We start from the raw sequence: 57866 nt of genomic DNA, 5'->3' as shown, positions 1-57866 counted from the left end.
CAAGTGTTTAAGGTCTTTGGCTCCATCCCCTTGGCCCGTACCTAGTGATAAGCTTGTATATTAGCTCTGCTTTGAAAATATCATAGACTTTTCTTTTAATGGAGCTCTGTCAAATTCAAACATCACTTTCGAAAAAACAAGAAAAAAAGTACAACAGTGATAGAATGATTAATTTTCTTACCCAAGAAAAAAGAAAGAAAAACCCTTACTGTGGAGAGATCCCATAGCCCATGGATCTAAAAATCCATATTAGAAGCCCATACGGAATTGTCAAAAAACCCATCAAAGATGGGTAAATGACTGAAAAGACAAGACATAGATTTTGCTAATAAGTCTAATAAGTCAAGTAATAAGTCTTTTTTTTTTGGTAAAAACTAATAAGTCAAGTAACCATGGTTGGATACATTGACTCTGCAATCATGTTGACTCTGTGTACCGTAAACTGATGGAATTATCTCTTCTAGGATCTATGTCAGATGTTAACTACCCTAGAGAATATTTAATGGATTTGGAGAATCTCTTCTTCACTAGCAATATAACCTTCATGATGAAATCCTATGTCATCATAAACTTCCACCCTATTTATATTTTTTTAATGAATAAAAATATATATTAACCAATAAAGAGAAACAACGGGGGAGAGAGAGGGGCTGGCGGGGGGGCCAAGTAACAATAATGAGCATGTTTCTTGGGGTGTCTATAACGAGGAGATCAAGAATAGATTGTACCCAGAAGAAACATAAAAATATATGACTTTTCAAATCAAGTCAATGGAGAGAGATTTGAAAGTCCATCTCCTGAGGTTGCGCTCCCATTGCAAGTAGTGGATGGATGCACTGAAGACCATCTTGCCAACCCAATCACAAATGGACGACCCATAATAGAGTCTCAAAATCCAATGCCAATCCTGAGTGAAACGGATAGAACGTCTCGAATGGGGCCAAATGGAGGCTATGGCTTTTCTTCAAAGGAGGCGGGAAAATGGGCAAGTGAAGAATAGGTGTTTGAGGTCCTTTGAACCACTCCAACAAAGGATACAGTTAGGGTTAACTAGGATACAATGACTAAAAAGAAAGCTTTGGGTAGGGAGGCCAAGGTTAAGACCTCTCTAGAGAATAAGAGAATAGCAAGGGATATGACCCTTAAACCAAACCAGGGGGGTCCAAGGAGCAAGAGGTTCTAGGGGAAATGGAGAATGATTTAGATGGAGAGTGGACAAGCCCAATATTCCCAAGAACCAGGTATACCAAAATATACCCAAGATCCACCGGGGGTGGTTTAGAACCACCGGTATTTATGCGGGGGGGTGTTGAGAGCAAGGGGAGGGAAGTCCAAGCCTAAGCGAGACAAGGGTGGGAGATAAGGGACCAAGAACCACCGGTGATGAACATAGAAAGGGGGGTTGACCTAGGGATGCAGAACTCAAAACTGTGCGAGGACCCAGGAGATTGAATAGAATACCCATTGAACTTCCACCCTATTCTTATTCTAATTGAAGGCTTTGGATCAATCCAATGAGAGATCTTATGCCTACCCAAACCATGTGGATTTAATAAAAACTAAGCAGAAATTTCATTTCTTTGCTTATCTCCAACAGTTGATTAAAAGTCTATACAAGCGATATTAATCTATTTTAATATTCTTGGTGGAGCAGCTTGCATTAAAACGGCTGAGCATAGGGCAACAACCATTTTCATGCCTTAGCTTTGGAGATGACTCTCCGTAGTACTCTCACAAAATATCAGTAGATCTCTCATAAAAAGTCAAACAAACAAACAATAATCCAGAACAATTAATGAAGAACACAAGCCTGGTTACAATGATCTTACTGTCTACAAGGGATGCATTGAGTCATGCTGATTGCTTGCTGATTGCTTGCTGATGGAGGAGGGCGTGTGTGATCACATAATATACTCCCCAAAATAAAGCTAAAGATGCACACATTAGTACAATAGTTACCAGAAAGGATGTAAATCTGGATATTCTGGTCTTTAGAGAGAGAAACATAGTGGACTGTTCCATGAAGGAACCAACCCAGAATTTGTCTGTGGTAGGTGGTGATAAATGCTGAATTCTACACATTATATAAAGAGGTACGTCTTAACTCTCCTCTGTAAGAATCCAGTTTCTGGGTTCATTACATAGAGAGAGATGAGGAGAAAGGGTTGCAATGACGAAAGGAGCTCTGCTTCTTCTTCATCTTCATCTTCATCTTCAACAGAGATAAACAATGGAGGAGGAATGATGAAACGGTGTCTAACAATGGCAAAGCAGCAGAAGACAAGGCTCTACATTATTTGTCGCTGCATTACCATTCTTATCTGTTGGCACATCCATGCCATTCCTGAGTAACCCATTTTCATCCTCAACTGAATGCTCCAATATAATGAATCTTCATTCAAGCTCCCTCTCATTGCTAGTAAAGGGAAGAGGAGAAAACTGAATCCATTTCTAAGAAGAAAAGGGGGAATTTTGTAATCATGATTGCATTGGTCTGCCTAAAAATTCTTAACCATATTTGGCATCCATGCTTTATATATGTGAGCAATGGGTTGTTTTGGGGCTATTTGTACTATCATGTGTAAGTACGAATAAGAAAGTTTTCATTTTAGTATTTGATCTGATTTCAAATCCCCTCTCCCTTGTTTGCCAGAAACCAGCAGGAGCCATATATGTGGAATCTGATGGGAAAGAGTTAATAAACATAATCCACCAAGGTGGTCACACTCATGGCTGCTCCAGTCATCACTGATATTTGTCAGAGACAGAGAAAGAGAGAACCCTAAGAAATAAGAATGCAATTTACCCTAGATTATTTGGAGAAATGCGTACGAAACAGAGCCTATCAGACTTCAGCAATTTAAATTTTAAACCTGGAAAGTTTGTCCAACAAATTGAAAACTGCATAAAGCCTGCATATGTTGTTGAATCATAAACAATATGCCAACTAAAAATTTTGACAAAATGGAAAATTCAATTTATGCCTTTATTTGATTTTGTGGAACTCCAATACCCAGCTAAAACCATTTAAACAAGCAGAAAATAGTTGCAGTATACTTATGGAACTGAGGATCAAAATCTCAAGTGCTCCATTTTTATTCCCCGCATACTAACATCTATCATAAAAACGTAGGGAAACAGGCTTTGAACCCAAATGAAGAACATGATCGTAACTGCTAAAGTCTACTTTGAAAAGCAAGTTCAGCTTTCATTTGGTCCCTTAGAACTCTCCTCAGTAACTTGTTTGAAGCAGTCCTTGGAAACTCCATGATAATCCTAACATGGCTCACCTGTCCATCATGTAATTGATGTATGTCCAGTAAGACACCAATTGGTTTAATCGGCTATAAAACAATTGGAGGTAATAATGCTCAAGAGGAACCAGAGAAAGGTTTAATACCTTAAACAAGGGATTGAGGTTGCTTTGGATTGCTTTCGAGAATTTCATCTTCAACTGTTCTTCTGTGCTACTATACCCTTTCCTCAAGACCACAAATATGACCAACTGTTCTGGTCCACCATTAACTGGTGCGACACTGACAGCAGCAGTCTCCAACACACTATTGTCAGCTCGGACACACACACGCTCAATTTCAACTGAACTTGTCTGCATATGGAGAAACATAAACCAATGCTTTTGAGATAGAAAAATGCTAGAGCAATTTGGGAGGGTTGGGGAGAGGCAAAAAGTGATACCTTGATGCCACCAAGATTCATGGTGTCGTCAGCCCTGCCCTGTACAAAATAATAGCCACCAATTGTTCTCCTAATTATATCCCCATGTCTCCTGAGGTTCTGCCAAAAGTCACCAACTTAATTTGTTAAGAAACGTGAGACCTACAGTCTCATTGAGAAGCATCAAGTTGTAGTGGAATTAATTAGCGACAAAGTTTACCCAAAAAAAAGAATTAATGACAAAGAAATTGGAAGAAACTTTGGCAGTTATATGCAGCTATTACTATAGGAAAGTCACAGCTAACAAATCAGCAATGAAAAGCAAATATCCTACCATTCCCCTGTGCATTGGCATTCCTTTGAAGTAGACCTCTTCATTACTAGCATTAAGCAATCTATCAGTTGAACCCAAGTAGACTGGAAATAAACCCACTTCTCCAACACAAGGTTGATCATCTGGCTGCAGGCAGGAAGGGACTTCAGGCGTGTTTCAGACATGGCATTCCCACAACAATGGAAATGGAAGAGAGGAATAACAGACTCACATAAGGAACTCCATATTCATCAAGGATGACAAACCCAGTTGTCAAAGATGCTGCACTAAATGCTCCAAATGCTTGTGGTTGCAGCAGATTTCCTTGTATGTATGAAGATGCAAGTTCTGTACCTCCACAGCATTCAATGATAGGCCTGTAATAAGCCTTTGAAGAAAGCCATAGGTCATCGTCCACATTGGAGACTTCTCCAGTGGAAGCAAATTTCCTGCACAAAAACATGCTTAATCATGTTTGAAATATACATGGATTTATGAATGTGGTAACCATGGTGCCTAAGATTACTTTATCTTTGTCCAATCCAGTCCTTCCATACACTCTGTATTCTTCCATGCTTTTACTAGGCTTGGCACTGTACCCAAACAAGTCACACCTGCATCCTGGACATCATAGGAAAAGAAAAACACTGGTGAGGTGATAGATCTCCTCAAAGAGCATTTATGTGGGAAAATTCCTTCTAGTCCTTACTTGAACAAATTTACCAAAACCTTGACCAAGAGGAGATCCATGATAGATGGCTAAAGTAGCACCAGTGAGGAAGCACGAATATAATAAAATAGGTCCCATCACCCACCCTAGATTTGTTGGCCAGCAATAGACATCCCCAGCTTTGATGTCTATTTGTGCCCATGCCTCAGCTGCAGCTCTAATCGGAGAAAGGTGAGTCCATGGAATAGCCTTTGGGTCTCCTGAAAATACCCAGAAAAGAGAAGCATTTCGTAAAACAAAACGACACTGTACAAAAGGAAGCAAAAATAGATATAGATGAGTTGTACACCTGTGGTTCCAGATGAAAATAGAATATTTGTCATAGAATCCATGGATTGATACACTGGTGAGTAATGAGTCGGTCTGCAAAACAGAATTAATAAACCCCTTTCGGTCATCTCTACTCAGACTCAAACATCTATAAGATTCAGTGGAAAAGGAATAAAATTTCAACATAGTGGAAAACATCTTTAAAAAAATTAAATTTGTTGAATAAAAAAATAATTCAGAGAAAAAGAAGAGTAAATTGATATTCCTAAAAGCAAGACCAAAAGGGGACCCCTATCTAAGCACCCAAACATTTAATAAGAGACGATACATCAAAAGCCAGGTCAAGAATGTGGAAACTTCGAGGGAGGTCCCAACATGAGGAAAAGAAAAAGCTATTTCTTAATGCATCAGGGCTTGAAGGACAAATGGGATATGGTTGGAATATGATCTTGAAGGAAATGGCTTCTTAGATCTGTTCTATAGCATGCAACAAGGAGTTCACCTTCTCCTATGTCTTACCCACCAAATGGTGAATACTGCCAAGCAACCTTACCAATTACATAGGATGTTTGATCAACACCATAAATTATTAGAGTTTGCCTGTATTCTCTGAAAGGGAAGAACAATTCAACATTGAGGCCAACACAGACTAAGGATTCCTTTCCAAACAACCTAGAAAAAGTGATCTACATTTTTTTGGGAGTTCAAACATAGACAGACATTTGGTATAGAATTTCTCTTAACGAGGAACTCCTGAGTAGGCAGAGATTAAGTTAAGCACACGTAACTGTAAAACCATGTCTAGGAATATGCGGATAAAGTTAACAATTCTATGAATAGGCCCTCAGATTTTTATCTAATCAGATTCCAGGCAGAGGCCGAATTTTGTTTGAAGAATTTGCATGCCATATTACTAGATCCCCACTGTGTCTTGGCTGCAGTATTGTGGAAGAGAGTCTAACCTCAATTAAATTCTTTTGAAGTGTTATGCTCAAGTTCCACCATGGATAATGGAGAAGAGCTTGGCCTACCCATTAGATCCAGCATCCTATCTGGTTCAGTCCACATATCTGGAAATGGGAACACCATCAGGTTCCCTATATCAAGCCACAGATAAGTATCAAGGTATCTTTGACAAGATTGCTGTGTTGGGTTATGGTATGAGATCTTGAAAATTTTTGAGATTGCAGATGTTTCAAGTTCATCACAATGAAACATACCTGCAAAATGATATTGACTGGTTGACCGGAAATTCAACGATATTTCATTTAAATTTCGAAAACTCCAACTGAAAACTCAAGGATTATACATGAGGATTCAACAGTACACTGCCAATCAAGGGTGAATACAAAAACACTATTTTGGTAACTAATTTTACAATATGATCATTTAAATGTATTAGATATAGCCTAAAAAGTGTTTCCATGAATGTGAATTTATTCTTCACGAATGTTTAAATGTGTGAAAATACATTCATATTTGACTATATAGACACAAACAAGATTACAAATCCAAAAGACCATTGTTTTTAACCAAACTAGCCATGAATATGTGTTTATAGGCCCTAAAATAGGTTGTCCAAAGAGAAGCAAAACCATAAAATGCATTGAACCCACTGAAACATGTCACTGAAACCTGACAGAACTTGTACCAGGTTTCGATGAGATTTTAGTCGTCTCGAGGTGGCCAAAACCTTGAGATGAGATGAAATCTTGAACCTTGCACTAGATATTTTCACCCAAGAAGCATCAGATAGGAAAGCGGCAAAATAAGTAGTCTAGGTAAGCCACTGCTTGCTATTTGGATTACCTAGGAAGTTGGTCCACACGGGAAAGAAAATCTTTCCATGATAAGTCATGCTTCCTTAGTTGAACAGCTACATCCTTCCCAATAGCAGGGACAACAATTGCCTTGCATGCACTTGCTTCAATAACACGACTGCAAGAACATTTAAGATCAGAAATTATGACATTTCTATAACTGCACTCATCACTCAAAATATGAGGAATAAAAAATAAACAAAGACAATGACATGAAAATGGAAAGTATACCACCAGACAGTATATACTCAGGAGAACTAGCAAGGGCTGAAGATAGTGGTGATTTATGTATTAGATACATTAACATACACGTATTACAAGTCATTAAATGAATTTAAAAATCCAGCATTAGATAACAGTGAACTTTACCTGTACAAAGGAAAATTTTTACCTCCCCTACGTATGAAGTCCTGAAAGTAAAATCAGGGATATATCATTCCAAGACCCAGTTTAGAACAAAAGAAAGTAACCAGAATGAAAACCAATCAGCCATAGGAACATCAATCTATAACGTGAACAAGGAAAATATGCTAACAATTTCAGAAAAATAAAGGAGTAGTTTAATTAGTCAAATTTAGGGAAATATAAGTGTCACAGACAACAAAATCAGACATTTTCATGAAAAGGTTAAAAGACAAAATACTTTGATACACATGCACACACATACATGTATACACAAGGGAGACTCTCCATCACAAACTTTGAATATTTAGATTCCGGAAATTCACTTTTCCAAGTCACAAATTGCCTTCAGCATGGAAGAAGTAAACAGTAGTAGGCTGTCAACACCAGCAGGGTCCACCTACATGCATCAGAGAATTCTGAAATTGTAGTACAATGGCTGTATATAGCCACTCAAAAAAAACTCTTTGAAGGACCTTCAAGTATACAGTGGAAAGAAAAAGGATGCATAATTAAACAAGATCACTTGACCTTCGGAGGGAAAAATAGGTAAAAGTTCATTTAAAGCACCTACGCATGATTATGTAATAATGAATCAAACTTGAGAAATGTTGCCACAAATATCCAAAGAGCCATTTGACAGCATTTTGCTACTTCCATCAGGAACACTACTATCACAATTTATGACACAAAGTTCCAGAACAAGTCAAATAGTCTTCACATCTTACCCAATTTCAGGAACCTTATCAAAAATGCTGTAGAACTAAAGATAGAGAGAAGCCATTTTGCATGGTGAGTTATTTTCATGATTTAGGTTACCTCGGTTCTGATGTTTTAGGCATATCTAGCAAATGAAGAATACCTGAGTAAAGATGCCTTTTGCATTGGAGACACGCAAGCGGGTAGCAATTTCCTTTGATACAAAGCTATCTGCTATAGATACAACCACTAGTCCTGCAAGGATGATTGCCAAGTATATAACAACTGCAGTGACTGTCATTGGCATGTCAATCGCAATTGCATCACCCTTTGAGAACATCGTATCTAATGCATTTGCTACCACCCTGAGAACCATATTTTCAAACACATCAACATCATAAAAACAGAAATATTGCTCTCTCGCCATAGAAATTGGGAGCAGAGCATGTCTTTTCATTTTTCACGCAAAGTAGTACTTACTGAACATGGTTTCAGAAACAAGTCATGCTGATCAAACTGAGTTACCCAGGACCAGTTATTTGCTGGTTTTTTCCTGGCTCAACTAAAGATGCATTAACTGAAACTGGACCCTTTCCAGTTCATGGTCTAATCTGATCTAAACATAGCTATTTTGATTCTAAAGGGTTTTGACTATATAAAAATGCAAGAACATGTGAAAAGCATACATCACTTGTTCCCGAAACTCTCTTAGTGTCATACGGTTAACAGGAGCATCATCTGACCCTTCATCCCTCCATATGACAGCCACACCTTCATCCAGCTTTCTCAGAGAATTCACTGGTAACAGACAACATTCAGCAATGTTCATGACAGCACCTGGCAGCCATGTACCTCCATGCTTTGATTTGTCAGAGGTATCTAAGATACACCTTGGATCTTCATGAAATGTAACAGAAAGCACCTTTAGGATAAGCGACCAGTAGACCTGGTTCATTTGCTTTGAATTATTAATGACTTTAGAATGCCAGAATACCAGCGACACATTGCAGTGGAATGAGGTGGAACACTTACATCTGGACGTTCTACACTGAACTTATGAAAGAGGCTGAAGCTTGTTATAGGATCCAGATAAAATGACCCTAGAAGCTTTGGGCCATGAATTTCCATCAAACTCCCTAGATTTGTTTGTCTAGCCTGCAAGCTGTGAAACAAAAAATCATGAAACCACTGGAAATTAGCATTGTCAATTTATTAGAACAAGAGTTTCCGGTGTGGGAGTGTGCTGCCCATGCCCCCACAAACAGAAGAGGGGGGGGGGGGGGGGGGGAGCAAAGTGACCACCCCAACCCTGAGGTGGACATGACTGCCAGCTGATGCTTCCATGTACACTCCCCTTGGCTTTCCCCACATGAAAAACTTCCCATTTGATTATCATACATGCTAATTGCTAAATGCCCAATTCTTCTAGAACTAGGCACTAAAGTAGGAGAAGTTCAAGTGAGAACCACTCTATATGATGATCAGTAATAGATTGCAGCAGATACACCGAACACAAAAATTGATTGTAAAGTAAAAGCAGAAATAAATGTAAAAGATGATTGATAAAAAAAAAAGATAGGGTTGGATTTTATCAGTCCAGTAATTCTCACCCACAGTTATATCAGTTGTTGAAAAGAAAACATCCTCCCAAGGTCAAGTGCAAGGTTTGCCTTCAAAACTCTTTCACTATTTTCTGGTCTGGCTCTTACAAAGGCTGCCTATTTAATGATTCAGGCCAGCTTAATAAACTAAAAAGTAAAAGATAGCAACCAAATAGGAACTACCATAAAGGCTATATTACATAGCTCATGCAAGGGCAACCAAATTAGAAACTATTATGCAGCAAACTAAGGTTTATTTTAGAAAGATCTACAACAGAGGCTATTTACCTAATTAGGAGACTTATGGAAAGCTATAGAGACTGTAGGAAAGACCTTCATATGATATTTATTGACCTAAAAAAAGCTTATGATAGAGTTCTTAAGAGCTTTAATTTGGCAAGTACTAGAGAAAAGAAGTGTTGCAAGTAAATATGTGTACATAATCAATGATATGTATGATGGTTCAGTGACAAGTGTAAGAACAGTGAGGGGGCAAAATAATGAATTCCCAATTATAGTTGGGCTACATCAAAGATAAACTTTAAACCCATATTTATTTGCACTTATAATAGATGAATTAACCAAAAACATTCAAGACGAGGTCCCTTGGTGTATGTTTTTTGTTGATGATATTGTGTTGATAGATGAGACTCAAGTTGGGATTAATACCAAGTTAGAATCATGGAGAGCAGCTTTGAAATCAAAAGGCTTTAAACTAAGTAGAATGAACTATGAAAACAAAATATCTAATTTGTAACTTTAGTCGTCCTTGAGCAAACGATGAGGTGGTGAAACTTGACAATAAGGAGATTCCTTAGAGTGATTCTTTTTGGTATTTAATAAAAGAGGTGATATAGAGAATGGTGTTTCCCAAAGAATTAAAATAGGGTGGATGAAGTGGGGAGGTGTGTCTAAGGTCTTGTGTAATTGGCGTATTCCATTAAAGGTTAAAGGAAAATTCTATAAGACCGTCGTTTGATCAGCTATGATGTACGGTGCAAAGTGTTGGGCTGTTATAAAAAATCATATATATAAACTCAGTGAAGCATAAATGAGAATGCTAAGATAGATGAGTGGTAAAACTAGGAAGGATAAGATGATAAATGATTAAATTAGAGTTGGTTTGGGAGCTGCTCCCATAAATGATAAGCTTCGAGAAAGTCGTTTGAGGTGGCACGGTCACGTCAACGAAGACCTATAAATGCCCCTATACGGAGAAGTGATATAATCTAGATTGAAAAAACTAGAAGAACTAGGGGCAGATCTAAGATAACCTTAAGAGAAGTGGTGAGAAAAGATATGCATAGCTTAGGCCTTGTATCTAGCATGGCCTCAAACAAAATTGATTGGAAGGCAAGAATCCATGTAGTTGGGACAAGGCTTATTGTTGTTGTTGTATGCAGCAAACTAGGGAATTAGAAACAAACTACTGCAACACAATTGGAGTTTGACTGGTCAAAGACCAATGGCAAGAAATTTCTTGTGCAGCTCTCTTAGGTGACTGGGTCTGCTAGAAATCCTACAAGGCAGACTTGGCCTGGTCTTGCTAAGCAGGCTTGGGCTGGTCCAATCCTAATCCATTAGAACCTGGTTCAATTGACCTGTTTCTTTTGGACTAATTTGGTTTTTCCTTTTCTTTCATTGACAATGTAGGTCGGCTTGGAATCTAGATCAAACACCTTTTAAGGGATTTCCTCGTCAATGTTGCTAAGGCATCAAATGATTTGTACCACTACTTTTATGTCATTTTAGAAATAATACATTTTTCTTTCCATGCAAATGAATATTGTCATCTTCTATGTATACTCAAAAGAATGTGTAACACAATGACAACTTCTGATAACAACATACTAAAGAGCAGTTTTCAAATTATTTTTGATAACTCTTCAACTCCCCTAACCTAAAAACTTTTGAGAATAAGGCAATGTGCAATTCAATAACAGTGTCAAGACGTAAATACACCCATATAGCTATTATTGACACTCCATTATTTCAATTGCTTTTTGTCTTATCCTAAAAAGTTTTCAGAAGATGAATATATAAAAGGGTTTTCAAAAAACAAACTAAAAGTAACATATCAGTATGGCATTACCAAAAGTTGTCATTTTCCCACATTTTTCAAAGTACACATATGATATGATATTATTTCTGTCCTAGGAAGATAAACTATCATTATACCAAAAGCGTGGGGGAGGAAGATAACAAATCATTTGACACTGGGGATGCAAAACTATGAAACACCTCTTCATTCACAAGAGAAGAAGGGCCAGCTGGAAGATGAACCATGTGGTGAATATGAATTTCATGGTTCATCATGGATTAATCAAATGTTTCAGTGGCACAAACAGTAAAACCAAATTTTCAGTTAGTTCAAGTCCAACTCCAGAACAGGTTGCCTTGTAATGCTGGTTGCATGCTAAGTTCATATCATGACTGAATAAAATTGAAACAGAGTCAACAGTTTGATTTCAGTTTCACGATATGTAGCCTGTCTTTATTAAGGGAGAGGGACAGGTATGCTAGTGGTATATAATATGCTAGCACCATATGTGTCTCTCTCTCCCTCTTCCCCTTTCAAAATGCCTCACATACCCCCTCAAAGGGAGAAGAGAGAGAGAGACACATGGCTGCCAGGATACCCAGTCTTTACCCTTTTAATCAGCCACTATTGATCCCATACCTTTCTGGTACAGTCGATAAGATAGGGACATGTGAAATAAGGATGACAAATAATAAATAAAGTTATAAAAACTCAATATCTGGTTGGTACTAACATGCTATACAGATCAGTTGGTGCTAGTACTGATACCTTAACCACCAAATGCATATTAAAGTTACAATACAAGTATAGATTCGTGGTTTTTTAGGAAAATATACAATTGAGTTAGACCAGGATTTTAGAAAATTAAAGTCTTATCCATTGGATCAATTGGTTCCAACTTTGGTTGATCCAGACCAATGATCTAATTCCAAAATCTAGAGACAGAAAACTTTGGGTCAATTTTGATTGATTTCTACTTGTAAATTATTTTCAATATGTATGGGTCTGTTTGAATAATACATCCATTGGTGTATTTAGAACTTGAAACCTTCTTTTAATTGTCCTTTGTCTTATTCCTAAAAGTTATTTAAGATAAAAGTATAACAAGGTTATCAATAAAATTTGAGTATGAAATATCATCATATCATTATCAAAAGATGTCATTATCGTATACATTTTTCAAATAGACATGTGAAATGATATTATTACCATCATTAAGAAAAATTATACCCACAAACTAAAAGACAAAATGAAAAGTGACAATGTATTGAGTCTATTCACACCAAGAATCCCGATAGGTATTTGGGAGAAAGTTTACTAAGAAAGCAACATTTTCAAGTACATCACTATGATGTGGCAAAGTAGCATTCTACATTGGAGGGCAGCAAGGTCATTCACAAGAAGAAGAGAGAGCTAGATAAATTTTCCCCAGCTACTCTTACGTTTCAAATAATAATATAAAATCCTTGATATTTCCTAAATCTTTAAAGAGGATATCAACATATGGATATACATGAGGGATTTCCTATTGGCACCCAAAAGTGTCAAGGAATTTGTAATCTTACTCTTTTCCTCGTTTATATAAAAAGCAGTTTTTTTCTGCTCCTTAAAGCGATAATAGTATCATCTCACATGTGTACTCGAAAAATATACACGACAATGACACCTTTTGATAATGACATATTGAAATCAACTTCAAATTATTTCTAAGAAGAGCACCCTTATCTTAAAGAACTGTTGGAATAAGACAATAAACAATTAAAAGAAAATGTCAAATCCTAAATACACTTATAGGCATATCATTCAACATCCCTACTATACATAAGAAATGGAAACCATCAATGGTGGTTCAATTGGTAAAGATCAATACTTTGTAATTAAAAGATTATGAATAATTTATCTCTCCGGCAACAAATAAGAGGTAATGACTCATAAGTTTAGAGCAGCTTGATTATGATCTTTTCGAATTCACACAGTTTAATTTTGTAATATATCTAGTTGTAAGGAAATTAAGGTTCATTTGGTTGCTAGGAGAACTTAAGGGAAAGGAAGGAAAATTTTCATACTTAAAATAAAAACTTTGATATTCATCTATATTATTACTTTATGTGATTACATGATTAACTCCAAATGATTCCGTAATTGGTCATCAAATTTCACTTTACTTCACATCCACTTTCCTTTGATTTTAACTAGTAAATAAAGACCGCATGTAAACTATATCTTCTTTTTTTTATTTGGGTAAATATAAAAAATTATATACATCTCGAAGGAAACAAAGAAGAATATACAAAGGAGGTGACGAGAGAAGAGGGGAGGAAGAGGCTCCAAGAGCAGCTAGCCAAGGAAGGAAACTAAAACTCGCCTAGACTGAACAAGTAGTCCAATATCAAAACCCCAAGTAACAACAATATGCTTGTTCCTTGGGGAATCAACAAGAGGTTTCTTGGGGAGGGTAGCAAACTTGGAGTTGACACTACGGCCTTCTACATCTGGTCAGTAGATTTGGATTTGGAAGTCCATCCACAGAGATTGCACTTCATCTGGATGTGCAAGATACAGGCGCCAAGGCAAGCTTAACAATTGTATTAGCAATCAAAAGGCCACTCAAAGCATAGGTGAGCCAGCGACTCAAGGTCAAAAGAGAGGAGGCATCTAGATGTAAAATATATCATTACTAAATATGATATGAAATGTAGCTTATGCAATCATACGTGTCATGATTACAATAGACTTTCTTTTTTTGTTTAAAAAAATTTCATGTCCCCTCGCTCGACTTCCCCTTGCAACCAACAAAGCCTAAAGGAAGGGAAGGGGGATTTTTTAAACCTAAAAAAGAAACTTTTGCAATCATTACCCCATGTTATTATATAAGCTACTTAAATTTTATATTTATAATTAGTAATAATACAATTTACCTGAAATTTTTATATTCTTGTTAAAATGAATGAGATTCAAATGCAAAGTGAAGTAAAATTTGATGACCAAATATGAAGTTAGTCATACAGTCCCAGAGTAATGATTACAATTTTTATTTTCCAATAGTACGAAAAATTTCACTTCCCTTTCTTTCTAACTCCCCTTCAACCAAACGAAGCAAGTTAAATCAATGTAGAAGCTAAAGAATTTATACTAAGAGGATACTCATGAAAACTGTTCAAGTGAAGGAGACACAACCATTAACGAGGTTCCATCCTATAAAGCCTATGTCCTTGGATAAATCTCTCATTTCTTCTTATTCTTCTAAAGAGAGATCTCTTGCAGTTAAATAGAGAAAGATATAAAAAAAAAAATTACCAAATACAAATGGCTAATAAAATTAGGAACATAGTACTAAAATATTCTTCCATATCTCCTACCAGGAATAGAAGATATGATCACAATACTGATTTATCTCCTACTAGAAATAGAGGATAGAATCATGCAAAATATTCTCACAATGTCTCCTATTAGAAATAGAAAATTTAATGTCTCCTAAAAATAGAAGATACGATCATGTCAACACTCCCCCTCAAGTTGGAGCTAAGATATCATTAGAGGTCAACTTGCTCATCAAATTTGAAATGAACCCCTAGACAAGGCCTTTGTGACAATGTTAACCAATTGAACTTCACTGAGAATATAAAGAGTTTCAATTTTCTTGTCTTGAACCTTTTCTCAAACAAAATGACAGTCCACCTCTATGTATTTGGTTTTCTCATAAAACACAAGGTTGACAACAAAGTGAATAGTAGTTTGATTGTCACAAAACAGTATTGTAGGGTCGGAGGACGACAAAAATCCCATTTCATGTAATAATAATTGAAGCCCTACTGCCGTGTCTCACTATTTATAGAAGTCAATGCACAATACTCCACTTTGACAATTGAACATGCCACAACTTTTTGTTTTTAACTCTTCCAAGTAACAATATTTCTACCAACAAAAATACAAAATCCGGTAGTAGATCCATTCAAAGGACTTCCAACCAAATTAGCATCGATGTAGACAACAGTTTCAGTGTGATTATTTCTTCATCAAAATTTCTCTTCCTGGTAACGACTTTAAATATCATAAAATACAATCAATCAATTTAATATGCCACTTTGTAGGAGTCTGCCTAAATTGACTCACATAACTAACAGCATAAGCTATCTCAAGTCTAGTAATGGTCAAGTAAATTAGAGCTTTGGTTTGACCAATAATATGCCTAAGCTTGGATATGCCTCCAAGGGCACTAGTAATGGCACGCGACCAAGGTAGATAATTTCTCCCATCCACTAATATAGAGGTAAGAAGTAGGCTATTTACTTCATCGGACACAATCTAGCCAAATCAAAGGCAACAGTAGTTTCTAACTCAAAAGTTTGGTTGGTTCCAGCATAAAAACAAAACAAAAAATATTTTAATTAGAAAAATTAAGAACCTGTGTGAGATGAAACTAGTAGCTTACAGAGATCGAATTAATATCAATGAAGCTAAAGATTTTGATCCTAGGCAATTCACTTGAAAGGTGATCAAAAACGCCCATGAACATAGGATGATGTCCAGAATCAGTCTTGTGTTGATACCAAGTTCAAGTAATAAGCAAAGACACACACAAAGGAGACACATGCACTAATGAGGTTCACTTATCCTAGGAAGCCTACATACTTGGATAAATCTCCTAGTTCTTTGTGTTTGTGGCTGATAAAATTAAAAGCACACATATGATGTTGATTTATATCCCAATATCTCCTAGTAGAAATAGAGGATAAGATCACGCCAAAATATTCTCACAATATCTCCTACTAAAAATAGAAGATTCAATGTCTCCTAGAAATAAAAGATATAAGATTATGCTAACAAAACTAATTGTTTTTTTTAATCATGAAAATATGCTAACAAAACTAATTGTTTTTTTTTTTAATCATGAAAATCATGGTTTTACAAAATGGTTAGCAGGGGTAAGGAGTCCATCAGACAGTTTTGCATTCAATTTCAATTTAAAACGACATGATAATATTTTCTATTTCTAGCAGATATTGAACCTTCTATATTCAGTAGGAGTTATAATGAGAAAGTTCTAGGAGACATTGAATCTTCAATTTCTAGTAAGAGTTATTGTGAGAATCATTTATTTCTAGTAGAAGATTTTGGCCATTCTTCCTCGCCTGCGCCCTCATCCAAGGGGGTTTCTCTGGCACTCGCATCACCCAATCGATTCTCCCTCTTAAATGATGCTGCCTCTTTCTTTGGCTAGTACAGAGTCCTCTGCACTTACGTTGATGCTCGCTTTTCGATCGCACCTTGCCCCATCACCTACAGTAACCGCAAAACATGGTTTCTAGTCTCTTAGATGTGCATTGAGCCTTGTGATGAATCTTGGGATGTGGGTTCGAGCAAGCAAGCCTCTCTTGTGCCGTTTACTGCAAGTGTGGCGTGAGACCCCCTAACATGCCATCAATCTCTGTTGGTGTTTCCACTTGGTTCTTTTCTCATCGGTTTGGTATGGACTTCCCAATCTATTACTCCATTAGCATCATTAATTTCTCCTTGGTTGCTATCCAAAACCGAGTTCACATCTGCCGCTTGGCTCTTACTGAAATCAACCCTTCCAATCAAACACCGGCCATTGCTTCTGATAAATCCAATCAAGTGCATCTCCATCCAAATGCTCGAGAGCTATTCCGAGCCAATATTCATGCTCAATTTGGTGTTGCTGACAAAATTGCTCGACTTCTAATATCCATTCTTGCGCCTTCCCATCACCAGAAAACAGTGACAAAGCCATTTCTCCTCCCTGGGATCAATACAGCTCTGATACCAAATGATAAGATCCTTCTAATACCTCCCAAAATCAATACAAAAATGCAAGAAATAACACTGATAGTATTGGTTTTAATGGTGCCAGTCACCCCCACACCCAGAGGTGCCCTTTAGCCTACGGCTGCCCAAAATCACTCCCATAAAACATTTCATGCCCTCTCCACTCCATTGTCCCTCTATTTATTACCCCCAACTAACCATAATTCTCTCTCTCCTCCACATGGCCTCATCCAAGGGTCCTAACAACGTCCAAGGAAAGAAAAAGGCCAAGATGCTAAGGTCGTTATGCAAACTAGCCCCACTAATTTTTGGTGTACTTTTGAGACTCTTGCTCATCAATTCTAGGCATATTTGTTACAAAATCATGGAACCACTTCTACTGGCACCAATAATGTTGCACGCCAATCTGAAAGTCTTGCTAAGACATCTAGTAATGCTCATGCCTTCAACTTTCTCAAGAATGTTCATATCTGACAATTGTGTGTTCTTCACATTTGCTCTTAAGACTAGACCAAATACCTCCTATCCTCCCATTAGTGTTGCTAATGGAGTTCAAGTTCCGATTCAAGGTGTTGGCAAATTTCAAATATTTTCAAATGTGTATGATGCTTTGTTTTGTTGCATTTTTATCCTCTAATTTATTGTCCATCAGCAAATGTACTAAATAATGGAATTGCAATGTTATTTTTTTCCCTCAAAAGGTGCTTTTTCAGGATCGCATCACCAAGAAGATGATTGGGGAAAAGGGCACCTTGAAGATGGACCTTACATTTTAGATCTTCCCAATGATGCTCGTATGGCAAGAAAAATTTCTATTGACATCTCAACAATATAGCATATGAGGGTGGGCCACCCATCAGATATGGTTTTGCACACTTTTGATCCATTATTATCTTATGATTCTAGTAACTGTGAACCTTGTCATTTTGCTAAGCAACATAAACTATCCTTTTCTTCAGGTACTCATGCTTAAAAAAATTTATTTGATCTTGTTCATTCAAATATTTGGAATGCTCCAATTGACTTTAGAGATGGATATAAATTTTCTGAAACTTTCATTGATGATAAATCACGTTAAACATGATTGTATTTGCTAAAAACTACGAGTGAAGTGCTTGTTGCTTTTCATGATTGGTGTCATGTCGAGGGGCAAAACTAGGATTGAACATCGGTAGGGGCCAAGTATTGATATTTTACATAGAAGACAATGAATTTTCTAAGTTTCAAAAAAAATTGGGGGCGGGGGGGGGGGGTGCTAATATTTCACATATAAAAGGAGGATTATAAAAGAAATTTCAAAAAAATAAAAGGGCAAAATGAAATTTCAAAAAATTGGGGGGGCCCAGCCCTAATGTAGGTCCACCCCTGCATATGGTTCAAAATCAATTAATATTGCACCAAAAAGCTTCGTACAAATAATGGGATAGAGTATACTAATCATCAAATTCAGTTCTTTCTTCACAGCTTGGGAATTATTCATCGAACTACTTGTGTTGGCACTCCTCCATAAAATGGAGTGGCTGAAGCCGCTGAACACAAAAAGGTCATCTACTTGAGGTGACTCGAGGTTTGTTATTTTCCGGTCATATATCTTATTGGTCTGATGCAGTTCTCACAAGCTATTGTTTAATAAATCGACTTCTTAGTAGGGTCCTAGATAATAAATCTCCTATGGAGATTCTTCATGGTCGAAAATTGGTGGTAAACTTGATTCTTGTGCCTAGGGCTGGAAGTGCGAGTTTGTTGGATATTCAACTATCAAAAACATCTCTCGTGACATTACCTTTGATGAAGCTCACATGTTTTTGTCTAACAAGCATCAAATTCAAGGGGAGAATGTATTGTTATTGATTATAGTGATCTCGATGTTGAATATGCTACTCTCCCATCTTTGGTTGAAGGGTTTTATGACAACAACCAGAATGGTACTGACAATCAGGTCACTATTGAGAATCCGCCAACAGATCCAACACCTATTATAGGACATCCTATACATCATGTAGTTGATACTATACCTCTTGAACCAACTCCTATTCCTACTAAACCAGTTCCTACTCCGGTTCATAGGTCAACTCAGATTCCTAAGCCCTCAACCCGATTACGTGATTTCCCTACTTATCATACCACCCAACACCCTATTCAAGCATATATTTGCTAAAATAATATTTCTCCCAAGTTCTTGAATTTCTTCTCATAAAGAACCAAATAAATTTTTGGAAGCAAGGTAGATGTTTGGGTTAAGTTTATGGAAGATGAGATGCAAGCCCTTGACCACAACCAAATTTCAGAAGTGGTTCGATTACCAAATAGGAAACAAAAGATGGTTTGTCGATGGATTTATAAGATCAAGTACAATAGCGATGGGTCTTTTAAAAGATACAAGGCCAGACTTGTTGCCAAAGGATACACTCAAACCTATGGTGTTACTACAAAGAGACCTTTGCTCCTGTAGTAAAGATGAACAGGGTTCGAGTTCTTATATATGTGGCCGTTAATTGTAGGTGGTCTCTATTTCAAATTGATGTAAAAAAATGCATTCCTTCATGGAGATTTAAAAGAGGAAGTCTATATGGATATCCCGCCTGGTCATGCCTTGGAACATCAAGATGGAATGCTGTGTAAACTCAAAAAGGCCATATATGGTCTCAAACAATCTCCCCATGCATGAAATGGAAAACTTAGCAATGCTCTTATGAAACTTGGCTTCAAAAGAGGAGATCACGTTTCTTCAATGTTTGTTAAAACTAATGACAAAGGTGTTGTGGCTGTTTTGGTTTATGTTGATGACCTTGTCCTTACAGGCAATAACCACTCTAGACTCAATACTCTCAAACTTCATTTGAATAAAGAATTCGACATCAAGGATCTAGGTGAGCTAAGATACTTCCTTGGCACTAAAATTGCTAGCTCTCAAAAAGGGTTCTTCTTCTCTCAAGTCTCAACGCAAATATATCTTAGACTATTGAAGGCCACTGGTGAATTGGGGGCTAAGCCTGCTAGTGTTCCCATGGAACATAAAAGCAAATTCACTATTTGACAATACACCACTAGAATGTGTTGGGCAATACCAATGTCTAGTAAAACATATAATTTACTTAACCATTACTAGACTTTACATTGCTTATGCTATTATTTATGTGAGTCAACTTATGCAGACTCCCACAAAGGGGCATATGGAATTGATTGATTGTACTTACAATATTTAAAATTGTCACCATGAAGAGAAACTTTGATGAAGAAAAACAATCACAATGAAATTGTTGGGTACACTGACATTGATTAGGCTGAAGTCCCTTGGATAAAAGATCTACTAGCGGATTTTGTATGTTTGTTGGTGGAAATATTGTTAATTGGAAGAGTAAAAACAAAATGCCATGGAAGTGCTAAAGCAGAGTATCGTGCCATAGCTTCTGTAACCAATGAGATAGTATGGCTTCGACTATTATTACAAGAGTTGGGATGTCTGTGGCCTTCCAATAATATAGAGATGCTTTGAAACAACCAAGCTTCTACTCACATTACTGCCAACCCTAACTTTTAAGAGAGAACCAAACATATAGAGGTGGACTGTCATTTTGTTCAAGAAAATGTTCAAGATAGGACAATTGAAACTCCTTGTATTCACAATAAAGACCAATTGATAGACATTTTCATAAAGGTCCTGCCAAGGGTTCATTTCAAAACTTGATGAGAAAGTTGACCTTTAATGATATATTTGTTCCAATTTCAGGAGAATGTTGGCATAATAATATCTTCTATTTCTAAGAAATATTGAATTTTCTAATACCAGTAGGAGCTATTGTGAGAATATTTTAGAGACATTAAATCTTCTATTTCTAGTATGAACTATTGTGAGAATATTTTGACATGATCCTATCATCTATTTCTAATAGAAAATATTTGAGATATAAATCAGCATTGTGATCATATATTCTATTCCTAGTAGAAGATATTGAAAAAAATACTTTAATATTATCTTTCTTATTTTATCAGCCATCTAGGTATGATAATTTCATCATATGTTTCTCTACTTAAGAATAAGAATAAGAGATCTCTCCCTAGAAAGACAAGAAGAATTGGGAGATTTACACAAGAACGTAGGCTTCTTAGGAAGACCGAACTTGGTAAATGATTCTCTCTTTTGTGTGTGTGTTACTTGTTATTTGATCAAAACCATTCGTACTGATCAGAGGTATGACATGTATCGATTACATGATCGATCATCTGTTACCATATTTCAACACCATGACCCTGGTTCAAACATATTGTGGGCAATTCACCGGCTACTAACCATAACATCACATTAGATAACCAAGAAAGCAATTAAAAAAAAAACACATTAGATAACCAAGAAAGCAATTAAAAAAAAATAATAATAATAGAGGAGCAGGTGGGGTTTCTTGGGTTGGGGTTGTAGACGATATGTTCAGTCTTAGGGTAAAAATGTCCAAAGGAGAGGAAAAGTCATTGAATTGATTAGTTTGGTAAACCTAGCGTTGATTTAACTTAAAATATTTCCAAAAAAAATTATCTATACACTATGTCTAGCAATATAGAGTAGTTAATTGAGAAAGTCTAAACTTACGGAGAAGGGAACCAGTAGGGTGGAGGACCAGAAGTGGAGGCATCCCAGTTGGAATAGACGGAGAAGTAGATAAGCTGGTGAAGTGCGTGTGGATACCATGGCTTCAGCAATTTCTTCCCTTCCCCACTCAATTCCTTCCATACCTTCTGAGGCTCTGCTGCTGCCTTCGTCCCTTCCAGTCCAGACGATGATCGAGCGATTTCGATTGCCGCCTTTAAAGATTCATGGAACCTCCGAGCTTCCTCTACCGACAACCCTGCTCTCACCAAATCCTCTACTCCCACTTCCTCTATCCTCATTGCCTTGCTTCTTCTGTCTCTCTGTTCCAGAATGCTTTCGGTGTTTGCTCGGTGTTGAGGGAGTATTTAAAATGGCCATGGATTAGTTCCTCGAAACTGTAATTTAGAAATGAACCTGAAACCTGTTACACTGAAACGTGTGAAGAGGGAGTTGGATCTCACCTACTCACACATAAATTACAAACAGTCGGAAAATAAGAAGGTTAGATCCGGGTGTCTCACCTAACCCAACCTCACTCTTTCGATGACCAAAGCGCCTACCATCCTTTCTGCTGATGCATCAATGAACACTACCCGCTTTAGGGTGTGGATCCTTATGCTTTCCTCACACCTTATTCTTATGCGTCCGGATGGGGGAGGTGCGTCCAAGCGTTCACTGTTAGGTGCGCTACCTGTGACACCTGAAAAGTCTTTTGAGACTCTTGCAGGTGGGCCGTGGGTAAAATGTGCAGGACCATCTTGCGAAACAATTAGAGCCATCAGATCAAAATCTTGACCGAGATTTCAGATCCAATGGTACAAAATTTTGCTTGACGGTCATGCGCAATTTCACTTCCAAAGCATGCATGAATGTGCTTTCTGGCACGATAGTGATAGCTTCTAATGTAGAAAATAATAAGTCTAAAGAAGTCATGAGTTCCAACCTATGCCCCTACCACGCCTTCCCCTTCCCCTCGGGCCTGTGGTCCCCCAATGGCTCTAACTACTTTTCTTTTTTTTGATAAAACAAGAAAAGTGCATTAAGTTGAAGATTGGCAGCAGTTACAAATACTAGATATTGTTCTATTACAGTTATCCTCTAAAGTTGATGCCTTATAGGCATGTTCCTCCAAAAGATTTTGGAGCACCGGTTGCTGAAATGTTTTATAAACCATTGTTTTTGTTAACATTGCCAAGTCAAGCAGCATTGTTAGTCCTTGGGGATTCTATTTTTGCTTTGTAGGCCAACTAATGGCTCTAACTACTTGATGATGTCCAAAAAGAGAAAAATATCCATATCCCTAACGGTACAAGTGTCCAACATCTTACCAAACACAAATATATGAAAATTTGAGTTTCTAGGCTACAACCGGATCCACCAACTAATGTGCCAAAGCTAATTCTTTGACCAAATTCATCTACTATATGAATCAAATTGGTGCTTTCACAAAAGGAAAAAAAAAAAATCAATACATTTTTTTCTTCTTCTTAGGGTGTGTGTTAAGCTTATAGATCAATACCTTTGATGGTACTAAAATATTATTCTCAAGTAAAATAACTACATTGGCTCTCCGTTCAATCTTAAAAGAGTGCTTCTCATCCCAAAGATATGAATTCTCAAAATAGTGGAAGTATATGTGAAAATTACTTATCCACCCAAAATTTAAATATTTTTTTTGGCGTGCTTTGAATGCAGGAATATCCGTACTAGCAACACTATCTCAATGGGCAAATGTTCAAGCAGATTGTGTTTTGTACAGAAAAAAAAATGAGACAATGTGACATATCTTTATTTCTTGTGACTGGTGAAAAAAACTCATGCACCAGAACTGTTGGGGTTAAGGACAGAAAATTGGAGCAATACTGTCTTTTTTACATTTGTGTCATAACCATCTCTCAAGTTTACAATTGATGGTTTTTTTAAAAGTTTTTATAACCACTTGCTATTTTATATGGAAAGAGAGAAACTCCATCTTCTTCACACAAAAAACACCAAACCCATCGGCGGTGCTCTCTAAAACAAACCATTGGATTGTAGCTTTAAAGCTGCGGATGAATGAGGCTAGTAGTATTAACCCCAGGCAACCCCTATACAAAATCATCTTGAGCAACCCCAACAATTTGTAGACAATATTTGTTATATAACATACAAACGACTAATAATATTGTTTTATTGTGTGCAGAGGTATCTAATAAGCGGTTAGGAAATACGGGATGGAGCATTGGTGTATATGTGGGAGGACATTCCGGTTTATTAATTTTGGAAAATTAAATATAATAAATGATTTGGAAGCAACACTTTTTGGCCTACAAGTAGGCATTGACAAGGCAACACAAGAGGGGCTGAAAATACAAGAGACTTGAAGCAATCATCTCGCTCTACCATCTCTCTTACCTAAGCCGACTACAAGGACGTAACCTCTTCATGTAAACTATTATGATGAATGTTACAAGGGCAATACAAACTCTAACTATTGCATGTTCCCTTCCCATGCTCTGGTTTGTTAATCAAGAAAAAAGAGGTAAAATAACTACATAAATATAATATTCTTCTTCCCTCCTGAAATATAGACCATATCAGACAATATCTACATAATGAAGTTCTTAAATAAGTACAAGCCCACTATTGTGAGATAAAAGATAGCAATAAATGATAATGATACCAATAAAATGTGTATGAAAGTATGAAACCAGTGAAGAATGAAGATCCAAGTATGATTCAATCCTACATTGTTAATTGGAGAATGGGTTTTTTACGGGACGCCTTAATCCTGATCAAATGGCTCAGGACTTTGACATACGGACTTACAATCCCTCTCATCTTGACTCCATCACAGTCTCCCTTCTTTTTGGTTCGAAGCTGAAGCTGCTTCTCTTCTTCTCTGAAATGGTGGCCAAGAGAATTTTTACCATTCGTCTGATCTTCCTCAACGCTCAGCATCAGTTCCTTCAGCTTCAAGCTTTTATGATCACTGAAATGGTTCTCACTTTGGGGAGAACCCATCACTGCTATCCTCTGCCCATTAGCTCCATCAACATGTTTCATGGACTTCTTCAAGCTTCTGGGATTGGTGGTATCTTCCTTCAGATCAACTACTTTGGAAGAACTTCTTCGTGTGTCCTTTGGATCATCAACCTTCATGGGCTTTCTTGTTCTCTTTGACATGCTAGGGTCATAGCGCCTTCCAATCTGAATGCATTCGCTGCCCATTTTCAGATTAGCTCACAGAATTGGAGATTCCAGGTTGCTCGGAGTTGAAATGCCCGGGCAAATAACTGGGATTGCTAGGAGATCTAATAATACTGAAATCTTCAGAGTTTCCTTGCAGATCAATCAAGGTTGTGTTCCAGATGTTCAAGAAGGTGGGTTGTCCATATCGTTTAATCTAGTACAACTGAAAGATCAATCTCCTACGTCAGTAACTAGAGAAATGATACCAAACAACTGGATGTGATTGTATTCTACCCCACCAACATCCTGGTTTTCAAGAATTTGGATCAGATTCGTCAATACAACTCTCGCTAATTCCTTGATGATTCAGACCGATATTCGACCCAGGCTGATATAAATCCTGCCATAGCCACTAGTTATTAGGAACATGAAATCATATATGAAATTTGTCCCTGTCGATTTGGATCCAAGATTAGATCAGAAATGACTAGAATTGATCCCAAAAACCCTATAATCGGTCATGTTGAATTGAAATCAGCCACCGTTGATCCGGACTCAAATTGGCTAAACTCAACCGATCAGATTCATTTTTGAAATGGTAAAGAACACCATCTCCACCTTATGAGGGCACAGTGGATCTCAGGCACTGCATTATCATGGACGGTGACAGTTCATTTTCCTGTTCTGTATTCAAGGTACGTTCAAGTGTTCCCCCTTGCTTAATACTTACTCCTGACTTCTGTCTCAGGCACAGGGTTGGTAAGTTCCAATGAAACAACAAAGTTTCAACAATAAATCGTATAGAAATTTTGCATAAGTTCACCAAACCAATTTTACATAGTTTTTAGATCTATTAGAGATTAATAGTACTAGCTCACCAGAACAAGCACAATATCAGCTAGATGAACAAGTAGGGGATCAAAGAATCAAGATTCTGGTAAAGGTGAGGAAATCACTTTTGCAACCAAACCATAACTTTTTTAGGCATTTCTTTCAGAATTGATTATTCCATAGCATTATTCTCCAGTATATGTCAGCCATCAATATCAAACAGCAACCTCTTCACGCTTTTTACTTTCATATCTAAAGCTTAGATATTTCAATTATGGGGGAACCCAGGAATTAATACACAACACTGCAGGTCCATTCATACGCAAGAAGATCCCACTATCTTGCTCAGTTTGAGTACATGAGAAACATTGAAAACAAAGAGCTCCTTGTCATGGACATGAAAGTATGGCAGTTACAATGTAAAGTAACACATATTTGGCCACATACCCTAGAAATCACATGAAGATGTCCATGACATTGAAACAGAACAGGGAAAAAACCTGCAGCTACTGCAAATTCACATGTTTACAATTCTTGATACGCTTCTCCTGATTTAGAACCTTTTACCTAGCAAAGCGCATGGTCCACTCTGCCGCCACCTCATCATGCTTAGCTCTGTCTGTCAGGTACAAGTGGGCAATCCCCGGGACTGAAGGGTTATCTGCAATGACAAGTTTTAGTTAGAGGTATAGCAAGACAATTATCTCCTGGAACACGTCCAGAGGAAATTTGGCAGTTAGAACTTACATGGGTCTGGATTGATGAATATTGACCTCATGTCTTGTAGCACCTTTGAGATTGTAAGAGCAGGACTCCAACCATCCTTCAAGATGTCCACACCAGGATTGCCAGAAGAATCAATATTGCAGTGGTAGATTCGGGTCATGAAAACCACCTAAAGCCCAAGAAAAGAGAGAAACAAGAGATTAAATTCAAGTATTAGATGTAACCTAGACAGGGAACGTACTTCTGTATGAATACAGGAATGGATTCTCCAACAGAAACAAAGAACCAGAACTTATAATTATATAAAATAGATTACAGATGTCTTTCAGCAATAACAAACTATCTAACTGAACTACAGTCGTACACAGCTGTCTTCTTTTTTTTTTTTTGGGTGAATAATTGACATTAGAGTGTTCTTCAGATTACTTAACAATCTAACCAAGACATCACAGAGAAAGAACCATCAGAGAGAAAGAAAAAGAAAAAAAAAGGAGTACTGCACATGGCTAAAATGTTCTGTCCAGTATGACTAACAAATTCATAGATGCAGACATGCACTGGGTACAATCAACATTTATATAAAAAACAACAGCAAGAATAAGAAAACTAAATAAGCCACAGATGTACCAGGTCATATGGTGCTATGGAGGTAGCAAAATATAACATGCTCAATGGGCCCAGACGTTGGGTCTCACAATACCTGCCACTCAAGCTAGTTTTTGAGACAAAATCTTAATCAACTAACATGAGAATTTTGAAGCTGATACATTTCAGTGGCAGTCCTTGCTTATACAATAAAATGTTTCAATGCAGGACAGCATTCCTGTTTATCAATGATCCAGCACAGGAAAACCTTCCAGCAAACATTTGGAGTACATAGAACTAGTCCAATGCATAATGTACACCAATATTTCAAATGACAACAGAAGAAGGAAACTAGTGAAGTTTACTTCTTGCAAACAGAGTCACAGACACCCCAATATGCTACCTGCCTGAACCACGCTCTAGCCGGCCATAAGGTCAAAATAAGTGGGTTAATCAGAACAAAACCTTGCCCAAGTTACACCAACTCCAATAATCCTAGACGCGTATCACCTGTCAAAGCTAGACACGTAAATGCTTTATTAAGTAATTTCATCTTACAACCACAGCATATATAGGGATTATTGTTTAATCAGGTAATAAAACATTGCCAAGTTATGCCGAGTAGATATAAGAGAGATGGGTTGAAAGTTATGTCCTCCCAAATATATTTTCCATAACTACATTAGAGATTAGGCAGTATCTCCTGTGGAGACTAACCCTGTAATTCATTTATCAGCTGATGCCAGCTCACAATCAAAGGATATATAAGCATTACTGGTTATTTGGCTCAATGTCAAAATGAATTAAAAATTTAACATTAGCATTTCTCTCACCCCTCCCCCCAACAACACCCCCCCCCCAAAAAAAAAAAAAAAAAAAAAAAAAAAAAGGAACAATGACCTGGTCTTCAATGCTTTATCTTGGTTCCATTCAAAAGTCAGGAATGAGACAACCACACAGTGATTTCTCCTGACATGTACAATAATGTCCAAAATGGCCAGAGTTTAATATAAATATAACCTCTCAAACTTTGGAATCTATCAGGCATACCTTGGGAGGTTTGAATGGGTACTCGTGTGGGAACGTAATGTCAAGGAAAAAAATTCCACCTTCGTAGGGCCCTGGAAACAATAAGACACAGAAATTAAATAAAGATTTTTCCTTAACCAAAAAGAGGGGGAAAAAGAGAGCATTTCCAAGTCAGATAACTGATGTCCATAGGGGCGGGCCTCGGTGTAAAGGTCAGGGGACCATAGTTGCAGCCTAAGATCAAGACATCGAAACAGCCTCCCAGCAAAGATTGCTGGGTTAGGTTGTGTAGGAAAATTGCCCCTCGGAATCTGCTTCTGCAGAAGCTTTGGCACCTGGTTTGCCCTTTTATAATTAATGTCCACAGGTCATTGGAAGTTTTATATTGTGACTATGATACCCCAGGCCCTTTCCCATCTTATGGGAAATGAAAAAAGAAAACAAAACCCCACCTTATTGTCTCACAAGTCACAACCAAGAAAAGCTGACGAAGGATGCTTTCGCATGCCAAGATTCAAGTTTACATAATTTACCTAGCCTTGTTGGGATAAGATTTCACCGCCACTAGCAATTCGGAAGGTGAGTTCCTTATCTATTGGTGTTTCTTTTTCCGTCTTTTGTATCCATTTGGGTGATGTTAATTTTGTAATTTTTTCCTACTCTTATTAATATATTCTTTCTAATCTTTAAGCCAAAAAAACCTCCACTCGTAGAAAGAGTTATAGCTGAGCACGATATAGTAATAGGGTATAACATATTAATATTGTAAAAGAGAAATCCCTCGAATCCCAAACATGCTCCACAGGAACACCCTCTGCAGCTATCTTTGAAGCACTTGAAAAGAAAACAGCAGAACTCCAGCAGATGATGCAGCACATGCTTTCCATGCCTCATGCAACTGCGATGATTCAAGTCCAAGGCACTCAACCAATAATTATAGATTCCCAATCATGCTTACATGATTTTTAAAATCACATAAGGAACAAAATTTCACATCTTTAATCTGTTTCCAGATTCATCATTCATTAGCACAAGCATTAACAAGTCTGTAATTGACCACCACAAGAACATTGCTTAGTAAGTGGTTATCAAGTTTCATCTGCCACAAATTTTGAACTCTTTTAAACAAAGATAAGTTAAAAAAACAAGGGCAAGTTAGATGGAGGTGAAGCCATGAAAATGTATGCTTGTTAACTTGGAATAGATATTCAATTTACTAAAACAAAATATCAAACCCAAGTTATGATATCAAAAGATCTATGTTGTCCTAATAGCGAAAGATCCATAACCATTTTTAATGCTCTCCTATGTGTTGACATTACGATTTTCAATATAAGGCCTGTTAGGATTTCAGTGCCTGTAATCAGCCTAGGGACCTAAAGAAAATTGACAAAGAAGAAGAAGAATGAACAAGATTGAAGAAGAAGAAGAAGAAGAAAAAGGAGGAGAAGGCAAAAGGCAGAATGTCACATTTATATGAGTTTTACCTATTCAACTAAGCAATAAGGAAAATAGAAAGTACACTATACTAGGTAACTCCTGAACTGCACATGGCCAAGATTATCCATGATATCTTGACCATCCTGAGATCCAATCACTCCCCCTCAAGTTGGAGTATACAAATCAAGAACTCCAGCTTGGAGTCTGGATCGTCTACCCATATGGAGATGAAACTTTCCAACTCCCATCATTGGATTTTTGAAAAGTGTCCAATGTCAAAACAAGATCTTTTTTTTGGTAAATTAGTTAAAATAGATCTTCTCCATGCTTGGAATAACAAGAATATATTTAGAAAAACAAAAAAAAAATGAAATCTTCATCAATCATGAGCATTACCAACAATAGCAGACGTCAATGGACACTGAAATAACAACTTAAGTAAACCATCTTCATGTTGGACGAACCATCCAACAATAAGAACAATAGGCAATGAAATTCAATAAATAAATAAATAAAAGAAAAAAAAAAAGCAATTTCGTTACTGAATCAGTGTGCAATATATCAAGATTTTCTTGTTTTAGGGGGGGGGGGGAGAATTTATGTTTCATACATAACACAAAGGACTAAAAAGAATGAGCGCATCAAATTTAAAAAAGCGATAATTAATCCTGAAATTTGCTCCTGAAGTGGAACTTAGCGACGTGCTAGGATTCAACATAATAAACTCTTTGGAATATCCAGCAAATCTCTAACGGTACCTGTACATCTCACAAAAACAGAGAGAAATGAGAGAGGGGAACCCACCTGGAGGGCCAATGATGGTGGCGACCCACTGGTAGAGACTGTCGCCTTTGGGGCCGGCGGCGCAATCCTCAGGAGGGTTCAGGTTAAAATCCATCATCTCCTTCTGTATACGCTTCCCTGAAGCGGACACCGTTGTGGTGGATGGCCATGCCCGTCCTCCTCCTACAGCTGCTGGTGTTGTTCGTCCGCCTGACGAGCTCGGGTAGTTCATTGCTGATGTCTCATACGTAATTCAATACTGTTTGATTCGAGTGTCAGTGGGACAGTGAGAGTAGCAGACGACGAAATCTGAAATTCTGAAGGTGTGAATCCAAATTCTAGTTCTGCTGTGGACATCCAACGGAATCGGCACAAGCTCCAGTCGGACCCCGAGTTTAAAAACCGTGAATCCAAATTGTAGTTCTGCAGTGAACCAAGACGGGAATTGATAAAACAGAATCGGCTTCAAATAAACCCTAAGTGGAATTGGAATTGATCCGATTCAACTGATTTGAAGCCATTTATGGGCCAACGAGCAAATGTTCAGATAGGACATAGATGAGAATCCGTAACATCACCCCGTCAGGCCAAACGGTTTTACCACCACAAAATCAGTGGGCCCCACAGGTAAAAATATTTTTAAAAAATCCCATCATCCAACCCCTGTCCTCATGTAACTTGTGGTGGTAAAGCTGACGGGTTGAGGATCCGGACTCCATAGATGGCAGGTCATACACCCACCCATAGGCGGCTAGGAACACTTAGCCTGCCTGACACGGTGTTCAATCTAAAAATAAAATAAAAAAAAAAAATTATAAAAATTTTAAAATGTAGAAATTTTTTTTTCTCGTTCAAATGAATTTTTATTTTTAGATTGAAAACGCGACATTAATCTAATTTCATGAATTGAAAATTTTTTCTTTATGTCAGTAAAAGATCCAAACTTGTGAAAGCGTGTTATGAGCTTTAACCTACCTCCATCATAGTCAAGGAACGAAATTTCGGACGGTGCTCCCGCCGGACGCCCCTTGGGAGTCCGGGCCCCTACCTGCTTGGGTCGCACTTTTCTGGCCAGTTGCTCCGTCGGGTTGGCGGGGGTTGGCGGCCCCGTGGCGCGCCCGCCCTGCCGGGGTCGTGTCGTGGTTGTTGGTTCCCCATCTTTTGGGGCGTCGCGTCGTTGCCCTCGTGCCGGTCTCCGCGTTCTTGTGGCTCCCCCGTTTGTTTTGGTCGCCTCCTCCTTCCCGCTTCTTCCCTTCCCCCCTCCTCGTTCCGCGCCCCGCTTCCGGGTCGTCATTCCCTCCGGCCGTCCTTTGTCCCTTGTTCCGGTGGTTTTGGCGTTCCCTCGCGGTCCTGTTCCCCGTCGCGCTCCGGCCGGGCTTTGTCGTCTCGTCTGTTTCCGTCCTTTCCCCGTCTTCCCCTTCCCGGGCTCCTTCCTTCTGCATAAAAGACTCACATTCGTTGCTTCTTTTGTGCCACATTCCTTGATCTTGTACTTCCCAACGGTTGTACCACTTCAAAATATCAATTTAATATGACAGCCAGCCAGGGCCTTTGCACAAGCAAACTCCAAGAGGACAATATTTTTATATAGTCTTACTAATAAGCACATTTATGTGTGAAATCTTAGGACATAAAACATGCATTTTACACACTTAGAGTGGAGTTACCTTAGATTTTATGTTGTTTTTGCAGATTTTAGGATTTTTCAATATTTAAATAGTCATTTGGAGTTTTGGGTATGAAACATACAATTATACATGTCAAGAGGTCTGTTCAAATTCTCAAGTGCGAAAATGGGTCTGATCTGGAGCATGATGGGCTAGATATGTAATTATGGGCTAACTCCAAAATATTTTAAAAATAAAGAAGCAAATTATGATCTACAGCTGAGATTAAAAATTATCAATCAAATCTACAGAGGTATTATTGGAAATTCTGTAAAGAGAGTCCTAATGGAACCAAGTTGGATTTTATTATTCTTTTTTTTTTTTTGGTAAATACTTTCATTAAGGCTGGGCAAAGCCAAGGCTGAAGGAAGCAGCCAAGGAGTGGAAAGAAGCTGGATTTTATTCCACTCCATAAAGGAAGGTCATGTTTATCAAGTTATAGTGTACTCTAAAAGCTCCCTCAAGTCAAAAACATGGAGAGAATGAGTACTTGTATGTTTCAATATTTTATTTCCTATTTGGGACTTGATCAAATAAGGAAAAAGAGGAAAAATAATTCTGTTTTTGAGTGTTTTTGTCCAATTTTGATCTAGCCCTTCATTGAATGGTCATCCGATGTCCGATCAAGCTGATTTCTTGAGGAGAGCTTCACGACTTCTTGATCCTCAAATCCAACGGGTGGAATTGTGCATTTGATCACTCTAAGTCAGTCCGATTAGTATGCCAAAACCCTTCTTGGTTGAGTCAAGATAGGAACTCGAATTTGATTCAAACTATGTCCCATGTAATCTAGAAATTTATTCTATAAAATGAGAGCATATTCTAACAAGAGAGAATGTTTTTTGGAGCTTTGGAGAAGCATACTTTCTTTTTTCTTTAGTTTATTTAGGCTTTCTCTAGTTTTATTTGATTGCTTTGTGTGATTCTAATTTCTAGATTGAATGTTTAGGTTCAATTTCTATGTAATGCAACTTCAATTTTAACCAAACCTAACAACTAGATTTAGAATGATCTAGATCTACAATTGGTAGACCTAAAGAAAAATGAACCTCAACATTTAATGGACCATAATCACATTTCTAGCCCATCATGCTCCAAATCAGTCCCATTTTCGCAATTGAGAATTTGAACGGACCTCTTGACGTGTAAAATTGCATGTTTCATACCCAAAACTCCAAATATTTGCTTAAATCTTGAAAAATCCTAAAATCTGCAAAAACAATATAAATCCCAAGGTAGCTTCACTTTAAGTGTATAAAATGCATGTTTTATGCCCTAAGATTTTACACATAAATGTGTTCATCAGAATTCCCCCACACTTAGACTAAGCTTGTCCTCAAGCAATAATAAAAAAAATAACAAATGCAAAAAAGACAATTAATGCAACAAAATAAAATCCTAACTCACTTTGATATGAATCATGGTTACACTTAGTATGTGTAACAAGCTTTAAACCACTAGGTTAACCCTAGATGACGAGTTTTCTCTCGTGGATGTTTGTAGAGAATATACAACCAAAAATTCCAATTTTGCTCAAAATAAAACATTGCAAATTCCAACTTTAACAATTAGTTAGTACTCATACATGATCAATAGCTATGACAATTTTTCTCACCATTGATTTAAAATCCCCCACACTTGAACTTTATTATCCCATATTGATTCTTGAGACTAAGCATATATCTCAATCAAATATTCACCTTATATATTTTAAGTACACCTCTCTTTTAAGCAAAACCATTCACAGAGTAAAGGGACCAAAGACTAAGGTTTTGAAGTATTTTTGACCAAACATTTATACCAATGCATTGATGACACTTGCATTTATTTTTATTATTTTTATTTTTATTTTCTTTTTCTTTGAATAGTGAACTCTACTTTACACCACTACCGTTGGCTTGAATGACATGGTAGAGCAAACACTAGAAACTCAAGTTACTTTGTAGCTTTGTGCATATGCCTACATATACAGTGATGCGAGAGTTCTTTTCAATAATCTCATTCCTAAAAGTTTCGATCAAGTCACCTTGATTCCTGAGTTGGAGTGCCCTGTCCAGTTCCAAGAAATTCAATTTTTACTTATCTAAATCATTTTTGTTGGTATATTGTTACAATACCTTGATCTCAGACTATAACTTCTTTTTTTCTTTGGTAAGAGAATTTCATTGAAACGGGCAAGAAGGACTAATGATGTCCTGATTACAAAGATCAAGAAGCCACGTAGTGAAATTAGGCAAGATTATCATGATTGCCACAGATAATGCCTCCCCAGCTAGAGCATCAGCGACAGCCGACACAGTTTGCCGCCCTAGAAATGGGCTCTAAAACAAAAGAGTCAGGCCCGCTAAGAAAAACTTTAATATCCTCAACAATGTTAGATATATTGGCCGGAACACAAAAGGAGGGGTTAAGGAGGCAGTTTGTCAATTCCTCAAACTATAACTATGGCTCACCAAACATTGCACCGCCCACTCCTTGCTTAGGGTATCCTCTCTCTTCTTTTACTCCCCCATCATCATGATTACCATAGATGACGCCTTCCTAGCTAGAGCATCGGTGACACAATTTGCCGCCTTGGAAATGAGCTCTAAAACGAAAAAGTCAGGCTCTTAAGAAAAACTTTAATATCCTCAACAATGTTAGATATATTGACCGGAACACAGAAAGAGGGGTTAAAGAGGCAGTTTGTCAATTCTTCAGACTATAACTATGGCCCACCAAACATTGCACTGCCCACCCCTTGCCTAGGGTATCCTCTCTCTACTTTTACTCCCCCCCCCCCCCCCCCCCAAAATTATAGTCCATCCGTATTACATAAATACATAAGGTGCTGCTGTATATAAATTTGATTTGTATGCACGTATCTCTGGTCTAAGCCATGAAAGTGAACTGCCACGAAAAAAATGCAAGCAAAACAAGAGATATTCGTAGCAAAGTTCACTGAATTTACCAACGATTACAGAATTAGAATCCAAAAAGTTGCAAAGAGAAAGTGGTAAAAACACAAAAATGATCAACAGAAGAAGTAAGAACAAAAGAATAAGCATTCAACCATGGTTGAGTATTCCTTAGGCTAAATACACTACATCTCTCTCAACTCTTTACAGCATTGCTACCTCCATAGTACTGTGTCATATTTAATATAAGCAGAGGCAAAAATTGATAACGTGTGCTCCCTCTGAATCAGACAAGAGTAAGAATAAGCGCCAGTTCCAGGATCAGACACACGATCTCAGAAACTTGCAGGGTTGAAGTTGAACCCACATCAATCGAGGGCATGGGTCCAAAAGCAGTTGGAGTTGCTAATGTGCTTGAGTTTGAGCCAGAACTGCAACATAAAATCACATGTTTAGAGCATGCATATGAAAACATTAAGATTTTCTAGGAGAAGAGAAATTCAAGACTGCTCACCTTCCAGCAAAAATACATGAACCATAGCCTGCAAAGTGTATGTACCATCAGAAACAAATAGAGTACATAAAAAAGGGTGGTCTAAATTCAACACAAAAAAGGTGTGTAAAGAAATTATAAATGGTCAAACTAGACAGCAAGAAAAAGAAGATATAACAACTCTGAAGTTCATGATTTTTCAGAAAACTGTTTACTGCAGGGTTCTCTCTCTCTCTATAAAAATTTAGTAGGGAAAAGATATTACAAGAAGAATTGGGATCTTACTGGGATCAACATTGGTAACTGTGGCTGTACCACCAAAATCACAGGTCCCACCAACACTCTTCATCTTATGAAAATAATCATTGTAAGCATAAGAGGCATGGTTCTGGAGAGTGTCAGGATTGTAGCATGGTTTCCCCGCTTGAATAGCAGTACAATTTGACTGTCCTTGCCCACAAGCCCAGTTCAATCCAGCCTGCAATGAATCAGAATCTGCATCTTGTCTTGCCACACAGAATACACGTGAGGAGCTACTAGTAAGTTGAGATGAAGAAGCCAGACTTAGAGGATACACCAATGACCCATTTGTGAAAAAGGTGCCCCAGTTTTTCTCAGATGTAGGCCCTGGTCGTTGGTCTTCATTGAACATCTCATAAATGTACGTGCTGATAGGTATAGTTGGACGGCTAGGAGGACCTGAATTGTTGAGAACTCGACGGATCAAGTTGTTGTTGTATGTCTGTGCATTCCCAAGAGTCGCATCAGGCTCATCTGATCCACCTAGCCAAGGCCAGCCTGATTCTGTCACCAGGACAGGAATACCAGAAAAATTGAGTGCATCCATAGAGTAATAAGTGGCATCAACCATGGAGTCAAACATGCTGTTATAGAGAAAAAGAGTATTGGGATCAACTATCTGTTTGGTTCGAGAAAGTGGTTTAAACAGAGCATATTCAATGGGAAAGATGCCATTTCCTTTTGTGTAACCATAATAAGGGTAGGCATTTAACATATAGAAGGACTTCGTGTTCTTTAAAAATCGGAGGATTTGGAACATGGTGGAATTCCATGTGGAATTGAAGGTTGCAGTCGAGGGAGGGAAAGGCCTAGGAATAATATCCATAGACTGTGGACTCGAAACTTTGACTTGGGAACTGAGATTAGAAGCAACTAGGGCATTATGAAGGTAGTTCATGGCTGGAACCAGTACAGGAGAAGCATTGGGTATTGAACTCAGCACCTCGCTACCAACAGCAATGGCTGTGATATTGGTTTGTGGCACGTAAGCTACAACATTCTTATTTACCCAGGCTGCTGCAACTGCTGGTGATTCTCCAATCCCTAACACCTCCTTATTAGTGACCCCCACCATGACTTCAATGCCGGTGCCTGCAAGGGCATTCAACATCTGATGGTCTGCATTGTAGAGACGGACATGAGTAACTTGATGAGCTTTAAGGGTAGACACCACATCCAAAGCAGATGGCAAACTGCTGAGATCAGTGCCAATGTTTATCCCTATGAAGGCACCTGTAAGTTCAAAGGATACAATTCAGGAAAAGACAACAAAAACTCAACATTGCTCAATGCACTAGATCGTTGAATACTACAATATGTTTCAGACACACTGTTTAGTTCTAAAATAAGTTCTTGTCTTTCAAAAATAAATAATTGTGTAACAATTTTCAAGGAAGTAATGAAATTCATCTTTGTACCCTTCTTACTTGTAAAACAATATTCTAGACAGTTCAAAGAGGTTCAAGGTCATCTAAAACTGGAAGATAAGTTATAGTTCAGTGAGAACATCAGGTTGCAGATTACTGAAATGGGAGAAAAAATGAAAAGCAGCAACATGTGCTAAAAGTGTTCATAAGAAGCACACTGAAATACCTGACACATCATAAAACATGAAGGTTAGGAGCAAAAACACTCTTCCTTTCCATTTTTCAGGCTTCATTTGACCTCAGACTTTCCAAATTAAACTTCCAAAGATGTCGTTCTCTGCAGAGGCAGAACCAGAACTGCATGATATTTTCCATATACAAAAAAAAATCTATTAAGGTACTCATATGCAGGCATCAACTTCAACTAAAAATAATCATAATTTGCCAATATGAACGGACATTAAACCATATGGCATTTTACCAACAAGTAGAGTAACACGTTCAATATTGTACCAAACACGGGGTAAGGAATTGGGAGCAGATTTCTCAAGCCCAATCCCAACTTTGACTGAGCATGCTGAGCATGGTCAGCCAACCCAGTGTAACATTCCTAGGGTTCTGGAAAATTCTGGGTAGACAGGAACAAGACTTGCAATTGAAATTGGCAGGAACTAATCCTGAACTCTTGAACCATGGCTCTGATGGCAGCGACAAAATTCATTGCTGGTTTGCAGCGTATTTTCAAAACAAACAGCTCAAAAGATGAGAGACAGGCCATAAATAGAACTCAGATAGGATAACCAAATGACAAATTAAATGCTGCAAGGTCAACCAAAGCCAGACAGCAATGACTTTTAACAGGCACCTTGGCATGCTGAGTTTATCATGTAGAAAGAAGATAAATTCTATAAAGATAGAAAATGACCAGCTGATCATGTGACAAAAAAGATGCATTAGAACAAATGCTTTGTAGCAATAAATACTATGTGTCTGAAAAATTTCTTGTAGCTGACCCCATTTAGTTGGGATAAGCTTCTTGTTGTCGTTAAAGCTCACATGAACAGCTCCAGCACAATACAATAGCTTTAATAGACATACTAGAGGCATAAAAATCCTTCTAAGATTTTTTCTGTTGCTTCACCCATTTGCACGATCATGTTCATTGAATTATGGTCCAGCCATCAAGACCAGAAATTTTTTCTTCATACACAACCAGAAAAACGGTGACACTTGATTCTGAGATTCAATCTTATGGTTTCTACAATAACAAAAGGACAAATGCACCAAGAAAGAATTAAGCTTCAACAGAAAAGATAAATAAAGAGAAAACCCACAATTCGCAAGATAAAACAATAGCATTAAAATTGACAAAGGATGATGATGTTCTGCAGGATAAAATGAAAAAAAGCACCTTGAAACTTGGAACTGGAAGACACTAATACAGAGGAGCACAAGCATAACTGTAAAGAGATTATGTGACTTGCCCAACTCATACGCACATAAGAAGACATTGAAGAGAGAAATGACATATGATGTTAGACAATTCCTCTTTTCCAGGATTAAAACCTGAGAAGATCAAGTCTCCCAAGTAGAAACATGATAACTCAGCAACCGAAACATATAAAAGAAATAGAAAGCTAAATGGAACATAACAAATATTAAGTTCATTGTCCTGCATAACAGAACTAGTGTCAGGTCATTGAGTGACAAAAATGTTAAGCTTTTAAAGATTTGAGGTTTTTATACATCACAAGGCAGAAAAATTGCAGACGATTCAAGATATAAAGACACCAATGTACAAAAAGAGAATGAACACAAATACAAGTTCATTTGTAAAACGCAAGATTTCAGAAAAACTACATAGTGCAAGATCCAAAACAAGAGGATCACCAACTGACTAATTACATGAGGAATCCATCATGAGCCTAAATACTTTAAAGTCTGCTTTCAGCAAATTTTATAGGAATCAGCATTTCCAGAGTATCATCATGACACAGTAACACTTCGATACCGCAACTCACCAAATTTTTTTCTTCGACAATGCAAGTAAGCCAATGAAGCTGAACTTACATTGAATCGTACTTAGCTTCTTACACTCAGAAAGGAACGCATAAGCCTGAACTCAGCATTTTTATCAAAATGGAAAAGCTAACGAAGCAAGAGCTAGAAGAGTTTCGAAGATTAAAACAAAAACGAGAAATAACACTAGATGCAGGTCAAGTCTAGAAGAATAACCCTAACTCGTACAACCAGAAAACTAAAACTCCACCAAACATCAGAAAACAAAATGGGCAGATATGCAGAAAAGAGAAGAACATCAACATAGAAAAAAGATAAAGAAGTACCTGATCTGACTTCCTCAGCTGAAAAGCTATAGCTAATTTACAAGTTCACCGTCAAATCTGCAGAGAAATTCGTTTGGGACAAAACCAAGTACATTAACAAGTACCCAAAAAAGAATTTAGAGAGACTTTGTTGTAGCAACAGATTTAGAACCCAAAAACAAATCTTGCTCCACTCTTAGGATGAAGATATATTCGGATGTAGAATAGCCAAAAGATGAATTTAAAACATAAAAAAGCACTTGATTTCAGTTAAAACATCAGATGAACTAAGGTAGATTAACCTGAACTGAGCCCAGTAGCTTATCGGAAGAAAGGAGAAAAATGTACAGAAGAAATACCTTAAAAACCTTAGTTTCTTCCTTTGAATCTTGCCCACATATTATTATAGCAGCAAAAAACAATGAGCTGCTGCTTTTTTTTGTTTTATACATTGTTTCTAAGCAAGTAAATTTTCAATAGTAAGAAAAGCACTACAGTTGCTCTCCAGTTGTATCGAAATTTATGGCGTTCATTTCTCTAAGAAGCAGAAAGGAAATGATGAATTGAAGAGACTTTGCTTTTGGAAATTCTCCTTTGTTCTTTTTTCTTTGTTCTGTTTTTGCTTTAGTTGCATTACTATAAGCTCAAAAGACACTGGAAAGGTTGAAAGTCATGAAAGGGCCCAAGTATTTAACACTTTTACATAAAGGAACGGTCAGAAAGTGGAGCGCTTGGTGTTCAAATTACCACAACCAGGCAGAGCTAAAGTATTTAACATGGGTATCGGCGTATCACTACTGGTTTCCATTTTTGTTTTTTTTTTTTTTTAAATTTTATATTTTGTAATTAATCTTTGGAAATGGATCCAAACTACATTGAAATTTATTAAGCGGTTAAAGAATGGCGGAAACCGCATATATACATTAAAGATTAAGCTGGTGAAGGAAAGCACATCCCACCTCTTCCTTTCATCTTCTTTGTTCAGCTAAAGTTTGGCTTCGATCAGTTTCTTTTTCAATTCGATTGCTGCAGTAATATCTGCTTCCTCTTATTGTATTACAAGAATCACTAACAGTCTCTCTGTTTTTTTTTTGGAACTGATATTTTTTCGAATATTGGGAATACAGTGGAAATGCCGTCTTGAACCCACGAACTATCCACTGTAAAATATGGATCTTACCACTCAACCAAGTATGCATTGGCTAATCACCACTAATTTTGCACTAATTTATTTTCGGTGTTGCAAGTATTTGGAATTTAGTAAAAAACCTTTCATATTCTTGATGGCCTTTTTTCACTCAATCCGGATCACCTCCTCGTCAAGGAAGAAGTCCCCTCAAATTTCTTCACCATACAATAAAGAAAATTTACTTTTAAATACTAATAAAATGAAATAAAAAATGAGACCTTTAATGGATCCTAAGTGAGTCCCACATTGATTGTGTGGGGGAGAAGTTACGCCTAGGTAACGAAAAAAAAAATGAATCACAAATAAATCCTTCAATAGATCTCACATAAGTCTTACACTTATTGTATTATAGAAAAATATGAGAAAAACATACACTTCCACCCATCAACCTAAAGGATTCGGACTCCTTTTGCTTTACATTTGGTCTTAAATTTGATTTAAGTCCGTTTTTGGTCAAGTCACACCTTAGACCAGTCATTCACCTTTTCTTTGTCTCCGGTTCCACCAACCCTGCCCACTAAAGGTTTTGGTTTTGGTTTTGTTTTGAAGCCATAATAGAGAGTTTGAACTGTTGTTTATAGTGTTAATACACAAGTAAAACCCTAGCATCCCAAGTCCTAACCAATATAGGCCATGTACATCCTAGGAAAGAACAAATCGTTTAATGGCCGGGCTCACTGCTCTAGTAATAATCTATGGTATGCACAAGTGGGGAAGGTTTTAGCAGCAAGTGTACCAATGGCTACTGACTCTGCAAGAAAAGCTCAAATTCCAATTTAGGGTCTTTTAAACCATTTGAAGAAATAGCAGGGGCGCAAATCTTTCCCATTCTCTATTTATGTTATTTTTTTTTCTTTCCTTTTTTCGATTTATTGAAACCAAATAGTACAATCTTCTAGAGAAGATAATTTTGTGAGCTTCAAAAAGAGAAAATGCTAGGAAAGTCTGGTTTGGTTATAGAAGAAAAGAAGAGAGAAACTTTTGACAGACAGGTGGGCCTAATAATTTACAAGCCAGACGGTGGAGGCCAACAAAGACAAAATCTCCCACAGTTGGAAAGGCAGCACACTACACTGGTTTCCCATCCCCACCACTCTCCTCTCTCAGTTGTGCTTCAGTGCTGCGAAAGGTGAGGATCAGTTCTAGTGGTCGAAATTTACCCGTTATGTTTTTCTTTTTCCTTTTTCTGATTTCAGTCGGTGTAACTAAAAAAAATTTACACAGTGATCAAGATTTTGATCTCACCATTCACAGCTCAAATGCACAGCACTGAAGCCAAACGCCTCCCTTTCACCAATCTGCCTAAACTCCCTCCACCCAACACAGACACCTGCCTAACACCCTCCACCCAACAAAACACCAGCCAGAATTGTTAGTTGAGAGCTAATGGTAAACATTCACTTGCTAGTTAGACCCTACAGCAAACTTCACGTTCCACGCACTGGATCAGGTTGACGCTTCTCCATCTTCACAAAGTTCTTTTTTTTCTTCTCAATTTGCCCCAATCATGAACTGAAGCCGTTGATCAAGGGGCTCAGGCACATGATCAATGAAGGATACGGCAACCTCACAAGCTGCATTTAAACATAACCTTCATAATTGTGCCAGTGAGGAGATCATTAGAACTTACAAAATGCAACGCCTGGGTTGGGATGGGTGGATCTCTATCCCCAAAGCCCCACTGTTCTAACAGGAGTGGAGTGACCATCTTGCACCCCAACAGGCAGGTCTGACAGTCGTGTCGACGAACACAACCAGAATTGCTAAGTGCAACATCATCATTGGAACTAACTAGCACCAATTTTAAAATACATGAGAGACTAAGAACCAAGGGCCAAAGAAATCCTACTAGTCTATCAAATCTTCAAATCAAATTGTACTATGGCTATATCAACACTGAAGTATCAATCAGGCTACTACATCTGCAAATATTGCCTCCCACACTAACGATTTACTGGCTTTGGCTCCTACTTGGACTCCGGCTGCGGCCAGGAGAATCATAGTAGGAAGGTTCTCGGTCATATCTTCTGTCTTCAGGTGAAACAGATCTGCAAGGAGGTGAGAATAAAAAAGGGTAAACAAGTAAATAACGGAACAACAGGAGAGCACGCTAAAAGTATCAATCGCATACTTGAGGCAACAGAAGACCACATCAAATTATCAAGCACATACCTCGAGTAATGCCTCCTCCTCGGAGATGGAGAATAGTAACTAGGACTGCGTGACCTTGATCTTCCATAGCGTGGAGACTGCGAGTAGCGTGAAGACCGCGAGTACCGTGGAGAACGGGAATAACGTGAAGAAGACCGCCTCCAATCACGCAGTCGACCCCTATGACAAAAAACATGAACATCAACGATAGTGCAGAAAATTTTTTTCACATAGATATCCATAGTATGCCTGTCATTCTTGACCGCTAGACAAAGGATGAGTTCCACTTCCACAACTAATAGGAAGGGAAGAAAATTTTAGGGTCTGCCAATTCTACTTGTCTACAAACATTTTGGGTCCCTGGTAAGATCATCATTTTGGGATGATAATTTCACACCTTCAGAGAACTCAGGTGGGTTGGGTAAACTTGGAATCACTTAATCCAAGTCACACCTCAACCACGACTCTTGAACATGTCAAGCTCCAAACCCATCCCCCCAACCCCACCCAAAAAAAAAAAAACTTCCTCTGTTTTTTTCCCCATAATTGACCTCTATCTACTGCTGTGGGGAAAAAAAAGAACTTTCAATTGAGAAGAACTCCCATCAAACTATCATATTACTCATCCACAAAACATACAAAGAACAAGTTGCGGCTATCTTTAAAGTTTCAAAACCATGCTTTTTGTGGAGTACTTTAACGAGGCTTGTGATCTTCAGAATTTAGAAGAATCAATAAGTATACAAAGAGTCCAAAACTTATTTTCTTCAATGTCCAGGAACCATAAGAGGCTTTGCTCATAGGTATGATTTGTGAAGGATCAATATGTTGAAGAAGTTAGATGACATGCACCTAATTCAGCTCTAACATTTTCCCAATTAAATGGAGTTACATGGATCCAGGTTCATCATATTCAGAAACGGTAAATTAGGTTTTCGCAATTCCTGCTGCTAAACTAATGCATCAATCCTCCTCTACTGGGGCATGGAACTAGCTCCACAAAAGCAATGCCAGGTTCCTGAATAACCCCTATTTACGACAGCAATCGGATGGCCTACATCAGAAAATGCTATCAGCATCACTACAATTCCCTAATTCGAACTCCATCCCTACTTCTAGACACAGTACAACAAATTTATAACATGTTAACCCCTCATTTTAGGGGGGAAATTTTGAATAAATAAATATACAAAAGCAACCCAGTGCACAAGGTTCCTGCTACTGCAGAGTCTAGCAGGGGCAAATGTATGTACCCATACCTACCTGCCAGGCAGGAGAGGTTCTTCCAGCGAGGAAATGCCCCCCACCCCTCACCAACAACCAAAAAAAAAAACCCTTTCTATTTCGATGGCACTCTGACGCAAAATATACTAAGGGATCATGTAAATGACACATCTATAAGTATAGGTAGAACCTAAGAACCTTTGATTGCCCATTGTCTTATTCCAGTGAGTTCTTTAAGGGCTAAAAAGGGGTTTTAAAAAATAATTTGAAATGCACTTGCTATCGTGTCACTATCTGGTCAGAGAACAAGTGTAAAATGCCAGGATTCACCTTCATCAAAGGGGAAAAAGGTGCCATGTTAGAAGGGAAAATAGTAAGGTTACAAAAAATTTGATGCCTTATGGTCAACAAGAAAATCCCAAAGCTAACATGCTATTATATTTCATACTGAGCACACTTTGAAACTACAGTATCGAAAACCAGATTTTTTTAGCAAATAATGATCCAGAACTGAAACATAGCAAATAAAGCCCTAAAAGTAAAACTGGGGAAACTTACCTTGAACGTTCTCGAGCCCTCATGTCAGATGGTTTTTTCCTATTCTCCTCTGCAAATACAACAGTCAACTCCCGGCCATGAAGAATTTGACCATCCATCTGATACTTAGCTTCCTCAGCATCAGCTGGATCTATATATTGGACAAAACCGAAACCTCTAGGTTCTCTGCAACACACAAATTGATTGTCAATATGAATCTCCCCTCATAAGCCTGGCAAAACTGCCTCACAAAAACATCAACACCGAAGAATCTGATGGATTAAACCCTAAAGATCCCACAAGGCAGCTGACCTTGTCAATGTCATTGTTTTAAGATGACTTCAAATTCTTCAAGACTTGAACTCTTCACAATGTATTCAAACTCAACTTTCCCTTCCAATCTTCACAAACATTAACATCATCTTCAACAGAACTCTTATTACTTGATTGAAGTCTTCAAAAACATTATTTTCAGTGTTAACTCTCAACTTGAATAAACAAAATTCAATTTGCCAAGGGAAAAACATATAAAATAATCATCACAAAATAAAGTAATCCTGGAGCAAAAAGGGAGTTTCTTTTCCAAGGAGGTCGTCAAATTACCACCTCAACCCATACAGAAGTACAGAAATACTATATCAACAATGCTGAATCTCCATGTGGAGTAAAAGGACAAAATAACATCCCAAATCCCACAATATGCCAACTACTTTAGACCATTAAAATCAACTCAGTTGGGATGAAACTCACCCTGTATAATAATCTCTTGGCAAGTATATGTCCTTGAGAGGACCAAATTCCCCAAATGGCCTGCGGAGGTCTTCTGGCCTGCAAGACGATTGAAAAAAGAATAGAAATATGGCGGAACAACAAGACAGGAAGATGACAAAATTTGTTCAGGAAATAAAGGAATCACAAAAGTCTATAAACATAAACCAAGGCAAATTACTATCCATAAAAAATATAGCCTGTAAATGACAGAACACCATCACAAAAAGGCAGAGGAAATCCCACCAGAGGCAAGATTGATTACTACAACACTGAAAGATAAGAATAATTAAGGTCTTAAACTTTTGATGCATCACCAAAGGCTCACGCACTTTGGTTGCATTATACAAGGCCTCTCCAGCTTCAGTGAATGCAGCTCTTCCAGCAATACACACGCCATCAGTTGGGCCAGAAATGGACCAAAATGTGGTCCAATCAACTAAACCCTTCAGTATCAAGGTTTATTAAACCAATATGGTCCAATTAACTAAACCATTCAGCATCAAGGTTTATTAAACCAGTCCAGTTTCAGATTCAGATTCCTCAAATGGTGATATATTAAATTCATTATCCAAAATTGTTCAGTTTGTTTATCCTGTTTAGGCTACCTCCACATCAGCTGTCTACTGGAGGGATTACCCATTTTTGGTTGGGTTTTCTTCAATATATTAAGTAATTTGAATCAGCATTGGACTTCCTTTACAGCCAGTGAACTGGTGAGTTACAGGAATTTCAGACTTTTGTTTCCTTACCCTACCATGGTCAATTCAGTACAAGAATGCATGCATGATCTCCCCCCCCCCCCCCACAAAAAAAAAAAAAAAAAAAAAAAGAAAAAAAGAAAGAAAGGAAAAGAAAGAAGAAAGAAAGAAAGGAAAAGAAAAATGATTTGATTGATTTAGAAGACGATTTTGTTTCAATTTGGTCTGTGAATTACAGGCTGCCACATCTGTGTATTCAGATGAGGGGCAGTGGAATCTGAATATTTTCTGCTGAGGAACCCGCAGATAATTCAGGTAGCTCTTCGATAATTTTTTTCTCCTCGTTTCTTTCTCAATCCCCCTTTTTTGCATATCAGGTAAGAGATTCTGATTTACAAAACCAGGCAAACTGACCTTCAGTCAGAATTTCTCGATTCTCATGTTTGTTCTTTATTTGAAATCTAGTTCTTTGCATCGCAGATTCTGGAATGTTGATATCATCTGATTTCTTATTCTTCATGCTAATTGTGTTTCAAGAATTCACAACCAAAAAGGATATAAGCTACCCAGCATTACTCCACTTCATCAAAATTCCAGTCTTCAAAATTAGATTTCAGGTACTGTTCCAGATTTCAATTCATCAGTACAGTACTAGTTTCTATTTAAGAAGTAAATTTCTCTCCAACGATTTTTCTGGTATTCTGGGTTTTCAAGATTTCCTAATTTCAGCAGGAAATCTTCGTTTGAATGAACCATATCATCAGATCAAAATCAATCTACAGTTCCCATCACCAGTTAACCTAGGGCACTGAACCAGGAACTCACCCCCATCACAACAATCTTTATTCAGTTTCTAAATTTTCTTGATTATGTACATTCCAATGTTCCGAAACTACTCAAGCTCTTATGCCTGTTCCTAGACAATCCAAACCCAACAAACTCTCTTGCGTTTACAAAATGAGGATATCCTAAACCAACAATGTAGCAAGTAATCCACACATTACTAAAAGACAGAAACTCTGTGGAAAATGCTTATCTAGTAATAGAGTCAATCTCAAGACCAACCTGAATTCTCCATCTCTTCAACATAATGTTCTAAAAATTGTTTTAAATGTTAAGTTGTTAAGTTATGCAAAGAATGGTGATGATTGAAAATAACCAAATTCAATGGATAAAGCAGCTACGGTTGATACTGGTCATCAAATATGATCTATCCAAGAAACTCCAATTATGCATCTGGGTATCCATGTAAAGTGCTGTATAGGATGACACTAAAAGCCACTATGTTACCAACATCAATGAATTTGATATGCCTCAATATAACTATATTAGAGAACTCTATTGGAACACCAAAAGAGAGCAGGAAATAACCCATAGACCAATGATGAAGCACATTGACCCTGATAAATTCAGGGCTCAAAACATGAACAGAGAGAGCTTTCTGGACAGACAAGTTATTTTGCACGATGGGCATGTTCTCTACAATTTGAGACAAAGCTTAGTACCCTTCGATATAATAAAGCATGACAATAATGTACTATAGTAATGCCTAGTGCGATGAAAAAATAAGTAGATGTACAGATAAATGTGGGCAAATAACTTCAGAAGCAGCAAAGCCCTCATGCAACAAATGAGCTTTCCATAATCAAAATGGCTTTTCAATATCAAGAAAGGAAGATATCATAATAGAATACATGACTACGATAGTGATACAAATTTTGTCTACGCGGCTACAAAAAGGGAAGCAAGAAGCAATGCCAATAAGAACAAACCTACAATCATGTCGAAGGTTACGAACTAAAAGGCTGGTAGGAAGATCTCTACTACGGCCTCCATAGCGACCCCTGGGGCTGGGACTCCGACCACGCCTGCTGTAACCCCTTGGTGGAGATGGGCTGTAGCTGTAGCTTCTACCCCTCATTCGTAACAGCAGACAATATCTAAGCAATTCAAGGTGGCAACAAGGATCACATAAAAAAGAAAAGGTAAATTAAGAGGCAGCTCAAATTGGTTGCATGGAAAGAGTAACTTAATATCAGCATGTACAAGAGATCCCGCACAAGATTTATGACATAAAATTGGTTGCATCGACAACAAGCCAAACCAAACCAGGGAAACCGATCCCGTTGCCGGGAAGCTTCGCATTAAATAGTGCTAATCAACTCAGAACCAACAAAATGATGAAACAAAACGAACAATCAACACTAAATAAAACATTATCGGACACAAAGTTGGTTCCACCAATGAAGATAAACAAAAAGAATAAGGTTTAATCGTCGCCAAGAAACCCTAGCATATTGATAAGATCCTTCTCCACTGATGGATACTTGGACAATTACTATTATTTCAATATCGAATATCAAATTTTTTGTATATAATACAAAAAACAGAATAGGAATGATAAGAAAATACCACAATCAGAAGAAACCGTTAATGGTCTTCGCTCTCGCACGCTCCGTTCAGATATGAGCTCCGAGGGTTTCAGTTGTGAGAATGGATGCGAGTTTCAAGCACCTTTGATCCCGTTCGCCCTCAAATGGCTTTCTAAGTTTCTAACACAGCTTCGGGAAGCTTCGCTCGACCTAAGAGCTTTTGTTACCCACTAACGAGTTTACCATGTCTATCATACATCTTAGCCTCTGATCACCGTGGATTTCTCCACAACCCCGATCCCAACCGTAAAAGAAATTAAGGATACAAAATTACTTATACATTTCCCAGAGTTTCACACAATTACATTTACATACCTTCATACTTTTTATTTACAAATACATCCCCAATGAGGCAATGACAAATACCGTCAGTTTTTACTTTAAAAAACCCGAAAACCCTATTACTTATCCCTTTTTGAACTGAAAAACGACCTGAATTCCCTTCCTCACGTACGTTCTCGCAGCGTTTATCTCTTCTTCATGTTCTTCGTCGCAGCATCTCCTGGTGGTGGTGCTATTGTGATACGCCGAACCCCGAACCCTCAAGGTAATTGAAATAATAATTGGTTTGTCTTCTTCATAGTATTCTTAGGTAGCGTTTGGTTCCGCTTTCCAGGGAATCATGATTCCTGAAAAAAATAAAAAAAAAATCGTTTGGTTGCAAATAGAATCACCATTTTGTTTTACGGTATAAATAGGAATGATTAGACGGAATCTCCCACCATCGTGAACTCGAGGCGATGAGAGCATCGAACCAGAAGCTCCTTTGAACGCCGGTGGCTATGCAAGAAAAAAAATGCAGAACCAGCACCGTTTTTTACCCTCTTCTTCTCTAACTAAACTTCAGCCCTAGCCAGTGTCTTTGCAAAAGCGGTTGGTCTTCTTCGTCTTTTCCATCTCCCGGTGACACAATATACTTGCCAAACAGTTGCAGTGGTTAATCTCTTCTCAATCTTCTCCATATCGGTGTTTTCTGGTGGTGAGATTGTGAGAAACAGAGCAGTTGCAGTGGTTAATCTCTTCTCAATCTTCTCCATCTCGGCGTTTCCGGGTGGTGAGATTGTGAGAAACAGAGCAGTTATAAGGTAAGTTAAAAATACGTATCAAAATTTCCAAACGGTTGGGGCTTTCGCTTCTCGAAATTTATCAAGTTGGGTATTTTCTCCTTGTTTCGATTCTTTTATTTTCATACATTTCTCCCTGTTTCATATTTCTTGTACTGCCAGTTATACTGAATTTCCTTGCCATGTAAATGGCAAATTTGCAGTGTTGTTTTTCTTTTCTCATTGATGACTATTTATAGTTAAATCGGCGTTTCTTTATGTATATATTTGGCAAGAATCCTCAATTGAGAACATCCCAATGTAAACTCATGTTTTCCTCTTCATTTCAATTTAGGTTTATTAGGAGTTTGGCTTCTGTGAATGGTAACGGGTTCTTGCTGGGTCCTTCATGTCAGTTGCAGGCGTTATGGTATTAACAATATTATGATTAATGTCCTGTAGGGGAACAAAACTTTAGAGTGGTTTAAATCTTGAATCCTGACCACTTTAAGATATTTTTTAAAAAAATTTTTTTAAAAAAAAAAATTAAAAAAAAAAAATAAAAAAAAAAAAAAAAAAATTTTAAAAAAAAAAAAAAAAAAAAAAAAATTTTTCTCCCAACATATTTTGTTTCGCATTTTTTTATTACTTAATTTCAAAATTATATTTTGTCATTTATAAAATTTCAACCGGGGAACTTGACATATGAACAGAAAACTCAAGGTAGGAGCTGAAGTCCAGTATTTAGTGGCATCCCCTTTACAAAGATGAATGTCAACTTTATATAATTGAAATGCTGGGTTCTATGACTTTTATGTTTAAATTTCTATTAAGATGTTTATATATGTGATGATTAGGTTTTGCAGATTGAGGAAAACTTCAGTTCTTAAGAACTTAATCAGTCCATACCCTGTAGAACCTGGTTAATCTCTCATGTTCCATTAGAACCTGACCCCAACTTATGTCGTTCCATGGCAACCACTTTGAGTTGTGTTTCTTCCTTTCTTCCAATCCTGCAACACCCCCACTCCACCCCCCCCCCAGCTTTTTCTCTTCTCCCCTCTCTTCTCTTTCTCTGAACTCTGAATAATCCAAGTTGATCCGGATCAATATTGCTTGAAACTGATACAACATCCAATGCCAACACTAAATTCCTGGTGTTAACCATTAATTAAATAGGCCAACAATGTCCAATTAAAGACTCAAATTTGGCCATATTCTTCCCTTTCATTAATTCTTATGGTACTCCCAACTTATTCTTTTATGCATTTTTCGATTACTTAATTCCAAAATTATATTATATTATTTTATTTATAAATTTCAATAGGGGAAGCTTGACATATGAACAGCAAACTAAAGGTAGGAGCTGAACTTCAATATCTAGTGGCATTCCCATTACAAAGATGAATGCCAACTTTACAAATTGAAATTACTTCCATCTTTGCCAACTTTACAGAATTGAAATTACTTACTTCCAAAATTATATTTGTTATTTATAAAGTTTCAATAGGGGAATCTTGACATTTGAACAGCAAACTAAAGGTAGGATCTGAACTCCAGTATTTAATGCCATTTCCTTCACTGAGATGAATGTCAACTTTATATAATTGAAATGCTGGCTTTTATGAGTATTCCTCTGCTTGTACCATTCCCTGTTTTGTCGGTTTGATTAAAAATTGGGCTAGAGAAGGCTATTATTTTGTTTATTAGGTTGCAAGTACTGTTATAGGTCCATATTATTGCTTACATGGCACCCATATTAAATTCGTATTAAACACATATTTGTCATGTACATTTTTTTTTGCCGGGCTTTTATAGAAGTATTATTGTTGTCAAGCCATTTAATTCCCATACATTTTTATCGTTGTATTATTGCCATTCCCAAACTTACTTTGTAGAATACATATCATAATGTTGGTTGTATGTTTATTTTGTTGAATATTTTCTTAATTCCAATTCGATTCATCATGTGTTTTTAATTTTGCTTTAAAAAGATGATTTTGGTTTCATGTGTTGCTTATGGTTTTAAGTTGACACCTTTACTTTACCCTAGTGTGCTTCTTGTTATTCCTATCAAATCTAGCAAGCAAAGGAGAAAAAAAGACCCATACTTTAGGTTGTCTATATATTGTCTCTGACAGGGAGGAAGTGGAGTAAGACGATATATTGGTGTGTAGTGATGTTCTGCTATCCATGACCAGTTTTGGTATGTTATATATGGTTGCCTGAAACAAATGTATTTAATTTGTTTTTGTTTTCCAGTTAAGTTGAAGTTGGTGGCAATGCATAAAAAGCAGACTTCAAAAGGTGGTTCATCCACTAGTGAGAGAAATTTCAAGGATTCTGATATGGACTTCAAAAAGATATTGAAGGATGTTGAGTACATAGGTACTACTTTTCTCTTCAAAGCATATTTCTGTTAGAGATGTTTTAAAATTTTCCTTATGTATGGAGAGTAGTCAATATCTGATGAAATTTTCCAATGCTTATCTTGTTCATTAATGTATCTTGTTGCCTTATACTCTCACCATCTACGTAAGAATTGACTACCAAAAGAAGAAAGGGAGAGGACAGAAGAAATGGAAGCACCGGTTTTATGCCCTTTCTACCGTGCCACTGCTTCCTTCTATCTAGCAGTAAAAACTAGAAACAAGACATGGTGTGGATCAAATTTTAGGTGCAACAAAGTGTTTTGTGCTTTTAGTTGGTAATAACTCACAATTGATCAGCATCCAACTAGGATTAACTGATGATGATTGTCCCACACTTCATATGACCTATCTGTCACACCCATTGCTTGATTTTCCTTCTAATTTGGGTTGATAGTTTTTAAATTTGCCGGCTAACCAATTCATTCTGTTGAACTAAAGCTCCCAATAAGAAAATTTAAGCACTGCTGAAACTAAATACTTGGTGTTAGTGATCTGCTTTTGAGTGCGATTTGTTCATCTATTGGATGCCCAAGTAACTGATGGCCTATAGTCATGGCTTAGGTGGCATTTGAGAACTAGCCATGGCAAGGGTGTGGGGTCTAATGGAATTTTGTATTTAAATTGCAACTAGTAAGATTTTCAGAGAGGGTTTCTGGTCTCATTCTAGATAAACCTGAAGTATATAAGAGATACCATGTAGGGTTGTCTGGGAAGTGATCCTATTTGAATTTTTCATATTATGTCTTTGCTTGCTTTCCTCCTTTCCCTTCTGTGGCTTTTCTTCTATTCTTTCTTTCCCCCCCTTTTTTTAAAGATTATTCCTAGGTACTATGTGATGTAGATACATCACCAAATTGAGCTTCTTCCCCTTAGGAAAAAGTTGGGGATTGGATCATATAGGTGTTTGGCCTTTGATTCCAGTGTTACTTTGTAGCTGGCTACTATGATGAGCCTAAAATATGCATAGGAGGTTGGAATATGGGATAGTAGGGAATGGTCTAGTTTAGCCGCATGTCAAATTTCAAGTTCTGCTTCAATCATTTTCCTTATCATGCAATGAATATCCTTCCAAGTCTGCCCAATCACCCTTTTTGGTAATCCTAAAATTATCAGTGCTTTATTTATCATGGGGCAAACTTTATGTGGCTGAAACTTGATATGTCAGACTGGGATCTTGTCGTCTACCTGTACGCCATTTTCAGCCTCATCCGACTATCCATATGGCACAACAGACATAAGGATCTGTGGTACACCATCCATATTCGATGGTTTTTTTATATTACTATGGTTGGTGAATCACAGTTGTAACCTGAGGCCAAGGCATTAGAACAGCCTCTCAGCAAAACTTGTTGGGGTAAGGCTGTGTAGAAAAATTGCCGCCTCAGACTCTGTTTGTGTGGAAGCTTTTGGCACCAGTTTTGCCTTCATATCACTATGAAGTGGACCAAATATTACAACTTGGTTGGATATTAGTAAAGTCCAGGTACTAATATGAAAAGTCCTTGGCCAAACTTTGTCTGATGCACATTTTGACCAATAAGGCCTTGTCTAGGCACCTGGACTGCAAGACTCCTGGCAAGTCTTGTCTCAGCTTTGTGCATGACAACCATGTTCAGTAATAATCATGCCTTTGTCACCTGGGCTGCAATCTCTTTCCTGAATACATACACATAGATGCATTTCTTTGTTACATTTGCTTCACCAAATGATCTGCAGTTCCTACTTTAGATTTTCTTATCAAAATTTTACAATCTTTTGGTGGTTTGTTTCCTCTTTCTTTATTTATTTTTAATATGGCCTTCAATATTGCATTGATGTAGGCTCCTCAAACATGACATGGAAGGAGAGGAAGAAATTGGAGGATCGGAGGGTGGTTGCTTTGGGTGGAAAGGTGAGAACTTGAATACTAGCTACCTGCTTGCTCAGAAATGCTCTTAGTTAAATATTCTGATGTGATTGAATTTTTATATTTGGACCATGTTTAAACTCTGACATAGGCCTCCAAGAAACAAAGAATCCCGCTAAGTGTAGCTAGATGTTGCATGAAGAAACGGAAAGAAAGGGAACAGAAAATGTTGCAAGAGGTGACTGATGGACTAGTTCTTGATTCTTAGTTATGCTTTAAATGGACAGTGCTGATGTTTAGTGTTGTTTCAGGGGATGGTTCTTGGACGATTTGGGGGTAAGCTTCAAAGTAGTACCACTAAAGTAGCACAGAAGCGAGGGCTAGAAGACAGGGTGTTGAAATCAAGTGAAGGCAATTTCAGAAATGGTGTCCTGAATGTGAGGCATATGTTGCGAGGCAGTTCATCTATGGAAAATAATGATAATCCAGCAGAAATCAACAAGGGGAAGAAGAGGAAAGGAGCTGGAAAGAAGAAAGGAGGTAAAAAGCAGAGTGGTAGAAAACGCAGATAAATGTATTTTAGTTGCTCTTTCCTTGAATGGGCAAAATTTTGTCAGGGAATAGTTAGTTCGTTCATGGTGAGATAGCAAGGGAAGGTTGGGGATATATTGATCTCATTCAGCTAATTATGTCATTAATGGCCTGTTTTTTTTTGGGTTTCCGACTATGTGGGGAAATGCTCAACACACTAGCTTAGGTTCCAAACTTGTGTTGCTATCAAGGGACTGGTTGTGTTGTGGGATATGCATCTAATCTTACTTTATTGGCTTAGTAGTTCAATTTATCTGTCTTTATAAGCTGCTATATTCTACCATTTATTTTAGTTTTAGACCTTACAATATTAGTTGATTTTTATGTTTAGTTGCAGAGTATATTCATCTGATTACTTGATTTTACTGTTTTAGTGTAACCTTTTCTCTCTGTCATGTTGTAAAACTTTTTCTTATAAACCTTAATTACTTATGTATCCCATCATTAGTGTTAACCTTGTGTCTGTTATACTATTCTACTTACCTTCTGTATTGATTCCTTCTCATTGATGTCATTCTGATTCACTAATTCCTCATTATTTGTTTAGTGTATGCTGTGTGCTACCATATTTGTGCCCTGCATTTGTTTCATCAAGTTGGTAGCCAGAGTCGATATAAAACACAACTCTGGTAGATGACCATTTTTTCCTTTAACATAAAAATATTCAGTCATTGGTTCAGTCTGGAACTCATACTTAATCTCTGTTCACCAGAATTCGAAATTCTCTACATCTTAATCCCCTCTCTCCCTCACTCCTGTGTGAATAGCCAGCCAGATGTGATCTAGGCTTTATTAGTTACTGATTTTAGCTTGATTTCTCATGCATCCAGTGCTTATTTATTTTTTGTAAACCAAATGTCTTTTTTCCTTTCCCCACCGCCCCCAAAACAGCAACATGAGAAAGCTTAAATCGAGTTTATTCTTGAGCCAGGGTTTGTCTCTTCATTTCTGTTTGTGCAATTTTTGCAGTGTGTTTTGCAGGATAAATCAACTGGTCTGGTTTATTTGTTTGGCTCTTTAAATTCTTCCTGGTTGTCTATTTGCTTGGTATAAGAGTATCTGGAATTGAAAGAACAATTCATACTCCAGGTTCCGCCGTCTATTTCCGAACTACTAGACCACCTTTTTATTGAAAATGCATCATCATCCGAGTATAATTCATTGGAATTGATCCTTGTCCCTGTGACTTCAACACAATCAGTCAAATGCTATTGGAAATACAAGAGGAGGACATTATGGGTTGCAACCCAAGAGAGCCTTGTACTTAACTTCTGTAGGTTGTTTGCTGTAGTTTTTCTTCCTATAAGAAAAATATACAATCAGTCCAAGAAAAAAAGGGCAAACCCAATACCGAAGGCTTTCGCCCAAGTTGAGTCTAGGGGGCTACCCAGCAATTTTTTCTTGAGAGTTTGTTTTCATGCCTTAACTTCAGGTTACAAGCAGTCCAATAAACTTTTAAATTTATTGGTGGGATTAAAGCTTCTTATTAGTTCAAGTTCAAATTCAAATTGAAGACAGTTTTACCCTGCTCTGAATCTCACTGGATTCTACTAAAAACTCAAAACAAAAAAGTACTCTGAAAATGAAAGAATAAGAGGAAAACTGTAGTTCTGAACTTCTGATGCAGTTGTGAGGCCCTTTTTCACTGAACAAACAAAATACTATGTAGGTCTAGCTTGGCTTGCTGGCCTAGTTTTTTGACCCATTTGGCCTAAAGTTGTGTTTTTGTTGTGCTTCTAACTTTCCCCTAACCTTCAAGTCATCCGTTTGAGCTGTATTTTCCCTTTTTTCTTTTAAGTCTACATCTGTATACTTTCCCTTTCCACTTTCTGTTCGGTTTTGGTGAATTACTTAAATCTTCCAAAAAAATCACTTTTTGACACTTCAGGGATCTAGAGATTTTATTACTTATGAGGACATATAAATTGTTATTTTAAGCATTTCTTGGCTCAATTAGGTGCAGTGGCTCTCAAAAATCTTTCTTTTCCCACCTAATTTGCACGAAGATCATTTTGTTTCACCAAATCAATATTTAATAGCAAGAACAGCTTTTTAACATTTTTTAATGGTTATATGAATGTGGATCTGGAGGAAAATAAACTGTCAACCCTCGTCTAATTGAAACTTTAAACGTGTACTTACAGAAAAAAGGAATCGATTATCTAACTTTTTTTCTGACATCTTTTCTGCACTTGTGTTGCTAACTTCTAGGATTCACAGCTTGTGATGTAGTGGGTACTGGGTAGACACAATCTGTTGTTTCATCAGAAAAAGGAAAATTAAGAAATTTGCTCCTGAAATTTGGGATCTTGTTCTGATGTGAGGTCTGATCTATATGGATTCCATAAATAAATTTGGTACGAGTTGATATAATTTTGGGTTTCCTCACCTAGTTTTCAGGCGAAGGGTACAACCTGATGCCAGATTGAAACCACTAATAAGGGATCACCTTGCTGTTCTTGTTTGTTTCTTTATGAGAGAATGATCAATGCTCAAGCTCATCTATCTAGACACAAGAACAGCCAGTGAAACGAATCCAACTGATATTTCTTGTCTCATACAAATCTGTCAAGCCCAAGTTGCCTGAGAATTGCATGAATGTGCGTACCTGAATTAAATTATTTAGAGCAGGTCAACTTTCATTGCACAATTGCACCCCAAGAATTAGCAACAATAGGTTCAAAATTTGTGAATTACCATGGGTTGCTCTGTTGCATTCAAAGAGGAAAGAAAAAAAGGTGTTTATATTCCACTGCTAGCCAATAGTTGTTGTTGCCTGTTTGAGTTAGAAAAAAGTAGATCTGTAGCCAATGCAGGGTTGGTTGAGTGGTAAAGATCCATGCTCCTTAGTGGAGAGGTCTTGGGGTTCGACCCTCGCCGAGCTTACATTCCAATATACAAAAAACAATCAAAAAACAAAATAGAATAAATACTAGTTTATCGTGTATCGAATCCAAATTCGAATCCCGTAAAAATTTAGATATGACGAACTTTATCGGATATCCGATAATAATCCGATCCGATAAACTATCCGATTATTGATTGGTGATTGTCATTTTTTATTTTTTATTTTTTATTTTCAATTAACAATTATCGATTTTCGAAATTGATTATTAGTCCCTTTTTTAGAGAAAATTGTTTAATACTTTACTCTAATCGTAATTTTCAATTTCCAATTATCCAGTTACCGATTATTGATTTCTCGAATCCAATTATCATCCATTTTAGAAAAAAAAAAAAGTTGAATATTTTACTCTATTCGGATATTATCCAATCCGATAAGCAATAATCCGAATCCGAGTCTGATTGCTTAGCGGACGAATACAAATATTTTTTAGTAGAAAAATTTTGGATATGAACACCCTTAAACAAATACGAATGCGAATTTGGAGATGAATTTCAGCTATTCATTTACA

At 37.4% G+C, this 57866-nt stretch overlaps 6 protein-coding genes across 11 annotated transcripts; 1 reads left to right on the top strand and 5 right to left on the bottom strand.

The window, feature by feature from the left end:
* Nucleotides 1-2902: 2902 nt before the first annotated feature.
* AAE18 (acyl-activating enzyme 18) lies at nucleotides 2903-22585 on the bottom strand. 3 transcript variants are annotated; one of them, XM_089138959.1, is made up of 15 exons: nucleotides 22445-22585; nucleotides 21924-22352; nucleotides 8942-9071; nucleotides 8596-8855; nucleotides 8073-8274; nucleotides 7178-7218; nucleotides 6798-6926; nucleotides 5008-5081; nucleotides 4698-4918; nucleotides 4515-4609; nucleotides 4221-4437; nucleotides 4010-4135; nucleotides 3697-3795; nucleotides 3401-3607; nucleotides 2903-3290 (listed from the first exon to the last, which is right to left on the bottom strand). In XM_089138959.1, exons 2-15 carry the CDS (start codon nucleotides 22220-22222, stop codon nucleotides 3177-3179), a joined length of 2214 nt encoding a protein of 737 aa, XP_088995085.1. In that variant the 5' UTR covers nucleotides 22223-22352; nucleotides 22445-22585; the 3' UTR covers nucleotides 2903-3176. The 3 variants fall into 3 exon arrangements, with proteins under 3 accessions (XP_088995085.1, XP_088995084.1, XP_088995086.1); XM_089138958.1 differs by having other exon boundaries at nucleotides 21924-22344; XM_089138960.1 differs by having other exon boundaries at nucleotides 21924-22318.
* A 1624-nt stretch (nucleotides 22586-24209) lies between these two features.
* On the bottom strand, nucleotides 24210-25262 carry LOC149001339 (uncharacterized). The gene has a single exon (XM_089138316.1). It carries the CDS (start codon nucleotides 25131-25133, stop codon nucleotides 24648-24650), a length of 486 nt encoding a protein of 161 aa, XP_088994442.1. The 5' UTR covers nucleotides 25134-25262; the 3' UTR covers nucleotides 24210-24647.
* Nucleotides 25263-25850: 588 nt separating this feature from the next.
* On the bottom strand, nucleotides 25851-30982 carry FUS9 (Ubiquitin-conjugating enzyme family protein). Its single transcript, XM_089136897.1, has 4 exons — nucleotides 30510-30982; nucleotides 28287-28357; nucleotides 26673-26820; nucleotides 25851-26586 (listed from the first exon to the last, which is right to left on the bottom strand). The coding sequence occupies exons 1-4, from the start codon at nucleotides 30718-30720 to the stop codon at nucleotides 26489-26491; spliced, it is 528 nt and encodes a 175-aa protein (XP_088993023.1). The 5' UTR covers nucleotides 30721-30982; the 3' UTR covers nucleotides 25851-26488.
* Nucleotides 30983-35002: 4020 nt separating this feature from the next.
* Nucleotides 35003-40161, bottom strand: LOC149001337 (glucan endo-1,3-beta-glucosidase 4-like). 4 transcript variants are annotated; one of them, XM_089136895.1, is made up of 6 exons: nucleotides 39896-40161; nucleotides 39558-39614; nucleotides 37439-37569; nucleotides 35831-37078; nucleotides 35567-35594; nucleotides 35003-35483 (listed from the first exon to the last, which is right to left on the bottom strand). In XM_089136895.1, exons 3-6 carry the CDS (start codon nucleotides 37503-37505, stop codon nucleotides 35339-35341), a joined length of 1488 nt encoding a protein of 495 aa, XP_088993021.1. In that variant the 5' UTR covers nucleotides 37506-37569; nucleotides 39558-39614; nucleotides 39896-40161; the 3' UTR covers nucleotides 35003-35338. The 4 variants fall into 4 exon arrangements, with proteins under 4 accessions (XP_088993021.1, XP_088993019.1, XP_088993022.1 ...); XM_089136893.1 differs by having other exon boundaries at nucleotides 37439-37549; nucleotides 39896-40160; XM_089136896.1 differs by having other exon boundaries at nucleotides 39839-39896.
* Nucleotides 40162-41397: 1236 nt separating this feature from the next.
* On the bottom strand, nucleotides 41398-48687 carry LOC149001336 (serine/arginine-rich SC35-like splicing factor SCL30A). Its single transcript, XM_089137585.1, has 6 exons — nucleotides 48519-48687; nucleotides 47879-48046; nucleotides 45388-45465; nucleotides 44659-44823; nucleotides 42898-43056; nucleotides 41398-42773 (listed from the first exon to the last, which is right to left on the bottom strand). Exons 2-6 carry the CDS (start codon nucleotides 48025-48027, stop codon nucleotides 42677-42679), a joined length of 648 nt encoding a protein of 215 aa, XP_088993711.1. The 5' UTR covers nucleotides 48028-48046; nucleotides 48519-48687; the 3' UTR covers nucleotides 41398-42676.
* Nucleotides 48688-48948: 261 nt separating this feature from the next.
* On the top strand, nucleotides 48949-56807 carry LOC149001335 (axoneme-associated protein MST101(2) protein). The gene is made up of 5 exons (XM_089137902.1): nucleotides 48949-49085; nucleotides 51844-51969; nucleotides 53834-53904; nucleotides 54011-54097; nucleotides 54171-56807. Exons 1-5 carry the CDS (start codon nucleotides 49019-49021, stop codon nucleotides 54429-54431), a joined length of 612 nt encoding a protein of 203 aa, XP_088994028.1. The 5' UTR covers nucleotides 48949-49018; the 3' UTR covers nucleotides 54432-56807.
* Nucleotides 56808-57866: the final 1059 nt, after the last annotated feature.

This window comes from Hakea prostrata, chromosome 10 (genome assembly GCF_041222555.1).
Source record: "Hakea prostrata isolate BN-2017 chromosome 10, UWA_Hpros_2, whole genome shotgun sequence".
Taxonomy (NCBI): Eukaryota; Viridiplantae; Streptophyta; class Magnoliopsida; order Proteales; family Proteaceae; genus Hakea; species Hakea prostrata.
The sequence above is the reverse complement of the archived record's forward strand: the minus strand, read 5'-3'. Positions and strand labels throughout refer to the sequence as shown.

Coding starts and splice junctions, on each gene's coding strand:
- AAE18 (XM_089138959.1), bottom strand. CDS start 22,222: ATGAGGATAGAGGAAGTGGGAGTAGAGGATTTGGTGAGAGCAGGGTTG. Junction 4,919..5,007: donor ATTTTCATCTGGAACCACAG/GTGTACAACTCA, acceptor GGGTATTTTCAG/GAGACCCAAAGGCTATTCCA. Junction 3,291..3,400: donor ACCTCAATCCCTTGTTTAAG/GTATTAAACCTT, acceptor CATGATGGACAG/GTGAGCCATGTTAGGATTAT.
- LOC149001339 (XM_089138316.1), bottom strand. CDS start 25,133: ATGGGCAGCGAATGCATTCAGATTGGAAGGCGCTATGACCCTAGCATG.
- FUS9 (XM_089136897.1), bottom strand. CDS start 30,720: ATGAACTACCCGAGCTCGTCAGGCGGACGAACAACACCAGCAGCTGTA. Junction 28,358..30,509: donor CACCATCATTGGCCCTCCAG/GTGGGTTCCCCT, acceptor TATTGTTTCCAG/GGCCCTACGAAGGTGGAATT. Junction 26,821..28,286: donor ACCCATTCAAACCTCCCAAG/GTATGCCTGATA, acceptor CTTGGGCTTTAG/GTGGTTTTCATGACCCGAAT.
- LOC149001337 (XM_089136895.1), bottom strand. CDS start 37,505: ATGAAGCCTGAAAAATGGAAAGGAAGAGTGTTTTTGCTCCTAACCTTC. Junction 37,079..37,438: donor CATGTTTTATGATGTGTCAG/GTATTTCAGTGT, acceptor TTGAACTTACAG/GTGCCTTCATAGGGATAAAC. Junction 35,595..35,830: donor AGTTACCAATGTTGATCCCA/GTAAGATCCCAA, acceptor TACACTTTGCAG/GCTATGGTTCATGTATTTTT.
- LOC149001336 (XM_089137585.1), bottom strand. CDS start 48,027: ATGAGGGGTAGAAGCTACAGCTACAGCCCATCTCCACCAAGGGGTTAC. Junction 44,824..45,387: donor CCAAGAGATTATTATACAGG/GTGAGTTTCATC, acceptor TGTGTGTTGCAG/AGAACCTAGAGGTTTCGGTT. Junction 43,057..44,658: donor AGGGCTCGAGAACGTTCAAG/GTAAGTTTCCCC, acceptor TTTTTGTCATAG/GGGTCGACTGCGTGATTGGA.
- LOC149001335 (XM_089137902.1), top strand. CDS start 49,019: ATGTTCTTCGTCGCAGCATCTCCTGGTGGTGGTGCTATTGTGATACGC. Junction 51,970..53,833: donor GAAGGATGTTGAGTACATAG/GTACTACTTTTC, acceptor GCATTGATGTAG/GCTCCTCAAACATGACATGG. Junction 54,098..54,170: donor AACAGAAAATGTTGCAAGAG/GTGACTGATGGA, acceptor GTGTTGTTTCAG/GGGATGGTTCTTGGACGATT.